The 72,089-nt window shown below is 36.3% G+C and overlaps 2 protein-coding genes and 1 pseudogene across 4 annotated transcripts; all 3 read left to right on the top strand.

Moving 5' to 3' along the window:
- Nucleotides 1-36,217: 36,217 nt before the first annotated feature.
- On the top strand, nt 36,218-37,177 carry LOC145004704 (uncharacterized). Its single transcript, XM_078963683.1, has one exon. It carries the CDS (start codon nt 36,255-36,257, stop codon nt 37,074-37,076), a length of 822 nt encoding a protein of 273 aa, XP_078819809.1. The 5' UTR covers nt 36,218-36,254; the 3' UTR covers nt 37,077-37,177.
- A 1,725-nt stretch (nt 37,178-38,902) lies between these two features.
- On the top strand, nt 38,903-41,314 carry LOC145006567 (transmembrane 9 superfamily member 11 pseudogene; annotated as a pseudogene). The gene is made up of 2 exons (XR_013662943.1): nt 38,903-39,016; nt 39,230-41,314. The product of XR_013662943.1 is annotated as a transmembrane 9 superfamily member 11 pseudogene (transcript).
- Nucleotides 41,315-53,943: 12,629 nt separating this feature from the next.
- Nucleotides 53,944-59,507, top strand: LOC145005755 (wax ester synthase/diacylglycerol acyltransferase 11-like). 2 transcript variants are annotated; one of them, XM_078964863.1, is made up of 7 exons: nt 53,944-54,277; nt 54,418-54,975; nt 55,278-55,344; nt 55,443-55,525; nt 55,622-55,828; nt 58,993-59,130; nt 59,222-59,507. In XM_078964863.1, exons 1-7 carry the CDS (start codon nt 54,020-54,022, stop codon nt 59,381-59,383), a joined length of 1,473 nt encoding a protein of 490 aa, XP_078820989.1. In that variant the 5' UTR covers nt 53,944-54,019; the 3' UTR covers nt 59,384-59,507. The 2 variants fall into 2 exon arrangements, with proteins under 2 accessions (XP_078820989.1, XP_078820990.1); XM_078964864.1 differs by having other exon boundaries at nt 55,622-55,820; nt 59,222-59,336.
- The last annotated feature ends 12,582 nt before the right edge of the window (nt 59,508-72,089 follow it).

The raw sequence follows: 72,089 nt of genomic DNA on the forward strand, positions 1-72,089 counted from the left end.
AAGATGTAAACTGGGTCCTTGACATGGTTTAGCCAAGAGAAATGTCCAAGAAGATTAGGATGAGGTAAATTTAATTCCATCCGCATGAGAGTAGTGCAATCGAGAAGGTAAAGAGGTGGATCATCCACTGGTACATATTTAGATGCTGGAAATTGAAGGCCCATACCCAAACCAATGAGGGTAATGAGACCTCCAATACAAATGTCACCAGTGGTCTTCGTCCTGAGGCTGTCACATTTGTCTAAAAAGAAGGTGGCGAAATCGGGTAAAGACCAACGGTGGCGCGACATGCAATAGAGAAAATACAACTCAACGGTGTTGATTTGTCCCGGCTCGTGACGAGCAAAGATAGATGTGGATAGGATCCGGTGGGCAATTCTCCAGCAAGGATGTATGATAAACGGGTCTTTTTGGCGACTGGGATTGAACTTGGGCAGGCTCGTGATTTGGGTCCAAAAGTCTACGTTGGGCAAGCTTTTGAATTGAGTCCATTGGTAGCTGTAAATGTCGGAGTTGTAGATGTCATATGTGCCCATGATCTTGTTGAGTTTTTTGTACTTGAGTCGGTGCTGCCGACCCTGGAGTTTGAAAGTGAGTACCCTCGCCGTGTCATTGCGGGCATAGGTGGAGAGGAATTCGATTGTGGGATGCTTGTAGGTACGTGCAGAAAGATCGAGAAACTGGTGCCAACTAATGTGTAAAAATAATTGTCGCAAGTGGTGGTCAAGGCCGAGTTGATCCATAGAATCTTGGTGGTAAAATTTTGCGGTGCAGATTGCACACTTTTGAAGGTTGGATTTGAACTCTCGGCTTTGGGCACTCGTGAGGGTAAGGTTCCCATCACGATCAACATGGTCGGTGGACATTTTCTTGGATGGCCCCGAGGATTGAGCTTCACGCGAAGAACCATGAGATGCGTGAATGGTCTTGTCCCTTGCCATTGTACCTGTGAATAAACCTAGCAAAGACAAAAACTTGAACAAGATTATCCCTCACACTCGCCTCACACCAATCCAATCAAATCAAATAATTAAAATCGGGTAATATTCCAAATTGGCAATTTGGCACAATGCAGTTCAATTCAATCAATTCAAGGCAAGCTAAGACTAATTCTATTTAACCTAATGCATAGCACAAGTCTGGTAAAATTAGAAATTGAATGCAATAAATTAAAAGGGATTACCAACTTTGTGTGTTGAAGTCCGAAAGAAATCAGCAAAAATCCGCACCCAAAGCTTGAATTTTTAGCCCACAAATTAAGTCTTTTGAATCTCCGGTGAGAAACAAAAATTTTGAAAATTTTGGAGAAAATTGGTGGTGGCGGCCGGCGGCGGCGGCGGCCGGTGGTGGGGCTTGGTTTTCCGGTGATAAGATTTTCCCAAATTAAGAGTAGATCGGTGTGCGGTGGAGTGTGTGGTACAGGTTGCCCCAAGAATTTTTGGAATTGGATGGAAGGTTGTGCCGGGATCTACAGTTTTTCGGTTTTCCGGCGAGGAAGAGAAGGGTGGCGGCCGGCAACGGTTTCAGAGTTAAAAAGTGTGGGGTTTAGGCGGAATTAGGTGGGGAAGGTGGTGCTGGTGGAGCGCCGGCGAAGGGAGTAGCGGGGAGGTGACAGTGGCGAGGCTTCGCTTTTCCGATGACGAAAAGTAGACGCGAACGGGGATGCCGACGGTGCTGGAAGTTGCCGACGGAGGGACGGCGACGCGCTGGCAGGTAGCGCCGACGTGCGGTCGGAGAAGGAACCGGTGGCGTAGACAGCAGTGGTGGCGACATGCGGTCGGAGAAGGAACGGGGCTAATCGGTGTTCGTTGCTGACGGGAGGCACAAGGAGGGAAAGGGGACCGACGGGTTAAAGGGGTTATAAGGTTGGGTTAGAATTTTTGGGTCGAATCCGGTTCAAATAGTGGGTATGGGGCGGGTATCCGGGTGAGTTTTGCAATTTAGGGCAAATAAGGTGGCCGCGCAATAAATAAAGTGATTTAGTCTTGGCCGCGCAAATGTCCTGCGCGGGTGGGTATTGGCCGCGCGCAACAATCAGTTTGCACCCCTTGTTTGTGTAATTTGGAACTCGGGACCTGCGCGGCTGGGGTTGGTCGCGCAAAGACTGCGCGGGCACCCACGCAAAAGTCAAATTTTTGGAAATTTTCAAACTTCACCAAAATCACTGGAAGGCTTCTATATGCTTATTTTTATGGCCAACTTCAAATGTAGAAACACCCAAAACTTCAAACGGACATTATTTATTTACATTGCATTTATTTAACGTCTTTGCCAAGACATAGTCCCGCTTCCATCAACTTTCGTAATTTGGTATTTCCAATGTTATGTTGTCGAATTCTCCCATATCAAAGCCTTCATAAAATGGTTTCAAGCAGTGCCCATTCACTTTGAATATTTGATTTGTTTCCAAACTCTTAATTTCAACCGCACCATGATCAAACACTTTTATGACAATAAAAGGTCTGTGCCATCGAGATCGCAACTTTCCCGAGAATAGCTTTAAGCGTGAATGATAAAGAAGAACTTTTTGGCCCGGAATAAAGTGTTTTCGAGTGATGTGCTTGTCATGAAACGCTTTCGTCTTATCTTTGTAGATGCTTGCGTTTTCGTAAGACTCGTTTCTCAACTCCTCGATTTCTTGAAGTTGCATTTTTCGGTGTTTTCCACTTTCTTCAAGATTGAAATTGCACTTTTTAACCGCCCAATATGCCTTGTGTTCCAATTCCACCGGTAAATGACAAGATTTTCCATAGACAAGGCGGAATGGAGACATACCAATTGGAGTTTTGTAGGCGGTCCGATACGCCCATAAAGCATCTTCTAACTTTAAGCTCCAATCTTTTCGGGTAGTGTTGACGGTCTTTTCAAGAATTTGTTTGACTTCACTGTTTGACACTTCGGCTTGGCCATTTGTTTGTGGATGATAAGCGGTTGATACCTGGTGTGTGACACCATATCTCTTTGTCATTGCTTCCATCATTTTATTGCAAAAATGAGTGCCCTATCACTCACCAAGGCTCTCGGTACACCATATCTTGCGAAAATGTTTGACTTCAAGAAGTCAATTACAGTTTTTGAATCATCATGCCGTGTAGCCTTTGCTTCAACCCACTTTGAAACGTAATCAACTGCCAAGAGTATATAAGTATAACCAAACGAAATGGGGAAGGGACCCATGAAGTCGATTCCCCACACATCAAAGATTTCACAAATAAGGATAGGACTTTGAATCATCTCATGCCTCATGGATATGGTACCCGTTCTTTGACATCTATCACAACTCTTGCAAAATAGATAGGTATCTCTTGACATTGTTGGCCAATAGAGTCCGCATTCAAGCACCTTTCGCATGGTTTTGTTTTGACCAAAATGTCCCCCGCATGCATATTCATGGCAAAATTTCAAAATTGACTCGACCTCATTTTGATGAACACACCTCCGTATTAGTTGATCCGGACAATGTTTCCAAAGATAAGGGTCGTCCCATACGTAGTATTTGGAATCACTCTTCAACTTGGCCTTTTGGTGCTTGGTAAAGGCGAGAGGAATTTCTTTAGTAACCAAGTAATTGACAATATCCTCATACCATGGAATGGAATTTGAGATATGGAAGAGGTGCTCATCCGGGAATTCATCAAGGATAGGAGAAGAAGAATCGCCAACATTCAACCGACTTAAGTGATCCGCAACTAGGTTTTCGGCACCACTTTTATCCTTTATCTCAAGATCGAATTCTTGTAAAAGAAGAATCCAACGAATCAACCGTGGTTTGGCATCTTTCTTGGTCATGAGATACTTTAATGCGGCATGGTCGGAATATACAATTACTTTTGTCCCAAGAAGGTATTGCCGAAATTTTTCCAAGGCGAATACAATGGCTAGAAGTTCCTTCTCAGTGGTGGAATAGTTGGCTTGAGCATTATCCAATGTTTTAGAAGCATAGTAGATGACATGTGATGCTTTGCCCTCTTTTTGACCTAAGACCGCTCCAATAGCAAAATTGCTTGCGTCACACATTATTTCAAATGGAAGCTCCCAATTTGGAGGTTGGATTATTGGTATGGAAGTGAGCAAGTCTTTAAGTTTGTCAAAGGCTTCTTGGCATGCAACATTGAAGTCAAAATCGATATCTTTTTGAAGAAGAAGGCACATTGGTCGCGTAATCTTGGAGAAATCTTTGATGAATCTTCTATAGAATCCCGCATGACCCAAGAAAGATCTCACTTCTCTAACACATGTTGGGTAAGGTAGGGTTTGGATGACATCAATTTTGGCTTTATCAACTTCAATGCCCTTTTTGGAGACGATGTGTCCCAAAATGATTCCTTGATTAACCATGAAGTGACATTTCTCAAAGTTTAACACCAACTTTTTCTCTATGCACCTTTTCAAAATCTTCTTAAGGTTACCCAAACATTCATCAAACGAATTACCATACACGGTGAAATCATCCATAAACACTTCGATTATACTTTCAACATACTCGGAGAAGATACTCACCATGCATCTTTGGAATGTGGTGGGAGTATTGCATAATCCAAATGGCATCCACTTGTAAGCAAATGTGCCAAAGGGGCATGTAAAAGTTGTTTTGTCTTGATCTTAGGGAGCAACGGGTATTTGGTGAAAACCCGAGTATCCATCAAGGCAACAATAATGCGATTTCCCCGCCAATCGCTCAAGCATTTGATCAATGAAAGGAAGAGGGAAGTGATCTTTCCGCGTGCTTGAATTAAACTTTATATAATCAATGCACACCCTCCATCCATTTTGAACTCGAGTGGCTACCATTACACCTTTGTTATTCTCCACAACCGTGATTCCCGTTTTCTTGGGAACCACTTGCACCAGACTAACCCATTTGGAGTCGGAAATTGGATAAATCATATATGCATCAAGTAGCTTGATTATCTCCTTCTTGACAACTTCCATCATGGTAGGGTTTAATCGCCGTTGGGCTTCCCTCCTAGGTTTGCAATCATCTTCCATGTGTATCTTGTGAGTGCATACATTAGGACTTATCCCCTTGATGTCCGCTATGGTCCACCCCATGGCCTCTTTATGCTCTTTCAAGATTTCAATCAATTGGTTTTCTTCAAAGTCTTTCAATTGAGAAGAGATAATCATCGGTAAAGTCCCATCTTGACCTAGATAAGCATATTTCAAATGGATAGGTAAAGCTTTCAACTCAAGTGTGGGTGGTTGGATTATGGAAGGTGGCATCTTGATTGGAGAATGAAATAAGGCAACTTGAGAAACATACTTCTTTGTGGAATTAGTAATTTCTAAAGCCTTCACAATATTTTCGACTTCGGAATCCAATGTATACATATCCAAGGTATTCTTCAAACTTTCACCTTCAAGACTCATGTTAAGCACCATCTTCAAAAGATCCCCATTTGATAACTCGAATAATTGTTGGGTGATTGGCTCAATCAAATCAACTTGATACAATGGAGATATATTGCTAGGATATCTCATTGCTTCGAAGATGTTGAAGTGAATGGTCTCGCCATCAAACTCCATGGTGATCTTCCCATTGTGGACATCAATAATCGTGTGAGCGGTATTCATGAAGGGTCTTCCAAGGAGAATCATAGATGACTTGGAAGGAGTGTTTTCTTCAAGATCAATGACATAGAAATTCACGGGAAATACTAGTTGATTAACTTGAACAAGTACATCCTCCAACATGCCTCTTGGAAATACACTTGAGTTGTCCGTTAATTGAATAATGACTCCAGTTTCTTCCAAAGGTCCAACATTGAGAGATTGAAAAACCGAGTAGGGCATGATGTTGATTGAGGCTCCAAGATCTAGCATGGCACTTTCAACATGTAAATCACCAATGGTACAAGGTATAGCAAACATTCCCGGGTTTTTGCATTTGGGTGGAAGCTTCTTTTGGATGACCGCGGATACATTTGCATTTACTTGAATCTTCTCATTTGTCTTGAATTTTCTCTTGTTGGTGCACAAATCCTTAAGAAATTTGGCGTAACGTGGGATTTGCTTAATGGCATCCAATAGTGAAATGTTGAGTTGAACCTTGCGGAAAGTCTCAAGAAACGCTTTCTCTTCTTCTTGTTTCTTTGAGGAAGCCAAACGGGATGGAAAAGGTGGTGGTATGACCAATGGTTTGATGGATTTGTTGGAAGGGTCGGGTTGATCAACATTTGGCACAACCGGTTCTTTTGGAGGAACCACAACTTTTGGAGGTTCCACTATGATCACTTCATCATCTTCTTCTCTTGAAACTCTTTTAGGTTGACTTTCTCCAAGTTTTTTCCCACTTCGCAAGGTGATGGCATTCACATTGGGGTTCTTCTCGGTTTGTGATGGAAGTTTACCCTTTTGTTCTATCTTGTTGAGAGCGGTTGCCAAGTCTCCAATTTGTGCTTGAATGTTGGAGAAAGTATTCTTGGTTTCTTGTTGAAATTGGGTTTGACTTTGAGAAAGAGAAGTAACAAGTTCTTGAAGGCTCATTTGATGGTTACCACTTGGTTGACCTTGTTGTGGAGGGTGTTGGTAATTTGGAGGGTTATAAGAATTTTGTGGATATAGAGGTTTTTGGGATTGGTATTGTGGATGTTGGGGTCTCATCAAAAGATTTGGTGGATTTTGCTTTGGTGGATAAGGGTTGTTTTGGGTATTCCTCCAATTTGGGTTGAAGTTATTTTGAAATCCCATGGGTCTTGGTTGACTTTGATATCCGCCCATTGCATTCACATCTTCCGGTTCACTTCCAAGTGTGGGACACTTATCCATATAATGACCCGTCATTGCACAAATACCACATACCATCAATTGTCAACCACTTCCCACCACCATTTGAATTAACACATTAGTCAAATCCAAGAGCTTTGATTCCAAATGTTGAGTGTTGCTAACTTCACCAACCACTTGTGTAGAATTTCTCTTCATGTCATTTCGAGTCCCAAAATTCCTTTGATTTTGAGAAATGGTACCAAAAAGTAATCGGATCTCGTGAGGGGTTTTGTTGAAGATGTCACCACCACTTGAAGCATCAATCATCCTCCGATCATTTTCATTCATACCCTCATAAAATTGTTGAAGAAGTAGTTTTTCGGGTATATTGTGTTGAGGACAACTTGTACACAAATTGTTGAAGCGCTCCCAAAAATCATGAAATGTTTCATTTTCCCCTTGACGAATCCCCAAAATGTCACTTCGTTGCCTTGATATCCGGGAGGTGGGATAGAATTTTCTATTGAAGGCCTTGAGTAACTCTTCCCATGTGTGAATAGATCCCGGTGGTAAGTTGAATAACCACTCTCTAGCTTTGTCTTCCAAGGTGAGCGGGAATGCGGTTAACTTGAAATCATCCAATGTCACATTATCGGGCAACATGCTAACACATATCATATGAAAGGACTTCAAATGCTTTTGAGGATCTTCTCTATCCAACCCATGGAACTTGGTAAGTTGATGGAAGAAACTTGACTTCAATTCAATCGCTCGGCGGTTTGCGGGATAAACAATAGCAAGAGGTGTATGAGTAACATCCGTTTCCATCATTTGTCTAAGTGTCAACTCTTGAGGAGGATTGGGTGGATTGGGGTTATTGGGATATTGTTGCAAGTAATTGGGTGGTTGTTGGTAAGGTGGATATAGGTATTGTTGGGGATTATAAATTGGTGGTGGATAAGGTTGGTAGTTAGGGTATTGGTTGTAAGGAGGTTGTTGTTGTGGGTACATTGGGTTTTGGTACATTGGAGGGGGTTGGTAATTAGGTTGATTTGGGTAATGTACTTGTTGAACTTGAAAAGCATTGTTTTGTGGTTGGTTGTTTTGGTGGAAGTGTTGGTTTTGTAGTTGTGGTGGTGGTTGATAATTGGGTTGGTTTGGAGGAGGGGCTTGATTCCAAGGTGGCATATCAATGAGAGGTTCTTGTGGTTGTTGTCTTGGTTGATGGGGTGGGGTATTGGCATCTTGATTGATTGGGTTTGGGTTGGGATTATGAGGTGGAGTGTGATTCATGGCTATGTGGTTTTCAAAAGGAATATCTTCAAAGGAATGACCAACAATTGGAGAACTCGGATCGGTGTCGGTATCACTTGAAGTATGAACTTGATCTTCTATGTTGATTAGTAGAGAAGAGGAAGAAGCTTGAACTAGTTGTTGTTGCTTTGCTTGTTTGGCTAACTTTTACAACCTTTTTGCTTCTCTTTCAATTTCCGGATTGTAGAGTAGTTCACCGGTTCTTGTAGACCTAGGCATAAACAATCAAATTACAAAAACCAATTTCCCCGGCAACGGCGCCAAAACTTGATGGGAATGTCAAGCCCACCAAGCAAATTACACCCTTTGATTGCTAAATAAACGTAATATAATGGTAAAAAGGGGTATCGATCATCGGGGAAATGGTTGTATTCAATCACCAATGCAATTCAATAGAACTAGTGAAATTAAACTAACTAACTACCATTAAAATAAAAGGGGGGGGGGGGTGTTTGATTACTTGAAAACTAAAACACTTGAATAACTAAAAACCTTGCAATTAAGCAAGTTGATGAGATGCTCAAAGATTGAGAATAATTGGTTAACTAAGGCAATTCAACACAATGAACATTTGTGTGTTTATCATTAGGATCTAATACAAAGCTTATCCTTCATCCCAAATTGGTTATAGCAATCATGAAGCATGATATGCCAAGATTCCTCATAGGTAGTATGGAGGTTGGGGAAGCCCACAACACACCTTCTTAATTAAGATCAAGGGTCAATTGAATCAATTAATCCCAAGAAATCAATTAGCCTTAAGAATGAAGGAATCCCCAATTCCTAGAGGATGTCAAATGCTTATACATCCATAAAGGAGATATGATTCATAAGCTAGAGATGATTTCTACCATCATAAAGCCTTTGTTCTAGATAAATTCAATGATCCAATGCAAAATCAATGAAATAAATCAACTATTGCTCAATCAAATACTAAGCTCATGATCAAAGTATCAAATAAGCATAAGAATTGCAAACTAGAATCATAAACATGGAATAAATTGATAATCAACATAAATCCTTCAAAACCCACAAACATTCATTGGTTTTCAGCCAAAGTCAACCAAATAAGAGTATTAGCCACTCATGGCAACAAAGTAACAACAACAATAATCTAATTGCATAAAGAAACTACCTAAGATTTGGAAACATGAAAGGAAATGATCTCTAGCTCCCAAAATCGCCTCTTGCAGGTCTCCAATGGTGGAAAATCGTGAATGAGCTTCTAGATCTGATCCCCAAGGGTTATGGCAAGCCAAATGGCAAAATGCCCAAACTGGGCAGTTGCGCGGGTACCCGCGCGACGAAAATTCCACCCGCGCAAATGTTGCTGTAATGCTATTGGTCCACCAAGCCACTCCAGTCTTCCACTACCAAAGATTCCTTTGGTCCGCCTCCTTGTCCATGTAATTTCAAATGCACCAATCATCATTTAGGCACCAAATGGATGCTCCAAGCCCAAAATTTGAATTTTATGATCCATCTTCACAAGCCCAAATAATCCAAGCCAATAACTTTCAAAGCCCAATTCTTCCTCTTTGATTCCGCCAAGCCCAATAATGTCTCGGGAGCCCACTAAGCCCGTCTCCAATCAACCCACAACCGCAACAAGCACCGAAAAACCTACAAAATATCTTATGCAACATAACAAGCACCCGGTACGATCCATACTAAAGAAAAATAAATAAAATACAATGCATTAATGATAAAAAGATCTAAAAATCTAAAATAAACTAATAAAAATAAGGAAATAAAATAAGCTATCAGTGTCCAAATCATTTATTGGTAAGGAATTTTTTTTTTAGTATTATTAATAATGTGAGTCTATTCGTATCCACTTAATTTTGTATCACTGCGATTTGATGGTTTGAACTTTATTATTATTATTATTATTATTATTATTATTATTATTATTATTATTAAACTACTTGGTACGAACCCATGAAAAGGCGTTATTGCCTACGTGACATTGCATCCATGCGTTACCATGGGGGAACACCTCCCCCTTCCTATTATGTGGTCCTTGATAGTGTAATTAACAATAACACGTATTAATTTTTAATTTTTCTTATTTTACTGTTGAAAAACAGTAGCATTCTTAAAAGAATTTGTTTACCTATAAAATCACCACTTTTCTCTCTATTTTATATACTTTCAATATATTAAAAAAAATGAACCCGTTTGATGATAGTGATAACCATGATATGTTCGTCTCTATGATGTATGAGTATTGCACGAATGTGCTATTACAACCAAATTCAGCTCCTATGTTAACCAGACGTGTGACGTTAAACAGAGATCGTGAATAAGGCCACAAACGTTTAGTTCACGGCTATTTTGTGGATGATTGTGTCTACCAAGTACGCGATTTTAAAAGAAGGTTTCGTTTGCGAAAAAATGTTTTTGTTTGGATAGCCAACGTGTTGGAAAGCAGGTATTGTTTCTTTAAAATATAGCTTTTACATAATTTAAACACATTGTTTCTTTCAAATATAGCTATTACATATTAAATGTACGTTTAGGTATGCATTTTTTCAAATGAGATATGATGTTAGAGGTAAGCGAGGATTCACAAGGTCGCAGAAATGTGATGCCGCAATTAAGCTTATGAAAATGGGAGAGTTGTCTGATTTGATTGACCATTATATGAGAATGTTTTATAGAACTGCAAGAGAAAGTTTATATGGATTGGCGAGAGGTGTTGTCGAAATTTTCGGTGAAGTTTATTTGTGCAAACCTTCGTTGAATTATATACAACAACTATATGTGGCACATGAAGAAAGACATGGTTTTCCGGGTATGCTTAGAAGCATTGATTGCACACATTGGAACTGGAGAAATTGTCCTGTGGCGTGGAAAGGCTAATACGCAAGTGATCATCATGGAACACCTTTGTTGGTATTTGAGGCTGTTGCGTCCTAATATTTATGGATTAGGCATGCTTTTTTCGGGGTTACGAGTTCAAACAATGACGTAAACCTTATTGATCAATCACCAATATTCGACGATATTTTGTTAGGGAAGGCACTGGATACCCATTTCACAGTGAATGTAAACGAATATAAGTTTGAATATTAACTTACAGATGGAATATATCCAACATATTCCACATTCATAAAGGTGTTTCGACACCTAGTAACCCCAAGAGACAAATTTTTCAAGAGAAAACAAGAAGGAGCACGTAAGGATGTGGAATGCGCTTTTGGAGTTCTGAAGTCGAAATAAAATATAGTTGAACATGCGACACGACCATATCAGTTAGACATTCTACAAGATACTATGTATGCATGTATCATAATGTATAAGATGATGGTTGAAGATAAAAGATGAAACATTACAGAGTATTCAGCTTCGGATCCCAAACACACAGACAATTTCAACCCAAGATAGCGAAATATGTACATATGGTCGTAGAGATTCAAGACGCACGACAACACATGCAACATCGAGAAGATTTGGTTGATTTTATGTACGATGAAAATGAAAGTGAATAAATTAGGGGCACAATGTAATTTTTTTTAAATGTGATGCTTTTGTAATGTTTTTTTAAATATTATGTTTAATTAAAAAAATAGGTTTTATTTAAATAACATGTTTTAATTAACCTTTTTTTTAAATTAAAAATTAAGTCGAAAAAAAAGAAAAAAGAAATGATGACATAAAGTGTTATAATTAGTTGCCAATTTTCTCAATTTGGTGTTATAATACCATATTGACATATCATATGAGGTGATAACTTTTAGATGTGATAATATCCTTTAACTAGTTGTCCACACCCACTAACCTTAGAGATTTTGTATTATTATTATTATTATTATTATTATTATTATTAGTATTATTATTATTACTACACAAATAAATAACAAATGATTCATGTGGTTTGTGGTAGTTTATGCTCTTGATCTCTAATTATTATTATTATTTTACGAAAGGTCTATGGGGTTTATTGATTCTGGTAGTTTATGTAATTCTTCTTAGTAATAATAATAATAATAATAATAATAATAATAATAATAATAATAATAATAATGAAATTTATGTTCTAATAATAATAATAATAATAATAATAATAATAATAATAATAATAATAATAATAATAATAAAAAAGACAATAAAATATAATAAAATTATAAAGAAAAATCAAATCAATTGGGGTATGGTAAGTAATAAGAGGGTATTATAAGTAAAATTAATTAAATATGAAAAATTAAAAAAAAAATTGATGGAATCCTAATTGATTTCAAAAATGTTAAAAAGATAAAACCACACAATAAATATACTCATAGTATTATCCATATTTATACTTTTAGTTTATTATATTATTATTTTTATAAATTATTTTAGATTTATTTTATTTTATTATTTTTTATTAAAAGATAAACATATAGTTAATAACTTATGCCGTTTAAAAGTAATAGTGTATTAATAAGCTTTGTTTTCTCAAAAAAGAAAATGCTTAAAAATAATTATACAGATAAAGAATGTTCTAAGTTAATTTAAAATTAATGAAGCTTCCACATGTTGTAGGGGTTGGAAGCCATCAGTTGATTGCAAACGCACCACATTCCTTATTTTTTTTTTCCTTAAATAAAGAATAGAGAAGATCGTGGAAGTAATGAATAATGTTGGCACGAAGAGTGAGATCCTGCGTATGCAGTAGGATTCAAAGGAAATTTATCCGAACAGTGAGACCCGAGAAGATTACATCTGTACACAAATAGCACCTCTACCGCTTTCACCCTTGCCATCAAACACTGCCGTATCACCAGAGAACACACCAAATGAAATTACAACTGCAACAAACAAAGGCAAAATAAAGCCCAATAATAAAATGCAAAATCTCATCCTGATTGGAGACTAAAAACCTATTTCTACATACAAAATTCTAAAACAAATCATACGTAGATTGTAGACTAAAAACCTATTTCTACATACAAAATTCTAAAACAAATCATACATAGATAATAAACAAACAGAGTAAAAGAAGTCTCAAAAAACAAACATGACAACAAAATAACCAAAATTATTCCGCCGTCCAACTCTTAGAAGACAGCTCAAGATTCAATGAAATTTCAACTTGATGTTCCTTTGTGTGCGGGAACAGAAATTATTTCACATTCCAACTCTTGCCCATCCAAATTATGATTCTTTCTAGTTACCATTGATCAAATGGGTAATTAGAAAGAAAGACATGAATGCATCCCACTGCAATGGGAATTAAAAAGAAAGCTGGATAGATTGAACCTTGTATGGACATCAACAGAAAATCTAGAATCAAAGTTAATCCACGTATCGATTTTGGTTGAAAATCTAGCATAAAAATATGAAGCTAAAAAAATGAACAACAATATTATACAATCGATGAATAAATGAAATCATGAAAGAACAGGCTTGTACTGATATCACTTATTAGTTAGAATGGTTAGTTAAAACCCTAAAAACAAAATCTTTCAAAGTAGAGAGGAAGAAACATAGCGGAGTGCTGCTTGATGATGTTTGAGATTAGGATTTCTAAAGCAGAGAAGTTAAAGGCGCAAAAGACAAATTTTAGGCAAGATCAGAGGATATCTGATTTTTTGTAGGACTAATTAGTGGTCTATTTATGTCAAGTTGAGTTGTATACCAAGCTTAATATTTATTTATTAGAATTGATTTCCATAATCATCTCCTCAATTCATGGTGTTCGTTGTATTTGGTAAAGATTAATACTTTTGATTTTCTCCAAATAAAGATTAGTGATATTTGCATTAAGTTATGGTACTTGTTTTTTCAAGAAATATTCGATATGCTTATATATATATATATATATATATATATATATATATATATATATATATATATATATATATATATATATATATAGTATTAAAGTTAAATTTACAAAAATACCCTTATTAAAAATGGTTCTTAACCTTTAGTGGTTCTCATTTGATCTTTTACCCCTTTCTTTTCTCTCTCTCTCTCTCTCTCTCTCTCTATATATATATATATATATATATATATATATATATATATATATATATATATATATATATATATATATATATATATATACACACACACACACACACACAAACATACACACACACACTACAACAATAAAACCCTATGGTGACGACAATTTCGGACCCTATCCCAACGACTTGTCGTCGGTATACGGTATACCGACGACTTGCCGTTGGTATAGAGTCGTCGGCGTAGTCGTGTCGGCATAGGTCAATAGAGTTGTCGGTACAGATGTCGTCGCGATATAGTCACTTATTCCGACGACTTGTCGTTGGGATAGAGTTTGTCAATCATATTTTCGGGGTTAAAAAATAAAGTTTTATTAATTACGTATAGCGACGACTTGTCGTCGGCAAACCTTTAGCGACGACATGTTGTCGCCACAGGTTTGATCTATTACGACAACAGGTCGTCGCGATAGGGTTTTAACAGGAGCCAATGACATACCTATAGCGACGACATGTCGTCGGGAAAGGTACTGTTTGTTTTTTTTTTTTTTTTTTTTTTCTATTTTACAAATTTAGTACATTACCATTCCTGCATTTTTAACAAATCCAAAACACATTCCAACATATATCACTTAAAATGCATTAACTAAGTACCATTGTTCAAATTCAAAACATCAAATTCAATCTAGTAGTTAACTAACATTGTTCAAATCACTAAAAAAACATCAAACATCATTATCATAATCATATCCTCCTCCTCCTCCTTCTTCTCCTTCTCCTTCTCCTTCTCCTTCTCCTCATTGTTCTTCCATCCTTTCAGCAACTTGTTGAGAGGTACTTGCTTGTCAGTTAGAGTTGAATAGAAAGTTAGGAAATGGAGGTGGTTGGAAGCCCGGAATACATGCCGCCAATGATGCATTATATTGTTGCAAGTATTCTTGCATTTGTTGTGCATAAAATTGGGATTGAGATTGGGGTTGAGATGGAACATCGTTCATTTGGCATTAAACCGAAGTTGGCGGTTGGTCTCCTACCCACCCCGCGAGCATGCCCGCGTCTCGTCCCAAGGGCACGTTCTAAACATTCTTCCTCGTCTACTATTCCGCCGTCCCCAACCTCGCTTTGCATTTTCTCATATTCTTCTTGAATTTTGTCCTAAAATAAAGAAAACAATAAACATACGTTAATTAAAACAAACAACTAAACTTAAACATTAAAATAATAATAATATTCCTTAAACAAAAAACTATAATTAATAATAATAATATATTTAAACAACACATTCATTTCGTTTATCACCTACCCAATCTTCTTGTGCTCGACTTGTACACCAACCCGAACCTTCTTTGTAGCGCATTTGTCTCCAACCTTCAATATGTTGCGACTTCATTCCCATTTTTTCCTATAATAAGTGAAATCAATAAATATATTTATACAAATGTTAATAACACTATAGCGACTCGGCGAGTCTGAGCGAAATCACCAATTTCCCTGGAATCCTCTCTTGACACGTCGAGCATCCCTTCCCAACTCGACGAGCTCCACCTGGCACGAGTTGTGGGGCCACCACGACTCAACTCGCCGAGTCTCAAGAACGACTCGGCGAGTCCGGTTTGACTCGGTCCACCTGTCCATCCTGACTCCCCCTTGACCCACTGAGTTCACTCATCCCAGCTCGGCGAGGCCACTCGCTGAGTGGTCGTGCAGCATTCAAGCTACTCCCCGAGTCTGTTCTTCGGACTCGGCGAGTCAGAGCCATGCACTGACTCAATCTCGCTCTAAAGGCCAGATCCAGTCCACTAATCCATAGATCCAGTCCCCCCATGCTTATTTAGCACGTAAAGTCACAATCTTGATGCATAAATAACCTCTACATGATCACAAATGATGTTTTTGACTCTACTACTTCAACACAAGGCCAAGGACTCCATTTCCACCCATAAAGCTTGATGAGTGAGGCCCTCTGGACCTCTATGGATCCAGATCCATGGTCTCAACTCAAAGAGGGAACAAAAGGGCACCAAATCACCCCATAAATGATCATATTAAGCCCTAACTTGCATCAAGTTTCACCAAACAGAAAATGGTCCGAAAATATTACCTTTAAAGTGATGATCCAAGCTCCAAATCCACGAAATAGCAACCTCCTTTGCCTCCTCTTGCCTAGAGCCTCCTTCTTCTTGCTAAACAACACTCGCAAGGTCAAGATTTGCTCTCAATCCTTCACCAAACGCTCAAGAACTCTAGGGACACACTCTGGGGGTTGGATGAGCGCAAATGACGGCCATAAGGCCCCTTAAATAGGCCACAAACCCGGGGATTTAGGGTTCCATAACACAGCGCAGACTCGCCGAGTCCATACCCTGGACTCGCCGAGTCCAAGCGCGCACCTTCGCTCAATCCCGCGTCCCTACTCGGCGAGTCTGAGCCCTGACTCGCTGAGTCCCTCTTACAAAATAATACAATTAAACTTACATTATACCTGGTAAAATCCGGATGTTACAACTCTCCCCCACTAGAACTGGACTTCGCCCTCGAAGTCCCGCTCTAAAACAGCTCCGGATGCTGCTCCCGCATCATATCCTCCGGCTCCCAGGTCATCTCTGATCCCTTCCGATGTTGCCACTGAACCAATACCAGAGGTACCTCCTTGTTCCTCAAAACTTTGATCTTCCGATCCCTAATAGCCACTGGTCTCTCCGCATAATTCAGGCTCGCATCAACCTGAATATCCTCAAGTGGAACCACTGCCGACTCATCGGCTATACATTTCCTCAACTGCGATACATGAAAAGTGTTGTGAATCTGTCCCAACTCTGCTGGTAACTCCAGCCGATAGGCTACCCGGCCCACCCTGGCGATCACACGAAATGGGCCAATAAACCGGGGTCCCAATTTGCCCCTCTTCCTGAACCGGATCACTCCTTTCCAAGGAGAGACCTTCAGGAGAACAAAGTCGCCGACCTGAAATTCCAATTCGGACCGGCGCCTATCCGCGTAACTCTTCTGCCGGCTCTGAGCGGTCACTAACCTCTGCCTGACCAGCTGTATCTGCTCTGTCGTCTGATTCACGATCTCTGTACTGCCCATTACCCTTTTCCCAACCTCTCCCCAACATATGGGAGTCCGACACCTCCTACCATATAACAGCTCAAAGGGCGGCATACCAATGCTCGAATGATAGCTGTTATTGTACGAAAACTCCGCTAGAGGCAAATACGAGTCCCAACTACCCCCAAAATCCAATACACAAGATCGAAGCATGTCCTCGAGTGTCTGTATCGTCCGCTCACTCTGACCGTCGGTCTGGGGGTGGTATGCGGTACTAAAATGCAACTTAGTACCCAACTCCTCATGAAATTTCTTCCAAAAACGGGAAGTGAAACGCACATCGCGGTCTGAAATAATCGAGATCGGCACCCCATGCCGAGATACAACCTCCCTCACGTAAACCTCTGCCAACTTCTCTGCTGAAGAACTCTCACTGATGGCAAGAAAGTGAGCGCTCTTTGTCAATCTATCCACAATCACCCAAATTGCATCAACTCCTCTGGCAGTCCTCGGCAATTTGGTGATAAAGTCCATAGTGATCTGTTCCCACTTCCACTCGGGAACCTCCAATGGCTGCAACTTGCCATGCGGTCTCTGGTGTTCGGCCTTTACCCTTCGACAGGTCAAACACCTCTCGACAAACCATGCTACATCCCTCTTCATACAGGGCCACCAATACTCCTTCCTTAGATCCAAATACATCTTCGTGGCCCCGGGGTGGATCGAAAATTTCGATCTATGAGCCTCCTCCATCAATGTAGCACGGGTACCGCCCACAAACGGTACCCAGATCCTGCCCTGATAAGTCATAAGGCCTCGACTATCCGATATAAACTCAGAAACCATCCCAACAACCCGCTCTCTCTTCTGCATCTCCGGACGCACGGCCTCGGCCTGAGCCCCACGAATGGCGTCCAGAACTGGAGCTATCACGGTCAATCTCAAACATACATCTCGCAGGGGAGTACTCTCCACCCTGCGACTCAACGCGTCGGCTACCACATTAGCCTTGCCCGGGTGGTACAAGATCTCACAATCATAATCCTTGACCACGTCTAACCATCTCCTCTGCCGCATATTTAGGTTAGGCTGATCCATCAAGTACTTCAAACTCTTATGGTCCGTGTAAATCGTACAACGAATCCCATACAAGTAGTGCCGCCAAATCTTGAGGGCGAACACCACTGCCCCCAACTCCAAATCATGTGTGGGGTACCTCGTCTCGTGAGGCTTCAACTGCCTCGATGCATAAGCTATCACATGACCCCTTTGCATCAATACCGCCCCCAATCCTAGGATCGATGCATCACAGAATACCACAAAACCTTCCATACCTTCCGGAAGGGCTAATACTGGAGCTTCACACAACCTTTGGCGAAGCGTCTCAAAGGAGGTCTGCTGCTCGGGACCCCATGCAAATGCCACACCCTTCCGGGTCAATCTGGTGAGTGGAACCGCAATCTTGGAGAAATCCTTAATAAATCTCCGATAATACCCTGCCAACCCGAGGAAACTCCGTATCTCAGAAGGTGACCTCGGCACCTCCCACCTCATCACTGCGTCAACCTTGGCCGGATCGACCAATATCCCCTTCTGGTTAACGAGATGTCCCAGAAACTGGACCTCCCGTAACCAGAAATCGCACTTGGAGAACTTTGCGTAAAGTTTCTCCGCTCTCAAAACCCCAAGCACCTCCCTCAAATGCTCCTCGTGCTCACTAGATCTCGAATATACCAGAATATCATCAATGAAAACAATCACCGACCGATCCAACATCGGCCGACATACCCTGTTCATGAGGTCCATGAACACAGCCGGGGCATTAGTGAGCCCAAAAGGCATCACCACAAACTCATAATGCCCATAACGCGTCCTGAATGCTGTCTTCTGGACGTCCTCGTCCCGCACTCTCACCTGATGATAGCCCGACCTCAAATCAATCTTGGAGAACCAAGATGCTCCCTGTAGCTGATCGAATAAATCGTCGATCCTCGGCAGCGGGTAACGGTTCTTGACCGTCAGCTTATTCAATTCCCGGTAATCAATACACATGCGATGCGAGCCATCCTTCTTCTTCACAAACAAGATGGGTGCTCCCCACGGCGAGCTACTCGGCTGAATAAACCCCTTCCCCAGCAACTCCTGAAGTTGCGAGGATAACTCCTGCATCTCTGGAGGCGCAAGGCGATACGGCACCTTAGCAATAGGTGCGGCCCCCGGAACCAAATCGATGCCAAACTCCACTTGCCTCGCGGGAGGCACACCTGGTAACTCTTCGGGAAATACATCTGGAAACTCCCGCACCACCGGAACTTCCTCCACAGAGCTCGGTCTCTCGGAGATCATTCGCGTATCCATCACATACGCTACATAACCCTTACAGCCCTGCTGTAAACACTGCCTCGCCCTAGCAGCCGAACAAAAGGCTGATCCAGAACGTGTACCCTCGCCGTATACTGAAAGAACTCCCCCACTAGGATCTCGTACAGTCACCAACTGTCGCTCGCAATCGATAACCGCACCGAATCGGCTCAACCAATCCATGCCCACTATAACACAAACATCACCCATCGCAATCGGAATCAGGTCGATCGGAAACTCGACCCCGAATATCTCCAATACACATCCCCGGAATACCTCTGTAGCACAAATCACTCTGTCAGCGGCTATGGAAACCCGCAGGGGCCGACTCAATACTCCACGACTAACACTGATACGCTGACTAAATGCCAAAGACACAAAAGATCGACTCGCACCCGAGTCAAATAACACTAAAGCAGGTACAGAATTCACAAGGAAGGTACCTAAGCATAGCATGATATAAGCATAATATCTCAACATCATAAACAATAATGAAAAGGAAACATACCAGCCACAACGTCGGGTGCGGCGCGGACCTCTTCCGCAGTCAGCTGGAAGGCTCTCCCCCGAGCCCTTGGTGCTTCGGCCTTCACGGGCCGACTCTCTGCAGCAGCAGCTCTGATGGCGGCGGGGGCAGACCCCTGAGATGCCCCGCGCAGCATTGGACACTCCGCTTTCCGGTGTCCGGTCTGGTTGCAGTGGAAGCACACTGCAAATCCCTTGGGGCAGTCCTTAGCCATATGCCCCTCCTTGCCACATTTGTAGCAAGACCCTGCCCGACAGGCGCCATCGTGACCCTTGCCGCACTTCCCACAAGTGCGGCCCTTCTGGCTCCCGTGTCTGGGATCAGCGGGCTTGGCCCGCTTGGCTGCCGGCTGGGACTGTGCCGGCCGCCGATCCCTCCCCATAGACTCCGCCTCCTCCCTGGCCTGAGTCTCAAGCTCAATCTCCCTCTTCCGAGCATTTGCCTGAAGCTCGGCAAATGTCCGGTACGAGGAGTTCGCAGCGAACTCCCGAATATCCCGTCTCAAAATGCTCAGATAACGGCTCATACGTGCCTGCTCGGTGGATACGTGCTCAGGGCAAAACATCGCTCTCTCCTGAAACATCCTCGTAATCGCTGTAACTGACTCGGTACCCTGCTTGAGGGTCAGAAACTCCTGTGCCAGACGTTCCCTCTCCACCTGAGGAACATACTCATCTCGGAACATGGAAGTGAACCTCTCCCAGGTCACTGCCGCAAGCTCGGTCGGTGTGAAATGCGCAGTCACAAACTTCCACCAGTCCTTCGCTCCCAAGCGAAGCTGGTTCAGCGCGAACCGAACCTTCAAATGCTCAGGGGACGAGCAAGTGAAGAAGCATCCCTCCATATCAGATATCCACCTCATAGCTGCCACCGGGTCCTGTGTACCATCAAACTCTGGTGGCTTGGTGTTGCTGAACTCCCTGAACAACATCGCATCACCTCCCTGGGGTCTTGCCGCAGCAATCGCTGCGGTAGGTGCTGCAACCGCAGCCTCAGAAAGAGCGGCATAGCGCTCGTCAAACGTCTCAATCAAAGCGGTCTTAATGGACCCGAACATCTCTGGTATCTCGGCTCTGATGACCGCAGCCACCTCCTCATGAATGATCTGTCGAATGTCCTCATCACTAGATCCGGCATCCTCCGGCATGTGTCGTGTCCTCACCATGATCAACCTCTGAAATACAACATGTGATAATTAGAATTCACTCGAACACCCTTACATTCAACAATCCACCCCTCCTTGATTCTTGGCATCCCCAGATTCTTATTTGAACTGTGTACCGCTCCGGTGCTTTTAGTAGTACGGGCCCAATACTACTGTCCGCACCGTCTCGGTACACACCCCAAATCGTCCTCTTCGGATCCCAGTCCCCAAGTACTCTATTATACTTAAATCTCTCTGAACAGATCTCACACAAAACCCTAGCTGCTACCTAATTACTCTCAGCGTCTCGTAGCAGCTCACCATTCCCTAAGCTAAGGCATCACAAAACAGGCCACTCTAGCCCTATCAGCAATACCTAGCCTACTCTAGCATGCACACACATCACAATAATAGTTATTACATAACAAAAGATATTTTGGGAATTCACCGTTCGGGCGCTGAATGATCGTACACACGTTTCTTCCTGGAAAACCCTTTACTCTTAGAAAATTTTGGTTTTTATTTTGAAAATATCTCTTCATTTCCTCAGTTTGAGTTCAAATACCCCCGAAGGTGTACCCGATTCCCTCAAACCAAGGCTCTGATACCAATTTGTAACACTGATTTTTCAAACAAAATTTTTGATTTTTATAAAAGCATAATTCCATCAATATTCATAGAAACAACCCCTTTTAATTGTTCAACAAGATATTACAAAATCCCAAGATCAAAATGTCAAGCTCCAAACGTGTGTGTACGGATCAAGCCGGCGCCTTCCCACGGTCGTCACTAGCACCTGAAACAAATAACATCAACACTGTAAGCACAAATCTTAGTGAGTTTCCCAAAATACTACATATAACACATATTAGCCACTCGAGGCTATAACTCTGTGGGTCCGTGCACCCAAACTCTGCGAACCCTCAGGTTCTAACTCTGTGAACCTTCCGGTTCTAACTCTGTAAACATGCACAGCATCAAACATATAAAGTAATGCAGTACAACACATAACATACATAGCATACAATTACTCTATCACATAACTCTGGTTACCTACTCAAGGTAAAGTATAGTGAGAAGACTCACCTCGTGTGTCTCGGTAAACCGTAACCCTGAAATCGCTAAACACTCGATCTGCCGAGCTGAAGTCCCCCTATAGCACAATATATCTCTAATTAACACTTTCCCAACTAGGGTTGACCATACCATAACAGGACAATCTAGGTCAACGCTGGTCAACGGTCAACTTGACCGGACTCGGCGAGTGCACTATAGCGACTCGGCGAGTCTGAGCGAAATCACCAATTTCCCTGGAATCCTCTCTTGACACGTCGAGCATCCCTTCCCAACTCGACGAGCTCCACCTGGCACGAGTTGTGGGGCCACCACGACTCAACTCGCCGAGTCTCAAGAACGACTCGGCGAGTCCGGTTTGACTCGGTCCACCTGTCCATCCTGACTCCCCCTTGACCCACTGAGTTCCCTCATCCCAGCTCGGCGAGGCCACTCGCTGAGTGGTCGTGCAGCATTCAAGCTACTCGCCGAGTCTGTTCTTCGGACTCGGCGAGTCAGAGCCATGCACTGACTCAATCTCGCTCTAAAGGCCAGATCCAGTCCACTAATCCATAGATCCAGTCCCCCCATGCTTATTTAGCACGTAAAGTCACAATCTTGATGCATAAATAACCTCTACATGATCACAAATGATGTTTTTGACTCTACTACTTCAACACAAGGCCAAGGACTCCATTTCCACCCATAAAGCTTGATGAGTGAGGCCCTCTGGACCTCTATGGATCCAGATCCATGGTCTCAACTCAAAGAGGGAACAAAAGGGCACCAAATCACCCCATAAATGATCATATTAAGCCCTAACTTGCATCAAGTTTCACCAAACAGAAAATGGTCCGAAAATATTACCTTTAAAGTGATGATCCAAGCTCCAAATCCACGAAATAGCAACCTCCTTTGCCTCCTCTTGCCTAGAGCCTCCTTCTTCTTGCTAAACAACACTCGCAAGGTCAAGATTTGCTCTCAATCCTTCACCAAACGCTCAAGAACTCTAGGGACACACTCTGGGGGTTGGATGAGCGCAAATGACGGCCATAAGGCCCCTTAAATAGGCCACAAACCCGGGGATTTAGGGTTCCATAACACAGCGCAGACTCGCCGAGTCCATACCCTGGACTCGTCGAGTCCAAGCGCGCACCTTCGCTCAATCCCGCGTCCCTACTCAGCGAGTCTGAGCCCTGACTCGCCGAGTCCCTTTTACAAAATAATACAATTAAACTTACATTATACCTGGTAAAATCCGGATGTTACATACCCGCTCGAAGGGGTTCCCACAAGTCTGTGCCCCGGTACCTATTAATATCAAAATAAGTCTGCAAAAGGAAAAACATATTTGATTAGTAAAAAAATATTTAATAAGTGTAAAATTCAATACATATAAAATATATTGTATACTTATCTCTAGCTCGGGATATAAATCATTTTTGTAATCAATAGGAACACGACGCCAAGTATGATAATGCAACGGTACCTTTGATCCCACCATATTTGAGATCAGTCTGACAAACATTTGCGCGTTGTCCCCCACAAATCGGTACGTCCGCCCGGAGATACCAATATCCAAATCCAAAGGGTTACACTTGTTGTTTTCATACTCATCGTACAAATTTAAGTTTCTCCCTTTGCCACGCTTCTTCACATTCACATTCTTTGCTATTGCTACATTTACATATAAAATTGAAAATTTGGAAATTTATAACTTTAATATATCTAATACTTAAAAATTTCATGTAACTTACAAGATTAGCAACCCGATGGTACACCGCATGCTCCCCCGTGTGGTGGTCTATCCCCATCGTCTCCTCCGTATCCTTTTGCGACTTCTGCCATCTGTTTAACAAATATTATAAACATTCAGAATATATAATAAAGATAATTATAAATAAGCAACATTTAAAAATTTAACAAATATTATAAGCAATCAGGATATATAATAACTACGACATACCATCAATCAGATTCATCACTAGAACAATATACATGTACAACATCATCATCACTGTCATATTTTTCATTATTTATTTCTTCATCTGAAGAGTACGTATCACCATTGTCGTTGTCATCGTTAATGAAATCGTCATTGTTTATAGTAGGAGCAACATGACTCCTAGCAACCACACTTGATTCACCAACTTCACCCAAAGTCGTCTACATAGGCAAGGTGCCTAAGTCGACAACCAAGGTAAAATCAGTTGATTGAGTGTCATTCACGACATCTATCTCATTCACAACACCAATACTTGGATGATTCCAAAGTTTCCGATGATGAACCTCTTCCACAACTCTCCGATTATCGTTTTTAGTAGGATCTTGGAGATAAAATACTTGTTTTGCTTGTGTGGCTAAGATGTATTGTTGATCATCATACCACGTTTTACCGACATACCATTCATGACTGGTATCGATAAGAACCATGTTATTTATAGTTTGTAAACGTCCATTACATAATGACGCATTGAACCATCTACCACGAAAGATGTAACGACCATATATTCAAGCCAATTTAAACTTTTCAAAAACATTCCAATTTCTTTAAGTTTTTACAAAAAGGTTTTCAATACATTTATTATCAGAGTATTCATAGAACCATAACATAAAACATAAATATGAGGGGTGGTACGATCACGCCTTTGCCTTGCCACGGTCTCCTGAAGAACCTGAAAAACATTAAACCACAACTGTAAGCCCGAAAGCTTAGTGAGATACCCCCAAAATACCAACCACATATACCATACACACATAACATGCTATATCATAACAAATCACAGAACAACCATGCATTTCGGGTCTACTGTGTGACTGGTCCTCTGTATCGGGCCTTCAATCCACCTGGTCCACCTTCCGAGTCTAGTGATGTCCCTTGAGTCTGCAGTGTGGTTGGTCCGCCCGCACCGGGCCTTCAACCCACCTGGTCCACTCTCTGAGTCTACAGTATGATTGGTCCGCCCACATCGGGCCTTCAGTCGGCCTGGTCCACTCTCCGAGCCTCGGCACGTTTGGTCCGCCCTTGTGGGGCCTACAGCCTATCCGGACCGCTCGCTGGGCCTTCGGAATAACCGGTCCGCCTTGGGTATGTTGGCCTACAACACAAAGCAGGACCCGCCTCAACCCAACCCCAGTCAAACAACCATGTGCACATAAACATACAATCATATAACAATTCACATCCAATCAAACCGATCTAGAAAATCACGTATCATAACATACTCTAAACAGGATACCGACCTAACAGGTCATTAGCATATACCATCCTAATACCCGGATGCAAACATAGCAAGGCAACAACATAACAACGATACCCGGATTACAATCCGATAAAGGGACGGCCTTGGTGCCTTAGACCTTGTTGATATAGTGAGGATAACTCACCTCGAAATTATCGAAACTCTGAACTTGAATAGCAGACTCCCGAATCACCGACTGACCGAAAATCCCGAACTAGCCAACATAACAAAATAATCATTAGGCCAAACATATATCCACTTATTAGGCCAAGGACAAAGTCAAATTCTCCTACAAAGCCCAATATTGGCCCAATTTACTAAATTGGGCCCACCTTTACAACCGGGCCTAGATCCAAGGTCCTTGATAATAATTGGGCCCAAAATACTCTATCCATACTATTCAATCAAGGCCCAAACTTATTAGCCCAATGACATCCCAAACAAGCAAGACCCAAAATTAAAATGCAACAGAGGGGGTACGCTGGGCATACCCTTCTTGGTACGTTAGGCGTACAATGATGCTTCGCAAATTGGGATCGGGGCACTGGCCCGCTACGCTAGGCGTACACCCTTGTCCCGCGGGGCGTAACTTCGTTGCTCAACAAGTCCATGTAACTTCTTAATGGCTTAAGATCTTAAGCCCAAACTTTAATCCTTAGGCCAAATATGTTTAGGATTCATAAAGTCTCAAACTTTATCGCCTGGGACGTCCATAAAGCTCTTAATACAAGGTCTTAATCCATTAAGATCTACTTATCTCACACATGGAACAACCTCAGCCCTTGGGACCTCATTTTTCTCACTCAAGACCTCTCCTAAGGTCTGAAAGGATAGATAATCTTGACCAACTCGAAACATGCATCAAGATGAGGACCTTTGGGACAAGAATGATGTTAAAACTTCACAACACATAGATCTATACAATATGATTTCCAATCTAGAGACTTTTTACCTCAAAAGAGCCTCAGAATGTGATGTCTTTCCAGATCTACAAGCTCTAGCCACTCAACTCCTTCTTTGACAACTTCCTCTTTCTTCTTCTAGCCACTCTTTTGCCAAAACAAGCTTTCCAAGGCCAAACACACCCACAAAGGAGGTGGGATGGCTAACTAGGGTTTCTGAGGTTAATAGAGTGCTTATGGAGGCTAGGGTAAGAACCATTATGTTCCTTATATGGTGGCTTACCCTCAAATTAGGGTTTAAAGACTCTGGAAGTATGCTGGGCGTACGCCCCCTACAACCCGCGTTCATTTACCCAATTACGTTGGGCGTAACCTAGCCTACGTTGGGCGTACCCAGCGTGTCCCCTTTCTTCATACTTGGCCTTCCCTTTTCCACTATTCCCAGTAAGAGTTATAATCGATATTATCTTCGAAACGCCGTAACTCCTTTATTCTAAGCCCGCTCCCGATAAACTTTACATTCACATGAAGGTGGCGAGAAGCCCTATGCTTCTATCAACATACACCAGTCCGAAACCTTCTCAGATAAAACCCATTGCCCATAAAAGACCGAAACGCCCTTACTCTTGATCTCGGGAGCCCATAAATAGATATTTAAGAATGGGGTGTTACAATTCTCCCCCACTTAAATTAGGCTTCCTCCTCGATGCCTGCGGCAACTCAACTCCCGAACTGCTCCCGCAATGCACCACTTGGCATTAACCCGACCAGGTTCCTTGAGACACAACCACCGGAATCCCGATCTGAGTCCAACTTTATCCACTCTATGCCGTCAGGATGACACATCCCTCGGGATGAATTTCTACAACACACACAATTCCTTGATCAAAATCAAGCTGGGAGTCCGAGACTCCATCCCTGCATCCCTTCCGGGCCTCTTGGCTCTACACCCTCATTCATTCCTTCCGTGACCTCAGCAGACATCCAATCCGGATGTGATTCCATACCACTACCGTAAACTCGCTACTTAATGACCATAATTGAAACACCCCAATCATAACTTCGCACTACTGCCCTCACTTTCGTGAACTTACACTCCCTTTTGGAGCTACATTCTTCTCCCTTTCCTTACCTAGGAAAACCACTTGGCTGCCTTGATACTACCACAAGTGCCACAACGCTCACCCAATACTACACCATTTCCTTATAGCCTAACCGTTATCCCATGCATCACACATACTCTGAATCCACTCGCAGGGACTTCTCGAGTCCATACACGACCTAATCAACATCCGGGGCCCGACCTTCTGATGATATCATATCGCAACATACTCATTCCATATTCTCATACAAATCTATCAACACATGCAAAGTCTTCAGATGACTGGACTGCCTTACCAGGCCTTCAGCCCATCTAGACTACTCTCAGAACCTTCAACAGGTCTGGACCGCCCTCCAGGGCTTTTAGCCTGTCTGAACCGTTCTCCGAGCCTTCGGCCTGATTGGTACGCCCTCCGGCCTTCAGTCTATCTGACCACTCATCTAGCATTTATCATCCCGCGCTATTTCTCCAGAAAACTATCCCATGCATACTGTTCTATCCCTCTAGGGGTTCCGAACTCTATCTCCACCCTTCATACTCAAACCCGGCCTGATCCCAGGCCTTCGACAATCATTCACCCTTGGTCTGCGAAACCCTTGGTCTGTATCTCGCCCCGACCGCCTGGAACTTGCTCATAACAGCCTACGCTCTAGGCTGACCAAACTACTGCTGGATTCCCAACAGCCAATCGACTACTCATGCTTATCGATCTCCCGGAGAATTCCCAATTCTCCCCCACTTAGAGCACTGACTACCAATCACCGGTCGCCATCACCGACCTCCCTTAACATCCCTACACAACACAATCCCTTACACGCGAACTGATTCCCACTAAGACAAGCGACCTTCACAAAGTTACATATCAACACAGATCATCTTGGACATCGAAAGAAACCCGACATTCAACAAACCACTACTCAGACCGCATCTGCTACCCGAAACCTGATTCCCCACTGAAAATCCCCATGGATGATAACCAATGAAACTCTTAACACCAAAACCCTTAACCATACCATAACCCTCAAGGAACAATAAATACAACACCAAAAATCACACCACGAGACTAGAAGATATACATTACCCATAATAATCATGAGATAATAAGACATCAAGAAAGAAACATACCTGCAGCTGCATCCGACATTGCCTTGACCTCCTCCGCTATAAGCTGAAAAGCACGAACCTGAGCCCTTGGGGGCTCCGCTCCACCATGACCTCTACCCGTGATCCTCAATGTGGCCGGTGCTGGAGCCTGCACCGGTCCCGCAACAAGCTGTGGACAGTTGACCCTCAAGTGCCCAACCTGATGACAATGATAACAGATCCTCAAATCCCGACCCGGGGCTGCCTGCCGACAATCCCTAGCATAGTGCATCTCCTTTCCGCACTTGCGGCATGCACCACCGGACCTACAAACTCCGGTGTGACCCTTCCCACACTTCCCACAAGTTTGGCTGCTCTGATCTCCCAATATAGAATTAACGGTCTTGGACCGTTTCGGCGCGAACTGTGACTGTGCGGGGGCCTGCCTCTGCTCTCTCCACCGCAAATCAATCTCCAGCTCACGCCGCCTAGCGGCCTCCTGCAGCTCCAATAAGGTCTCGCACCTCTGCATAGACACAAACTGTCTGATATCCCTCTTGAGCATACTCAGATATCGGGACATCTGAGCCTGCTCCGAAGTGAACTCAGGGCAAAACATCGCCCTCTCAGTGAACATCGTGGTGATCTCCGTCACTGACTCCGAATCCTGCTTCAGCTCAAGGAACTCATGAGCCAATCTCTCCCTTTCAACCCGCGGAACATAATGAGTGCTGAACATCTCTCAGAACTGATCCCATGAAAGCACAGCCCTCTGCGAATCCGAATATGACCCCGTGGTCAATCTCCACCAATCCTTCGCCCCAAGCCTCAACAGGTTCAGAGCACACCTCACCCTCTGATCGGCAGGGCATGAACACGTGAAGAAACACCCTTCCACGTCTGACAACCATCTCATAGCAACAATCGGGTCCTGAACTCAATCAAAGGTAGGGGGTTTCGTATATCGAAGTCCCAATACTAGAAACCTCTACCAGCTCCTCCCCCTGCTGCTGTTACAGCCGTTGTAGCCGCCGCAGCAGCCGTCTTTGTGAGAGCTGTTGGGTTTTGAGCAATCTAACACTTCCTAAGTGTGCATGCAACCCTAATAAACCTTGGATCTATGTTTGTCTAAATACATGCAAAATAATAATTTTTCCAAGGTTCATAACCTATCTAACATGGCATGGGGTACTTTTAAACATAAAAGAATTAGATGAGATTACATACCTTTTGATGATGAGTTTGATTCCTAAGGAGTTTGAGGGCCAAGCACCAATAGTGTGAATGCCTCAAATGGAATCATAAATCACCACAAACTCTTGGAAAACTTTGAGAGAGTGTATACACACTTATAAAATCGGCCACACACAAACACACATACTAGTTACACTAGTGGCTATTTCATGCAACATAAGCATGCTTATATAGTGTACATGATTAGGGTGAAACCCTAATAACCCATGACCTTTCCTTTTCCAAGGATCTATGGGTTAAAAGCTCCATAGATCATCCATGGACTTCCATATAAGCCTAGCCCATTAACTAATGAATGTTAGCCCACAACATATAAACAATAGCCCACAATTTAATTAGTCTTCCGTTTAATCTCTAAATTAATTCATAATTAATTTAAGACTAAGACTAATTAAATAACTTCATATTAATATATTATAACTTACAATATATTAATAAACATATGTGTATAACTCTCATAAAATTATCCATAAATAGTTTGGATGAAATGCAACCCAAATGGACCATGTCGGGTCGGATCAAGTATATACCAAATAAGTTATGGACTTAGACACCTTATCCAACAAGAGCCGCATAGCGCTCATCAAAATACTCAACCATGGCAGTCTTGATCGACCCAAACAGTTCCGACAGCTCGGCCCGGAACAACGTAGCAAACTCATCATGCAGGATCTCACGAATCCTAGCATCCAACTCGCCTGTGCTCATCTGACCAATAACCTCGGGCGGTACTGACCCGCCCTGACCTCCCTCTCCTGCTCCCGATCCTGACCCGGATCCGCTCCCAGCATGCCTCGTGACATTAAAGTTTATTAGTTTGTTTAAAACGTTAAGATGGTTCATTCCAAATTCCAAAATTTTAAGAGAGGTCACAATTTCTAATTGATTTCTAATTATTTATGATCTCTTATAATAATAGATGAAAAAAGTTGGTCAAGTGACCCATCTTTTAATATTACTTTTAATAGCACCATAAATAATATAAAAAATACTTTTAATATATTTTTTTTATAGAACCATAAACAAGATAAAAAAAAATACTTTTAATATTACTTTTAATAACAACGTAATTTTATTATTTTGTTTTATGTTATAATTTTCAAATAAAATACTTTTATTAAAAAGATAAAAAAAAAAAGTATGTTGCTATTAATAACTAAACAAATTAAACACAACCATACATATTTTACATTTTATACATAAAATTTTATACCAACCTAAACAAAGATCACAATCATACAAAATTTCATACCAACCTAAACAAAGATCACATAAAATTTCATACCAACCTAAACAATTTCAATTTCATATACCAACCTAAACAACATCAATTTCATACAATTTCATATACCAACCTAAACAATATCAATTTCATACAATTTCATATACCAACATCAGCAATATCAATTTCATACAATTTCATATACCAATCTAAACAATATCAATTTCATACAATTAGTTTGTTTAAATTATAAACCTAAACAAACAACAACACAATCATATATATATATATATATATATATATATATATATATATATATATATATATATATATATATATATATATATATATATATATATATATATATATATATATATATACACACACAAAACAAACAATACAATTATATAATCAAAGGAGGATCAATTTCAATTTCAACACAATTCAATTTCAATAAATATTCCAACACAATTCAATTTCAATTTCAATACAATTCAAATTCAATTTCAATAAAAATTAGAAGAAAAAAAAACTAACCTCAGTTTTGTACTTCTGTGATGTTCAACTTTTCTGGCTAGTCAAAGAAGCAGTAATCCCCTTCGGTGGTGGTTGGTGGTGGCCACAGCAACATCAAATCAGAAAAAAAATGCACAAGGTTTCAATACATACCAGTGAGCAACTCCAATGGTTGCAGAGAGGATGCCACCGGCAATAAACTTCCAGTGGAAGGTTGAAGCTGTCGGTGGTGGAGCTTCACCACCGGTTCCTACACACCAAAAAACCCCAAATTAGGGGTAAAAATCAATACCAAACAGCAATAAACAACAAATTAGGGGTAGAAACAACCTTGAAATGAGTTAATCGCCAGATATCTTCAATGCGTTGCTGATTTTGTCGCCTGGGAGGAAGTGGGTGAAGAAAGAGTCTGCGTGCAAATGAAAGAAGTCTGCATATTTGTGTGAGGGGTATACCCCTATGCCGATGATATGTTGTCGGTAAAGGGTCTCCATAAACGACGACGTATCATTTATTCCTGGAATATATATATATATATATATATATATATATATATATATATATATATATATATATATATATATATATATATATTAAAAACCCTGTACCGACGACAAGTCGTCGGGATACCCTTTCCCAAAACTACGTCGTTTAGTTTTTCTGACACATGGAATAAATATAAATGGAAAATAGTTTTTTTTATACCTATACCGACAACAAGTCGTCGGCACAGATTTTCAGATTACCGCCAACATTTTCGTCATTCTCGCCAAACCTATGGCGACGACGCATCGTCGGCAAAGATATAGTGGTCAAAGGAAATTGGTCAAAAGTTTCAAAAGATATGGCGACAACTTATCGTCGGCATAGGGTGTCCTGTGACTACGACTTTTGTCGTCAGGATAGTTTGGTATTCTTGTAGTGATATATATATATATATATATATATATATATATATATATATATATATATATATATATATATATAACAAATTTCTTAAAATAAACCAAACAAGATGTAAAGTTGTAGAAAAACAAAAAGTTATAAATATTAAAAAGGTTACAACATACTTCACAATACATCTAGTTCTTTGTAGTTGGTGTTGTGAGCTAGTTTGTATGGTAACCATTTTAATAAAAAGGTATTTTTTTAAACTGCAAGATTACAACACAAACCAAGCAATTACACCATATGCAGGTAGTTCTTTTTGGTAGAATAAGAAGGATATATATTTTATTAAAATACCTTGTTATGCACCTCCCAAATACACCAAAGTGCATGGTTGTAAAGATCGTTCGATGTACATTAGTTGGTGGACTAACGTTAATAGATAAATCGGTTAGACGAAGATGAATTGGAGATCATAAATTGCTAATTCATAGAAATTTTTAACAAATTAAATATGATTAATATCATAACAAATTTGTAAATACCACTAATATCTTAATAAAATATGTTAATATGATTATTGCAATTCTAATCATTTTGCAAATAGGTTCTATTGAAATAAAACTTTTTTGAAGTGTTCAAATTTCATCATTTGTACTCTTTCGCTCTACGTGTAGGAAGATATTAATCGCTACGTAACTTCTTAGTCGGTCGGATGACACCTAAAGATTAATCGTAACCTAATCGTAATTTTTACAACTCTGCCAAAAAATACCATAGATAACGGCTAGAAGTATTTCAAACATGTCTGTGAAATAATTATTGTTAATTTAATAAAAATAAAATACAATGACTTTAAAATTAATAATAACTTTTTGTTAGCTTTTTGACTAATCGTCTAATATATCTAGGAATAAATTGTGGTCAGTAGTAATCCTTCATTGCTCCATATATGCGGCCGTTTGTTTTCCCATTGTGCCCGCTTGACATGGAAGGATATTGTCTTCTTTGACAATGATTTGGATTTGTACGTACTTCATAATCATGCATATCACAGCCAAACAAATAAGTGAATAACCAAATTCAAATCAATATTTTTTTTTCTCATTTAACATTTTTTTTAATCAATTGTACCCCTCCCCCCCCCCCCCCCCCCCCCCCCCCCCAAACAAAAAAAAAAAAAATGAAACACACACATTTATTTTCTATATATATATATATATATATATATATATATATATATATATATATATATATATATATATATATATATATATATATATATATATATATATAGGTGGGTTCATTTGAGAAAATAAAAAAAGGTTAAGAATAGGGGAATCATTCTCAGCCACTCATTTAATTAGCCTCTAAACATAAAGGACACGGTGACAAACTTGTAAATATGATATAATAGCCTTCAATCACAAATACGAACAGTTAAAATTCATTCGTTTTTTGCTCTTTCAATTCAACTTTCAATTCTGTTTGAATACGAACATATCTTCAACATCTACGATTAATTCTCAGCATCATTAGAACAACATCATCGATAATCAACAAAAAATTCAATTCGTATCATTCATTCAACATCGTTCATCAAATAAAACATCGAAATTAAGGTTAGAAAAAGATCAAATTATTTTTGTTTGAAATTTTTATATATTTCTTTACCAATCTACTATTTTGTAAGATTTAAGTAGTCAAAGTATCATACATATCATAGTTTTAAAAAAGTTAACTTGTATGCACTCCAATTGTTTGATGAAATGCATAAACTAAATTACTACGTTATATTCACATATGAATATGTTTTCTCACCTGAATCAATATGTGATTATCAAAACACAAAACAAATATGCAAGTCTGTATGTTATTCATATGTGAATAACATATAAAAATTATATATATTTCTGAAAACACATTGTAATATTCATATATGAATATACTGTGTAATATTCACATATGAATATACCAACTATTATTAATAAGTGAATATACGATCTAATATTCACAAGTGAATATACTATGTACTATTCTCATGTGATATACCATGTAATACTATATAATATTTACATATACAAATATCATATAATATTCATAAGTGAATATATCATCTAACATTCACAAGTGAATATACTATGTAATATTCACAAGTGAATACATCGTCTAATATTTAAATATGAATATACTATGTTTAGTATATGCTATATTCATATATGAATGATACTTAAATTGTAAAAAAAATTAATCATAGTTTTTATTCATAAGTGAATAACGAATGTACTGTAGTAAAAACTATATTCATTTTTATTCACTTATGAATAACGATAGCTGAAAATATAATTTTTTTTAAAATTTTATCTTAAAACTATATCAATATTGATGTCTATTTGTAGAGAATAAAAAATCATGAATTTTGGTATATTTAAAATCATTTTTCGATAAAATTAGCTTCGTAAAAATTAAAAAAAATGAAAAAAACTATGTTTTTGTATATATTAAGGTAATGCTTAGCATAGTTTAAGGAAACATGTTTTGTTGGAAAACACATGTGTATTCATTTCCCATTTCCGTCGTTTGAGGCTTTTACGGCAAAAATAAATGATTGGCTGAGAATGATTTCTCCATTCTCAACCTTTTATTTCTCAATTGAACCCTCCTATATATATATATATATATATATATATATATATATATATATATATATATATATATATATATATATATATATATATATATATATATATAATAATTTATACAAAAATATATTAATAAATTAAAATAAAAGTATATATATATATATATATATATATATATATATATATATATATATACTTTTATTTTAATTTATTAATATATTTTTGTATAAATTATTATATATTGATTATATTTTATTTTATTGTTTCTCGTTAGAAGATAACTTACTCGATGGCTCCTGCAATTTAAAAATGATAGTATATCCCTATCGCTCGTTTTATTTAAAAACTTTTTAAAGAATGATTGTATATTCAAATAGTGTATATATTAAGCTTGTATCAATTTCACTATATGCTTAGGCTATGTTTGGCGGAGTAGCTGAAAAGCTAGCTGATGGCTGAAAAGCTAGCTGTTAAATAAAAAGCGAGTTGATAGCTGAAAAGCTAGCTGATAAAAGATAACGTTTGGTAAAACTAGCTGAAATATATAAAATTACATAAAAAGACATGTAAGAATATGTGTTTCTATAATTAATTAAGGGTGTATTTGGAAAATTTTAAAAAAACTCCTAAAAAGCTAGTCTAAGTAGCTTTTCAAAAAGCTAGCTTATAAGCTACTTTTTGGCTTACCAAACACGATAACATAAAAAAGCTCGAAAAGTAAGCTAGTTTATCAGCTAGCTGTGGCGCGCCAAACATAGCCTTAATACTAATGCCTTGTACTCTTGTTATCATCTCGTTAGTGCTTCTTAACAAAATCGTGTTATAACAAAAAAGTATATTTTAGTAAGGTTTTTCATGAAATAAGTCTGGACACAAGATTGATTAAAATAGCAACAAATAATATAAAATTAAAGGTAAACAAATAAAAATGATATTTGTCAAATGAAGTCCCAAATTAGGCTTACACGCAAAGTCTTAAAATAATTATAAATTGTAAAGTTGACTTTGATGTTGCAATATTTCACAAAACACGGATGCCTACATTTCTCAACATCCGAATGGAATTTTGAAAAACTAATGGGTTTTATGAGCATTTATGACTAAATTCATGTCATTTTCGTTCAAAATAATTTTATAATTTTAGAGGAATAAAATGGAATAAAAATATTATGCTATTTATCAAACAGTGATGAAGCCATTTCCATATCTATAAATACTGTAAGTACTTTGCAGATCATTATACAAAACAGGCTACAACACTTTCCAACTATAAGAAGCTAAAGCATTAAAAAATGGCTTCAAAAGCTTTGGCAAACATATCTTTTCTTCTTATGTTCAACCTTCTTTTCTTCACTCTCGTATCTTCCACTAGTACCCCAAAAGGCTGCCCACCTCCACCAAAACCTCCAACACCTACAAAACCTTTAACACCTCCAACACCTACAAAACCTACAACACCTTCAACGCCTCCAACACCTACAAAACCTTCAACACCTCCAACGCCTACAAAACCTACAACACCTCCAACGCCTACAAAACCTCCAACACCTACAAAACCTACAACACCTTCAACGCCTCCAACACCTACAAAACCTTTAACACCTCCAACACCTACAAAACCTACAACACCTTCAATGCCTCCAACACCTACAAAACCTTCAACACCTCCAACACCTACAAAACCTACAACACCTTCAACGCCTCCAACACCTACAAAACCTTCAACACCTCCAACACCTACAAAACCTACAACACCTTCAACGCCTCCAACACCTACAAAACCTTCAACACCCCCAACACCTACAACACCTTCAACACCTTCAAACCCTCCAACGCCCTCAAGCCCTCCTAAAGCCACTTGCCCGACAGACACTCTCAAATTGGGTGTGTGTGCTAACTTGCTCAACAACCTTCTCCCTATAGTCATCGGAAACCCATCAGAGACACCATGTTGTTCCCTCCTTTCCGGCCTCGCAGATCTTGACGCTGCAGTCTGTCTTTGCACTGCCATTAAAGCTAATGTCTTGGGAATCAACCTCAACGTTCCTGTCTCATTGAGTGTGTTGCTTAACTATTGTGGAAAGAAGTCCCCATCCGGCTTCCAATGCACCTAGATTCTGAAACTTATAACTATAGATTGTTGTATTTTGGAATATGTTGTCTTATGTTCAATATCATGTAAAGAATCAATTACGATATGATTCAAAAATAAAGTTGTGTGCTATATTTTGAAATTTTTGTGACTATTACAAATTATCAATTCCTAAAAACTCCTAACATAAAAAATAAATAAATGTAATTACTATACTTAATTTACAATATAATAAAATTTGAAGTTACGGTACTTTATAATTTTTCAAGAATCTGAAGCTTATATATCATAATAATAATAAGAATAAGAATCTATAACACAATATATAAGTAAGGGAATAGGACTTGTTAAGGTAATTAACTTTTCGGGTTTTTCACATATAGATAACTATTTTTTTTTGTACACATCTAGGTAACAAATTTTTTGGAACTGTTCACATATGACCATTATGACCTGCTGTAGCAGGTTACATCCAGCTACAGCAGGTCATAATGGTTATATGTGAACCGTTTCATCAAGTTTGTTACCTACATGTGTAAAAAAAAAATAGTTACCTAAATATGAACAAAACCAAAAGTAATAGTAAATTATATGAATGGTCCCTATGGTATAGGGGAATTTGTGCATTTGGTCCCTAACTTATTCTTTTTAACTCGGATGGTATCTACTGTTTATTTTTGATGCGTGCTTAGTCCCTGTCTTACCTAAAAAAGACTATTATTTCCTTATTAGTTTATTTTTTAATTAATTTTCTTATTTATGTTTTTTATATGTTTAAAAAAATTAATAGACCTCACATATTTGTATCTCCTCACCGTAAATCTGAAACCACATTTGAGAAATTTAATTTAGGTCCCACCAGTCACCATCCCATCTCACATCCTCTTCAACCTCTATTTTCTTTCAATCTTTAGTGAAATGGAAGTTTTCACCATCATTTTGTTTTTTGATCCTTCAACTCTGGCGAACAAACACCATAACCCACAGTCTCTTCACTTTATTGGGTTGTGGTGTTGGTTCGATGAAGTTGAAGGACCGAAAAAGAATAGATGGTGAAGACTTCATTGTCATTAAATATGGAAAAGAAATAAAAGTTTAGGATGATGAAAGATAGGATGGTGAGGAGATACATATATGTGAGGTCTATTAGATTTTTTAAACATATAAAAAATACATAAATAAGAAAATTAATTTAAAAAAATTAAATTAATAAGGACACACTAGTCTTTTTAGGTAAGACATGGACCAAACGCAACAAAACAAAACAGTAGGGACCATCCGAATTAAAAAAAAATAAGTTAGGGACCAAACGCATAAATCCCCCAAACCACAGGGACCATTCGTGTAATTTACTCTTACTTTTGGTTTGTTCATATTTGGGTAACTATTTTTATTTTGTACACATCTAGGTAACGAACTTGTTAAAAGTGTTCACACGTAACCATTATGATCTACTGTAGCCAGAGGTAACCTACTACAGCAGGTCATAATGGTCATATGTGAACAGTTTCAAAATGTTTGTTACCTAGATGTATAAAAAAAAAAAGATAGTTACCTACATGTGAACAAACCGAAAAGTTAATTACCTTAATTAGTCTTATTCCCTATAAGTAATTATATCGATCCAAGAACCAAAGAAAAAAAAAAAGTTGATCGAATTTTTTTGGCAGCAGCAAACACATAGGAGTGTATATATAAAATAAAATTAATTTAGCGGGAATTAAACCTGTTTAAATACTTGATTAATAATATATAAAACGAATATTTGGGGTTTAGGTTTTGGTTGTCTGTTTTGTGTAGTGGGATGATGACTCAGCAAGAAAAGAACAAGCAAATGTGAAAAATGGTATGGTGAGGACTCCGATGCTCAGTCACTGGTGATATTTATATCGAGAGTACGCTTTCTTTTCTCTGGACATTTTAGCGAAAATCAGGAGGAACAGCAACAATTTATTTCGTAAGGTCAGTTAAATTTCTATGCAGTCTTTCCTTCTTTTATGTTCTTACAGTTCAAATCTATTTCCATTTTACTTCATCGTTGAACATTCGTAATTACATTTCAACTCTTACGATTTGATCACAATTCACAATAACATTAGATTTCCCTTTCCCCGTATTCTAATTCAACTTCATATCTTTAAAGCGACATTGAAATTCTACTGCTTTTGCTTCCAGTCTTCCAGACCTGACAAGGTGATTAAACCATATGGAATTCTTCAATATACTCAAGATATATTGGGTTTTGTTGATCATCTGCTTGATATCTAAATTGGGTCATGGGTTTTATCACCCTGGTAGTTATCCTCCCACATATGTCAAAGGTGAGCCATTATCTGTGAAACTTAGCTCTTTAACTTCAATTGATACAGTAATCCCTTATAACTACTATAGTTTACCCTTCTGTAAACCCCCAGAAGGTGTGAAAGACATTGCCGATAATCTTGGTGAGCTTCTGATTGGTGATTGGATCCAAAACTCGCCTTATAACTTTCATATGTACACAAATGAAACCGAGATCTTTCTTTGCGAAACAAAATCGTTATCCAGTGACGAGTATAAGCTGCTAACGAACAGGATTGAGGAGCTATATCAAGTTAATTTGTTCCTTGATAATTTGCCAGCCATTCGGTATGTTACTGATTACCCGAGGTGGACTGGGTACCCAATAGGTCTCAAGTTTTTTGATTCATATTACGTGTTTAATCACTTGAAGTTCACAGTTTTGGTTCACAAGTACGAAGAGATGAATGTTCCTCATAAATACATGGTTGTAGGGTTTGAGGTGGATCCTTGCAGTGTTAAACATAACCCCGAGACATTAAAGAATTTGAAAACTTACAGTAAGTATCCATCTAAGATTGATTGTGAGGATAGCATAGTTGCTTTAAAGGAAAACGAGCCCATAGCGTTCACGTATGAAGTCACATTTATCGAAAGTGACATCAAGTGGTCATCAAGATGGGATTCTTACATGAAAATGGAGGGAGCAAATGTAGACTGGTTTTCCATCGTGAATTCACTCATGATCATCACTTTTTTAGCTGGAATCATTCTTGTGATCTTTTTGAGAATAACAGTTAAACGGGATGTGTCAAATTGGAAACTTGTTGTAACCGATGTCTTCCGTCCTCCTAGCAATCCCATGCTTCTTTGTGTAATGGTGGGAAATGGGATTCAGATTCTTGGAACGACGGTTTTAACCTTCATTTTTGCCGCCATGGGATTCATGTCTCCGGTGTCCCGTGGCACTTTAGTCATCGGAATGTTAATATTTTACATGGTCCTCGGAATCTTGGCCGGATATATCGCCGTACGAATGTGGCGGACAATCTTTTCCGGCGATCATAAAGGATGGGTTTCAGTTTCTTGGAAAGTTGCTTGCTTTTTCCCGGGTATCACTTTCTTGATTTTTTTTGTTCTAAATTTCCTCTTATCGACTTCACACAGCACTAGAGCTATCCCGTTTTCGGTATTTGTAACCCTAATAGTACTCTGGTTTTGCATTTCGGTTCCTTTATCGCTTCTTGGTGGTTACTTTGGTGTAAAGGCGCCTCATATTGAATACGAGATTAGAACCAATCAAATTCCTCGTGAAATCCCTGCTAAAAAATACCCATCTTGGGTTCTTGTTCTTGGTGCTGGAACTCTTCCATTCGGTACCCTTTTCGTGGAGATCAACTTCATCATGTCTAGCGTTTCTATGGATCGTGTGTACTATATTATAGGGTTCATGTTCGTTGCTTTGATCCTTCTAGTAATGGTGTGCGCTGAGGTGTCATTGGTTTTGACCTACATGCATCTTTGTGTTGAGGACTGGAAATGGTGGTGGAAATCGTTTCTTGCTTCTGGATCGGTGGCATTGTATATATTCTTGTACTCGATATACTATCTAATTTTTGAACTCATGAACCTAAGTGGACCAATATCGGTTATACTCTACATTGGTTACTCACTCTTGATGGTCCTAGCCACCATGCTAGTGACAGGCACCGTTGGGTTCCTTTCGTCTTTTTGGTTTGTGCATTACTTGTTCTCGTCTGTGAGGCTTGATTGAAAGAACTAAGAAGTCGATGGGGTTGCTTTCTAGAAACTCAAAATTTTCTTTTCTGTTATGTAGTTTGTGTATTATACTTTGATGGCAAGAACTTAGTTACTACATATGAAATTAAAGGAGTAGATGGATGATTGGTAGTTTGACTGTTGGTATATTTCGTGTATTGTTGATTGTATGAATTTCAATGACATCCGGGTTCCATTTTATGTTGGTGTTGTGTATATATACAACTAAAAGACTAGACAATAGTCCGGATAAGTTTGATATTTTGTCAGATCCGGCCCTGATATTTCGGAGGACGAGACTGCAACAGGAGACTCAGTGAAATATCAAGATTCAAGACAAAAAAAAGGAGAGTTTTGAGTAGGAGAGACAAGCAAATGTTTGTATTTTTTTTAGATAAAGTTAATTTCATTAAATTGTTAGTAGATTTTAGAATTTACGGTTATATTTTGATTTTTTGATTTTCATTAACTCTCTTCATGATTAAATTGACTTCTAGATTACAATCAAATATTACATTGAGCATATAAGAAACGGATGACTAATTTTATTTATATCTTTTAAGAAAATACCAACACCATAACTATATATATGTCCCAAAATTCGGAGGTTCCCTAAAATCGGAGGCCTCTTGTGACCGCACCTCCTACACACCCCCGTGGCCACCATTGGTTTGGTAAATTGTAATGGAGTGATTGTATATCTGATTATATATCATGAATAATTTTTTTTTTTCTGTTGATAATTTATTCAAGTTCCATGTTTAGTCATTTTTTGCAATAAATTTCGGATTGTATCTCTACAAGTTGGTGTTGTGAAGTAGATCAGTTAATTGACTAATCATTTGGGTATTTGGCCATTGAAGATGGAGCTACACACAACTAGCTAGTTTAGTAAGGTTTAATAGAAGCTCTTGCAGGCAAAACACCCTCTTGGGTTTAAGGGACAATATTTGTCAAGGCTAATAAAAGTTTAAAAAGAAGATCCAAATCTACTAAAAAAGATTGGGGAATAAATCTTTCTTTCGTTGAGTTGATGAGAGTTAGATTGCTTTTTTCATTTGTCTTTAACGAGTGGCTCTAACTCGGCCTCTCAACTTTTCAAACCTCTCTTCTTTTGTATTTTTGCTGAAAAATTGAATTTTAGAAAAACACAACTATCATGAAAACTTGCAGATAGAAAAGATGGTTTTGCCACCATTGAGTCCAAGTTATACCATTTTTACTAAATCTATTCGAAAATAAAAAATCAAAGGAGTGAATTGTTAGCATAATAAGTTACTTGAGTTTTTTTTTTTTTTTTTTTATAATTAGGTCTTATGTTTTGTGCATTAGCTAGGTTAACCCTATATAACTTTCCTATTAATAGTCTTATTTATTTTTTTTTTCCTTTTTTACCGTTTTCTATCAATAATGTAACCTTATCCGTTTTCTATCTATACAATTTTCTATCGTCAGTGTAACCTTAGGTGTTTTCTCTCCATATTATTATTAGATTTTGTAGATTGTTATTAGTTAAACGGCATCAGAGTTAGAATTGTGTTCGATCAGTCTTTTACGATTTTTATGTTTTTCAAATTCGTTTCTTTATTTCTTTTGGTTTGATTTTTTCGAATTTGTTGTTTTGAGGGTATTGTTGTTATTTCATCACTATCTGGTTTGATGTGTTCGTTTGCCTTGGATATCCTGTCACGATTTGTTATATCGCACCACGAAAATACCTTTTCATCGATATTTTTGTCGCAATTTGTGAATCTCGTTGCTATCTTAGATATGATCCCTGATTGGTTTCTTTATTTCTTTTGGTTTGATTTGTTTGAATTATTTGTTTTTCTTGACTTGGTTGAATTGTTTGTTTGTTGCTGCTTTTCTTATTTCAATTATTGTTGTTTTCGTATTTTTTGCACCGACTTTTGGCTCCTTGCGCCGTAATTTGGATTGTTTATATTGGTTTGATCCGTTTCGTGCTTTCATTTGTTCGATTTGCTTTTTTTTTTTTTTTTCTTCTGATTTTTAGTGTTGCGACGCTACTTTTTTCTATTAGAGTTGATTTGTTTCGATTTTGGTTCTATCCATTTCGTGTCGTTATTTGTTCAATTTGCTATTTCGCCATTTCTTGCGCCGCGATTCTATTTGGTTCGATTAGATTTGATTCGTTTTGTTGTTTATTCATTTTGTCGATTTCTCGTCACAATGATCAAAATCGCGCCGCAATTTTTCTTCCGAAAGTATTTTTGGTTCGTCTTGGTTTGCGGAAGCTCTTGAAAATATTGGTCGTCGAAAGTTTCCTACTCTTAGTATTCTTAACATTTTCGGTTGAATTCAAGTTTTTTTTCGTTGTTTTGAAAGTTTCTTTAAAAAAAGTTTTTGTTTTACTTTTGTATGAATTTCACTTCATGGTAAGAACAAATATAATGCTTTCGTCTTATCTTCTTGTTACAAAAGTGGTTTTTTAAGAGTGTTAACGGTTATCTATTTATGTTTAGTGTTACGAAAAATATAGATGCAGTGCTTGGTTTGATATTATTAAAAAATCAGATTTTTTTAAGTTTTGGTAAATTTAGTTTCAATTTCCGCTTCCGCTAGTATCATTGGATCTATATTATCTTCAACAATATTTGATATTGTTTTATTTTAGCATTTCTTGTTTCACTTCGCCTTCTTTGTTTGTTTCCGGTTATAAGTTTCATTTTTTGTTTATAAAAGTATTTGATTTGGGTTTGTGTTCATTTGGTCATATTCTCATATGTTCTAGTTTTATTTCGCATCTCTATTTGAATTTTATTTTTTGTTTTTTTTGTTGGATTTTTTTTGCTTTGGTTGCAGAAATGCAGATTTGGTTTTGGCTGCTTTCATGTAAATTGTTTTGTTTTAGCTGATTTCATGCAGATTGTTTGGTTTTTGCTGTTTTCATACAAATTGTTTTGATTTAGCTGCTTTCATGCAGATTGTTTTGAATTACTGAATCTATTTTACGCTCAAAACATTAAACAAGGGTTAAGAAGCGAAATTCTAAAACTCTAATAAAATGAGCATATACCTAATTGTAATATCAAGACCATACTTGTGAAGGTAGTAAAGTTGAAAAACCCATGTAATCTGGTGTTGTATTAGGGGAGGTTGTGATAATCTCAAGAAATTACAATACTTGAAGTGGGAAAGTGCATTTTTGTGACAATGGTGAGTCAATCATTTTTACAACCTTGGGAATATGCAATTCTTAACAATAAATCAATTGATCTGAATTAGTCTAGCTTGTGCATGATATGTCATGTTTTATGTGCTAGAAATATGTTATGTAGGTGTGGTATGAACTTTAGGGTGTTATCTATGCTAGATAGTATTTATGATGATATATATGTTATGATAGGTGTTGTTAAACCCATGATAGATGCTAAACTAAATGATCAATTGCTCCAAATTGGATATGTTGTGATGTGTGTCCCTATTTGTGTATGGTATATGTGTTGGAAATGTTGATGCTCTATTGTGATAGAATTATTTATGGTGTATTTCATGCCAGATAGTTTATATGATGATTTGGTATGAATTATGATGATAGGTGCATACTAGTGTGACGACTATTTTTTAAATGTGTTGTATAATAATGTTTGCATGCTATTTCTGGAATATTAGTGTTGTAAAACTCGTCGATTTGGCTGAGTACTTGTCCAAGTACTCGCTACTCGCCCTGAGGCGAGTTACAGAGTCCGCGTACTCCTCGATTGGCCCCTTACTGAAGCGAATAGTATTGTAAAATTCGGTCAACTCGGTGACTAATATGTATAATATATTTAATGATTTATTATTTAACACAAACATGTGATTATTACTACATATATATCTTAAATTTTCAGTAATTATTCACAAAGTAAGACCATTGTGTGTTTTTCAGTTTTTGTGTATTCACATGTATCTAATTTTTTTTTTATATATTTCAATTAACTTATGATTTTAATTTATGATTTTGACATATATAATTTTCCTAAAAATATTTCTACATGAATTATTGAATTCTAGTACTCCTCGAGTACTCGCTACTCAGCAGTTGGCCGAACAGGTACCGAGTATGGAGTTCTACAACCTTGAATATTAGATTGTCAAAGATGCTAGGAAAATCACATACTAGTGATATATTATATAATAATTAAATGAGGAAAAATATACATAATAATAATGAATGAAAGTGACATTTATATATAATTTCAAATAATAGAAATGCGGGGGAATATACATAAAGGGCCAAGGGTAGTGTTGGCTCTACGAGGGAAGCCATTTAGTGTTGGCTTTACAAGGAAAGTCGGGTAGTTTTGGATCTACAAGGAAAGACATGTAGCGTTGGCTCTATGAGGAAAGCCAATTAGTATTGACTCTACGAGGAATGTCGATTAATGTTGGCTCTACGAGGAAAGCCAATTGAATGGTTTTTCTAGACGACCAATTTCACACATGATTCACTAGAGATGGGTGAACTAGAGTGATGTTGGATCTATGAGTAAAGTCAACGCAAACATCACATGGGATATGGGAGGTATATATTGGTTGAATTCGGCACCGTTTGTAGAAAATCCTTAATGACATTCTGAAATACTTATATTTCTTAACATCGGAGTAGCGAATCATATGAAACAGAACACCATGACTTGGGTGAGTGTGGCACCTCACCTTGTGCATCGGTCCATTAAGACTGACTTGTAGTAAATTAGGTATATGATAGTACATGAAAGTGACACTGTAGGCTATCTAAGATTATTTAGTTTTCGAGATATGTTGAAGTTCCGAAGTTGTGAAGATTCCAAAATTGAAGAGTTTCTGGGTTGAGAGAATGCCATGCGGTTGATTTGCAGTATGTATTTGTCTTTATTGTATCCTTTTTCCTTTGTGCTACTGGTAGTATAAATAGGAGTATCATTCCATGTAATCAACACGCCTTTATCAATACAAGAATCACATATGTCATTCTATCATTTTCTTCATTCATTCTCTTCCTCTACTTTAATATTTTCGTGTACTGGATATTTGGTTGTTATTCTTCAAGGCTTGACTGGATTTGATCCAGACTTGACTGTAAATCTTTTACCAGCCTCCATTATTGTTGTTCTTTCAAGGTTCAAGAAATTGAACCTTATCCTACAATATCCTCGAGATATCATTTTATATCAACTTGTATCAGAGCTTGAGTGGTTCTCCTTTGAATCCAGAAGATCAAATTATCATTGATTAAAAATAGCTAAATTACTTAATCATTTTTCTATCAGGATAAAAGTTTTTATATATACCACTTGTGCTAAAAACAACACAACAATGGATGATCTTAACCGAAATCAACCATTGTATTCTATTCAAATCACCAGCAACATGGGTTTCCCAATAAGAACCCCATTGCTGATTGTTGAAGAATATGATCAATTGGAAAATGAGAATAGAGAGATTCTTGAAATGAAAAGATAAAGGTGCCAAAATTTGGAGATTATTCACTGAAGGAACTCATGGTTTTTGCAGGTTTTACCCCACAAAAATGATTGATCAAGATAAAGAACTTAAATTAAGAACTAAAATAGTCGTTTCCTGGCAACGACACCAAAAACTTGATGCGTACAAATTATACCTACTAGTTTTAACCAACTACTTGTCTAGTAATGCACCTATAGGCAATGTACCTAATAAGTATATAGTATAGTAAAGTAAGTTGTGTATCGAATTTAAGGAACAAATCTAGTATATTAAAGTAACTACTAAAAATTTATCTAAAAGCAAATAATAGTTAAAAGGGGTTTTATCTAATTTTTCAAGTTCAGAAAAACTTATGCACTTAACTAAAAACTGTTTTATTCAATATATTAAAAACACTTTCGTTTACTTTCGAATCCACCTTTTTCCTATGGTTAGTTACTATTTACGAATTAATAAAGTTAATTACCAATTGCTATGTAATTAGCTATTTTGGTCAAATAAACTAATATTTTCACCAATTCATGTAATATTATGTATGGTCATACACAAACAAATAAATAACTAGTTATTAATTGTAATTGAGCTTTGTAAGATTTATCTAGGCAATTAAGCAAACACAATTATGGTCACAATTATTTCTCCAGCGCAACTAAGTTTGTTACTTTTATTACTTGATCTAGATGCACTCACTCCTAGCTCTAGCAATTTAATAGTCACTAAACTACTAGGTAAACACACTAAACTTGAATTTAAGCTACAAAGTCACACACTTTAACATGCCAGGTAATGATAATCAAACACAAGCACAAAACAACTTATAAAATCCAATAAATAGTAAACTAAACCATAGATTCAAGGTTTCGTCTAGCTAAACAAAAGTAAACTAATTTAGCTACTCATAACTGAAATCAAATACAAGAATTCATAAGTAAGTGACATGATTCAAGTATGAAAACCGAATGTAATGATTTGACCTTGAATTCCTCAATCTTCCAACTATCCTTCCTCCAAAAGAATGATTTTCACACTCTTCTGACCTCAAATCTCGAGTATCCTAGAATATCCTCTCTCCCCAAAGCCTCTTCAATCGATAATGCAAAGGAGTATTTATAGTTTTGGAAAATATGTTGCTCACGCCGTGAGATAGGAGTCTCACTTCGTGAACTTGGTTTTTATCCATATCGAGAAAGGAGTCTGACTTCCACGTACTAATCTTCTAGAATTTCCTCCTCACATCGTGAGCTTGATGTCTCATATTGTGAGCTTGATGTCTCATATCGTGAGCTTGATTTTTCAGCTGAAATCTTCTTCTTTTAAATTCCAATCCTCCATAGTTCCAATGCTTGTCACTTCTAGTCCTTATTCTTCAAGAGTGTCCTTGTTGGCTGCAAAATGTAAATTAATTCAATAAGTATCACATATCTTTGAAATTAACCAAAATATTACTTAAAATGAATTAAAATATTGCCAAAAAAATGTGTATATATATGTATGGCAATATCAAACCGCCTAGTCTTCAGTAAATATCCTCTGCTACTCTCCCCATGTCGACAGGTAAGAATACTCAGTTCATATTTTTCTTTTATAATATGAAGGATCCTAAACTTATAGGGCTTTTTTTATGTTTAGGATCCAAGGTCACACACTCCGGTGCTCGCTTTACCCTCGTTGATCTTGACACAACCATGTCTAATGGCCAGCTGGTAGTGAAGAAGGAGAAGATATCATCTTCTCTCCCTCTAAAGAGACAGTTGGAGGTGAACACTCCAGGATCCTAGAAGAGAAAAACTACTAAGGTCATGGATTTAAGCTTTTAAAATCAAAGAGCTAAGGATGCACTCCTGAAGTTGGTTTATGTTTTTTAGGCTATAAATGTCAGCGTAACTTTGCTTTTCATATTTTACCTTTCACTTTTACTGATGTCATTCTCATTTCAGGTCTCCGATCATATCTCTACTGACATGAAGATCCAGGTTGAGAGGGTTGTATCAGTCTTAAAGGGGTAGGAGAAGATTTGGAGGGAGACTAATGAGGATCTCTTAAGGAGGGTGGAGTTACTAAGCAAGGAGAAGGCTGAGAAGGAGGAGGAGCACGCTGCTAAGATAGATTAGGTGATTGTTGAAATGAAGGTTAGTGATGTAGTGGTTGTTTGGGAGGCTAAGCTCAAGCTAGCAGAAGATGTGGAGAATGCAGGATCCTAGAATGTAGTTAGATGGCATAAACCCTTGGCTAAGTTGAATGGCAAGTTTGTTGCTATTGGTCAGGGTCCTGCAGAGAACAACAAGGGAGACCAACAAAAGCGTAGGTTTGATGTTTTTAAAAACAACTTTTAAATATTTTTGTTTGTAGATAATGTTTCACTTTTTTGGGGGTTGGTAGGCAACCATTTTTATTTTATGTGCATGGTTGTTGACATTTATATCTCTTTGCTTTTTTGTTTTATGTGATTGTACTAGTAGGAATCCTGAGGATCTTCAGACCATATGCATCTTTATGAAAAGAAGACAAAAAATCATGAACAATGATAATATTCGGTGTTTTCTATAAAAAAAACATGGCTTAAAAAAAATAAACGAAAAATGGGTTTGTTAGAATCTGATGCATGCGCATCCATTATAGAAGTCTACGACTTTTCTTTTTCTATTGATCACTTTAAATTCCGACGATTTAGATTGGTTATTTGGTTCCTTGACTAATAATGGTTCTTTATTGAACTTTTCTCTTGTGTACTTGGTATCTTCATACTTTTTCTAATGAAAAAAATGGTTGTAGTTAAAAAAAAAATAATATTATTATATTATAATACTAGGTTATTGTCCAAGGAAACAATGGTTGACTTTTATAATTAAATTTTTATAATAAAACTCATAACTATTAATCAATTATTTAAAATAAAATACTAATTAGAAGATTTATGTTTTTTAATTTATGTAAATTATAATCATTGATTCAAATAAATATGTAAAATTATTTTTCAAGCTATATCAGAAGTTTTTTTATTTGTGGATTAATGAAAAAAATGATATTGTCTAATGAAATGTTAAATTAATTATAAAAAATAAAAGACCACGAAAAGTGAAGTAAATTAAAATTTATGTATGGTAAATAAGAAAATTAAGTTGTTGAAACAAAAATATATGAAAAAAATATAACAAATTACAAATGAAAATTAACAATAAAATTTTATTAAAAATAATTAAAAAAATCGTTATAATAAATAATATTCTACAAACTACTTAAAAATTTCGTAAAAAACTTTTTTATCTACAACATTAGAAGTTTTATTTGTATGTCTATCATCCCTATCTAAAATTATCAATTTTAATCATTCTTTACTTTTAACTTTAGATAAAACAACATGCAATTGGTCATGTGTAAAAACTGGATCTTTGTGAAACAAACCAACCATAGATAAAGACTGTCATTGGCTCTTGGTAATTGTCATTGCAAAACAAACTGCTAATGGAAATTGTCTTCTTTGGAATTTGAATGCGATTTTTTTTTCTAGATGGTGTTAAGGACATTCTTGGAATAAAGGTATGATTTCCAATATTATTTCTTGATATAATAACTGCCTCAATAACATGTTTGCCCAAAAATATTACTTGTAGTATAGTGTCATTACATAAGCAATTTTTCTGATTAATGTTTCTCAGCAACATAATTGGAACCGCGACTTTCAAAAATAACTTATAATTAGGTAGACCTGAGACTTTGAGATCATTTAAAACATCATGTGAGTATAAATTGGCATCAAACTAATCATGGATAAACTCTGATTGGCATAGTTTATGTGAACTTAAATATTCAACTTTATCTCCTAGAAACAATGATAGCAATCAATCCAAAAACTTCATTTTTGGAACAAGTATTGCTTTTAAGTCCTATTTTAATAAACATACTCATAATATCGCATAACACACACACAACCACCACCATACGACGATTGGTGGTGGCGAAGCGGCAGCCACCACTTCATGGTGGAGGCAGTGGGTTTTATGTCAAAAATACACACATCCAACACCATAAATATCGAAAACAACCATTACACTCTAACATACACCCATTCAGCCGCCTCTTAGGCGGCAGACGTCACTGGAAAAATGCAACAGCAGCCCTTCATGGCCACCGATGGCGGCAGTGACGATTTCGGCATCACACCCACAAAGAACGAGAGAGAAAGAGGAAGGATAGGTTGAGGGTGACTTACTGTGCATTCCTGGTGGCTCGCGATTTGCACAACAACGTCACAATGGGTTTTTCCCCGGTCCTCGGTGGTTCTTCGACCGCCATGACGTTTCCGGCAGAAGACATCGCAATGAGGATCTTCATCGGCACTGCATCGGCAGCCGGCGAACTTTGCTCGCAAGCAACACTAAGAAAACTTCCGAGAACGGTGGTGGCGGCTGAACTCATCTAGGTTTAAGTTTAGATGGTGCAACGAGAGGGAATGGATGGTTACTGTTTAATCATGTGGTCATACAAACTCAATGCATGTTTTACACTTCCAGTCCCTCCTTCTCATAAACTCTTCAAAACATATCATAAGTTACCATTTAGCCACCACCACTCCCAAGTCCTTTCACTTTAGGTCTTAATAATTACCAAGCAACCCCCACTTCTAAAATCCTTTTTCAAATTAAATCTGAAATTACATTTTAACCCCAAAACCAGCAAGCCACTAAATATTATGGATTTTTCTAAAATCCTTTTTCAAATTAAATCTAAAATTACATTTTAACCCTAAAACCAACACCCCACTAAATATTATGGATTTTAGGGATACTATTCATTTATTAATTTTACTTCACTACAAAAAAAATGCTAATTAGTGACCAAAACAAAATGGTCACTAACAATATAATCAATCGTCACTAAATGATTTAATTACCGAAATTTCGATCGTCACTTTTCAGCACTATAGGTCCGTCACAAATTAGATTTAGTGACCAAATATAAATATGGTCACTAAACAGTGACTAAAATATAGTCATCACTAAATCTGTAACGACCCACTTCGTCACTAAATATTGTCACTAATCAACGAAAGTCGTCACTATTTTATCTACTTAGTGACCAATAAAAGTCGTCATTGTTTTATCCGATTAGTCACCATAAAATGTGGTCATTAGTTTATCTAATTAGTGACTATAACAGGTTGTCACTGATTTATCATAGAGTAAATTACTGAAATCATCCATATGGTTTGGTCAAAATTTCACATTTGGTCCTTAACTTTTGTTTTGCACTCCATTCGTCCTTGTAGTTTGATTTTGTTGCGTTTTTCATTCCTTATATACATAAAATTAAGGATCAAACGTGCAATTTTGACCAAACCAGACGGATGAAAATCGCAACGAAATCAAACCACAGGGACGATCCGAGTGCAAAAAAAAAAAAAATTAGGGACCAAACGTGAAATTTTAATCAAACCATAGGGACGATTTTAATAATTTACTCTTTATCATATTAGACATAAAAAGGGGTCAATAATTAAGAAATTATTGAAATATCAAATATCATTTTTAATATGAAATATAACAATATCCAATTAGACAAAAGAAAAATCAATCCTGATATAGCAACATACTTTCATGTATAACATTCTTACTTTTATTTCTTTACATTACAACACTATACTTCTAATTATTTTCTTATTATGACATTCTACTTTGAAAAAACTACCTAATTATTCTCTCTGTTGCACATATTCTTCATCTAGTCATTATGCATCTCAATAAAAAAATGTTGACTTTTGTAGTCAAATGTATCAACTACTTACCATTATTGAATTATTTGAAGCGTTTGAACCTCGATTTAATGGAAAAGACCTACAAAATTGAATAAATTAAGCTCAATTCATGATTAATGCCAAAATGTAAAACTACAAATCATAAAAAAAAAAATCAAACTTTATTGAATGTTTCGAGACCAAAGATTTCATTATTAATACCATATTCCTCTGTTTTCTGTTTTCTATTATAAGGGTGTTGATAATTATATTTATAGTTATTTAATAAAAAGGAGAAACAAGTGGTGAAGTTTAATAGGAATCAAAAGAGGAATCTTGAGCGGAAAAGAAAGAATCTTTACATACCATGTTAATATATTGAGCAAATCTGAGACTTGAGGAACAAACATCAAGTTTGCAATTGTTAATCCCAAAAAAAAAAAATGAATCCAATTAAGTGTCTACATAAGAAAACAAGCACATTGTTAATACTAGTTGTAACATCTTTGATTCATAATGTTAGTTTCTTTAAAGATTCTTGCACATGGTTGCTTTATCCCAAATGATCAATGAGATTTTTTATAATAAACTGGCGAGTTCACTATCTAGTGATATGGAACGAACAGAATCCACATTAAGAACCAAAAGAATTATAAACCAGAAGTGTGCCGTCCTGCTGCTAGTTAATAATGAAGAAGCAATCCTACTTGAAGCAATATTTAAAACAATTTGAGCATTATATCTAATTGCGGCAGATAATATCTTCCAAAGATAGGTTTTACCTGCTCCACCATAACCGTAGACAAATAAAACACCTCATTTATTATTCTGAATTGCAGTCATGATGTCATCAAAAGTGTTTCGTTGCTCATGTGTTAAGGCAACGGAAAGCTTATCAAACTTGTTCTTTAAAACTAATATGTCATAATCTAGCTCCTTAGTGATAAGACGAGAGTTTGAAGAAGATACAAAATCACCATTAGGGAAATGTATCATTATATACTTTCTGAGACTTGAATTGTTACGGAATAAAATTTGTTCAATCTCAAACAAAAATTATGTTCTTAATTTAATCTTCATTAAGTGATAAACCTGCAAGGTAAATGGTATGATAATTAGAATAAATTATAAAATAAGTGATAAACCTGCAAGGTAAATGGTATGATAATTAGAATAAATTATAAAATAAGTTTGTTTGCATTAGAAAATAATAATATTCTTTTATTAGCAAGAATAAATATAATTTTGAATTATGAAAATAGATTTAATAGAAAATATATAATGTGGCAGTCCTAGGATTAATAGGTGTTCATCGCATACCTTTTTTTTTTTTTTTGTTGCTAAATTTGCTCACTATTTAAGCCTCTTAATTTTTTAGAGCGGCATTTACGACTCTTAATGACTTTAATTGCATAGTTAATATCAATTAATACGAAACATAGATTTGCATGACATTCTTGAAAACAACCCCATTACATAATTTCTCTCTCTCTCTCTCTCTCTCTCTCTCTCTCTCTCTCTCTATATATATATATATATATATATATATATATATATATATATATATATATATATATATATATATATATATATATATATATATATATATATATATATATATATATATATAAAATGGTACATTGAGCCGTGCCATTGTATCCTGTATCGATATACATATCGATCCCTTTGTGGAAGTACTCAGTTCTATTAGATTATCAAGGATCATGGGTAAAACACCAAGCTTAAACCTTCTTAAGGGTACAAAAACCATCGAAGATACAGTAAACTATGTGTGTTTGAAAGAGGGAGAAGGCGATCATGAGCATGAGTCATTGAGTGCTGGGGCTAGGTTTTTTCATGAGCCAGGTTTTAATGTCTACATCCTCACTAAAATTGGTGCAAAATCGTCATTCGATATCAACCGAACTAAAGCCTATCTGATTCAGATGATTGATAACTATCCTTGCTTCTCTCAAGTGGTGGTATACTACTAAACTACAGAATGATGTTTTTACACCTTCATATGCATTATAAGCTAGAGTTTAAGAATTTAACTATCATTCATGAAAGTTCTTTTTCAGTCTTTCAATGTCTGAAATACTATTCATTGGTTGTTATACAGGTTAAAGATAAAGAAAGTGGGAGCATGAAGTGGGTTCCCTCACATGTAAACATAGATGACCATCTTGTTGTACCGGAAATCGAACAAAACATGGATTCCTCAGACCAATTCATCGAAGATTACATCTCAAATCTTACTGTATCTTGTATTGACAATTTGAAACCATTATGGGATGTACACATCCTCAACACAAGGACCTCGGATGCACAAGGCACGTGCATCTTTCGTGCTCATCACTCACTTGGAGATGGTCTGTCATTTATGAGTATGTTGCTTTCTCTTAGTCGAAAGGCCTCCGATCCTGAGGCATTGCCTACACTTCCCATGAATATGAAGGCTCATCATCATACCACCACAGCTACAAATGTTATTTCCTTTTGTATGGTTCTTTGGAACACTTTTGTCGCACTTATGTTGTTTGTGTTCACTACCATGTTTCTAAAAGACACAGAAACACCTATGAAAGCCTCACCTGGTGTTGAAGATAGACGTCGGCGCATTGTTACTCGAAGTGTTAGCCTTGCTGACATAAAGTTGGTGAAAAACGCTATGAATGCTGTAAGTATATATTTTTTCTTAAATTAACTTTGCATGTTGATGCCCTATAGCAATGATATCATCACAAATCTTAACAATCGATAACTTTGTTCGGTTAGCTTTGTTCTGTATATCATGAAAGACTTATATTCTTTTTTGTTAAGCACAATTATTTTGGAGATCTAAGAAAACGAATATTAAGTGCGTCTACTGTAATAAAAGAAACAAATTGCGATGAACAAAGGATCTTTAATATTAACATACGAAAACTTATAATGTGTACATATTACAATATTACATGTTCACCGATACTTGTTTTATAGACTGTGAACGATGTAATAGTTGGAGTTATACAAGCTGGTTTCAACCGTTACCTAAAGCGGAGATATGGTGAGCTTCTTTCTATATAAAGTACAAAACTTACGAGTAAGAAACTATGTAGCTGCACAGAGAATATGAACAATAACAAAACATGAACCCTGTTACAGAAGAGATAAATAGTCCTGTTCCAGAAAACATTCTCCTTCGTGCAATGATTTCTTATAACTTGCGAGCCTCTGTGAATGTTGATGTGAGTATTTTCCCTCCTTACTTTTTCCTGTATGTGAAGAATGTCTTATTGTTGGTTAATGGCTGAACAGTTTTATGTCTGTACGATATATACTAGGCTTCTGCGAAAAATACAAATGAAAACGAAACATGGGGATACAAGGTAGGTTATATACTACTTCCATTCAACGTCAAACATAGAAGTGACCCGTTAGACTATGTACGGGAAGCAAAGTCTACCATGGAACGCAGAAAAGCTTCTTTAGAACCATTTGCCACTAGATTCTTTGCTAAGTCGTTGGTCAATAAATTGTTTGGTATGAAGGTACTTGATCTATACATGTATTGCTTTGTCAAGAAAAAATAATTTATTGAGAAATTAAATATACTCTAATATATATTTTCCAAATTGTATCTTCTTATCTACATGAAACGGTCATAAATTTCTCATCTTAATAAAATTAAGATACTTATCATCATTTTATATATGAAAAGAAAAAAAAAAAAAAAAAAAGATATTTAATTTCTCTTCTTCAGTTATTTAGTTTAGGAATCCTAATATTTATTTATTTATTATAACAAAAAAATTGGTTAAAACAAATATAAATTAAAGAAATAGTTATTATAGTATTTGTGACAAGAGCTTGATATATATATATATATATATATATATATATATATATATATATATATATATATATATATATATATATATATATATATATATATATATATATATATATATATATATTCTTGGCTAAGTCATTGGTCAGTAAATTGTTTGGTATGAAGGTACTTGATCTATACATGTATTACTTTGTCAAGAAAAAATAATTTATTGAGAAATTAAATATCCTCTAATATACATTTTCCTAATTGGATCTTCTTATTTATATAAAACCGTCATAAATTTCTCATTTTAATAAAATTAAGATATTTATCATCATTTTATATATGAAAAGAAAAAAAATAAAAAGATATTTAATTTCTCATCTTCAGTTATTTAGTTTTGGAATCCTAATATTTATTTATTTATTATAACAAAAAAATTGGTTAAAACAAATATAAATTAAAGAAATAGTTATTATAGTATTTGTGACAAGAGCCTGATATATATATATATATATATATATATATATATATATATATATATATATATATATATATATATATATATATATATATATATATATATATATATATATATATATATATATATATATATATATATATATATATATATATAGAGAGAGAGAGAGAGAGAGAGAGAGAGAGAGAGAGAGAGAGAGGTTATATGGAAAAAAAAACCTAAAAAACTTTAAAAATCATAAAAATGTATACAAAAATATTTAGAGATCCCAAATCTTTTTTTTTTTGATTTTATGTTCTTAAAAATCACAGGTTTTTTTATTAATTCGTTGGAAAAAAAAATTGATTTTTTTATTTTTTTATTTTTTGGTTTTTGTTTGCAAAAAATTTTAACGAAATTATATAAAAAGTTACGATTTTTAAGAATATAAAGTAAAAAAAAATTGTGATTTCTAAGTATTTTTTTCATTTATTTTTATGTTTTTTTACGGTTGTTTTAAAGTTTTTTGTTTTCCAGATAACTAAACCTACATATATATATATATATATATATATATATATATATATATATATATATATATATATATATATATATATATATATATATATATATATATAAATGGAAAAGTGAATATACCCTTAAGGATATATAAGTTTAGGTACCCAAATCCACTATAATTAGTTGTTTTATTTGATATATTCATTATAATGTTATTAAACTTCAACCTTAACTTGATTTACTTTGAAGATTTTCGAAATTTTACTATTGTTTTCCTCTTATCACATCTTTTTGCCGAACACCTATTAGGTTATATATATTAGAGTTGAAAATGAAAATTACGTAAGAGGAAGATAAATGTGAAATTTTTCAAAATCTTAGAAGTAAATCAAGTTAGAAGTTGAATTATAAGAACATTGGATAATCACAATGTATATATATGATACAAACAACATAGTATGATGACTTTGGGTACTTAAGCTTATATACCCTTAAGGGTATATTCACTTTTCTTTTATATATATATATATATATATATATATATATATATATATATATATATATATATATATATATATATATATATATATATATATATATATATATATATATATATATAATGTTTAATAACCTTTAATTATGATTATAAATTTATAATGGTTTTAAATATGTAATAATATATTATAACCATAAATTGTTTTGTTATTTTGATTGATCAAGACTTTTAAACATTATGCATGTTCTAACTTTCCTAAAAAATCCCGATTTAATAAATAATAAATAAATAAATAAACTAAAAACTAAAAAAACAAACAAAAAAAATCAACAACTTAATACTACATTTTTTTATGTAGATCACTTAAATGGACAACAATATTAATGATTCATAACTATGATTCAAATAAATAGGTTTGTTTATGAAATAGATAACAATATTAAAGATTCATAATTATGATTTAAATAAATAGATCTAAAAAGAACTAAAAAGTTATTATTTCATATTTTAATGTTTCAACATTTAAGCTGTTTGGTAAACTAATCTATATTTTACTTGTGACCGAATCAAAATGGTCACAAAATCCATCTTAATAGTTCAACATTACACCTCATTTGAGCCATTCTTTTTCATTATCTTCCCTTAGTTTCCTCTCTTCTTTTTTCATTGTCTTTTCTTTTGACCGACGTTTTGATATATATGAGGGGCTGCAACAAATAAGCCCTCTAACACCAACAACAAAAAAGAAAAGAATTTGGATATGTAAACAATGAACAAAAAGAAGAAGGTTCAACCACTTTTCTTCGATTTATTCTTCCTTTTCCCATTTAGTTAATCAACCTCTTGCGAACGCCCTTGCTCTTCTTGACTGTAAATCTATTTTGTTTTACTTCCCATGTTTGTGTTGCACGTTGGTTCGCCATGGCACTCGTAAAATTATAGTTATAGGGCCGATGTGTTTAAGGCATGGTAGTCTATCATTGATGCGAAAAAGCCAACGACAATCCTTGCTATAATTATCGTGACTCTAACATTATACCCTAGCATACATAATCTAAAAAGCTTATTAATCTGTATTATTTAAAATTTATTTGTTTTATTTTATTGAATATATGGTTAGCATTCATTTATCTAATTATTAAGTTATTTTATTATTTGTTTTCACCATAATAACATAGCTAATTTATCATTTGAGTTATTTATTAGTTCTTTTTTTATTATTTTATACTTATTATAATTTTATTATAATTATTAAGTTGTTGTTTTTTATTATTTTAATTATTTGGATTTTATTTATATAACTAACCTTAACAACCAACATGATTTTATTCCTAACCTATGAATCATTTAGCACTAAACCATTTAAAAGTTACAAAACAACCACTAAAACTTATTACATATATAGATTGCAGGAAAGTTGAATCGAAATGTTTACTACAACACAACATTTTGCTTCTCGAATATGCCCGGACCAAAAGAAGAAATATGTGTCCTCGGACATGAAGTTACCTATCTTGCTCCTAGTCTTTACGGGATGCCTAGTGTAAGGACGATTAATTAATTCTTTAATAGTCATTACAATCAATCTAATTTGTGAAAGCTTGAAATTAATGATCTATTTTTGTTTTATACAGGGATTGATGATTCATGTGATCAGTTATGTTGACAATGTGACATTTGTGTTATCGGCAGATGAAAAAACTATACCTGACCCCCGAAGGTTATGTGACGACCTTCAACAATCACTGCACCACATCAAGTGTTCAGTTTTAGCTAAATCATGTGTAGAGAACTAGGTTTCGAGACATATATGATCACAAAAGTATGTATGTATAAGTGTGTGTTAGAATATGTATGCATATTTGTTTGCTTATATACATATAAGGATCTCTAGAACATATCAATAGTTTATTGAGTAAATTACAGCCTTACTTTTGTGGTTTATATGAAATAATAGTCTTGCTCCTACTTATGGAAAAGTAATGTACACCACTGGTCCTTATGGAGGGTTTTGGTAACATTGATAGTCCTCCCTTTAAAAACTCTAATAGATGGGTTGTTAAACGTTTCAAAAAGACAAAAATGACCTTCTACCATTGCTTCCACCACTACCACCACCTACTGTTGGAACTTTGTCCTACATAACACAATGTGAGACTTGTACCACATAGGAAGAAGAGAAAACATTATCCCTCTTTATAGGACTTTTCTCACCCATTTAATCAAATGGATCAAGTAATGAGTTAAGCATCTTGGGTTTAGGTTGTGGGGTTGGACTAGTCAAATTGAGCTAGTAGAAGGCTTGGATTTATTATATATTAATGGTCAAAGATAGGGCTTTAGACGTTGGAGCTTTTCTTGGATAATTAATATATTTTTATTTTTATAAATCCAAAATTAATTTTAATTAATTAATTTTTATTTAGTAAAATTATGTTATTTAGAGAGTTAACTGTTTGATAGTTTTTAGCAGTTAGTTTTGGTTGGTGGTTTACAACCACCATTGGATGGCTATAAATACATAGAATCAGACAAAATTTGAAGACTAATGAAAACATACACTTTCTCTCAAAAATTCATTCTTCATACCACAAGGGATCACGGTGACTTTCGACATATTCATGATCTTGTTCTTTATTTGATTGTTGTATCCTCAAGACAGACCCATTTTAGGGCAATTTCTGTCTTAGGACACTGCAATTCGCAAGCCTCAATATATATTTCCGTATTTGTGATTATGTTGTAAACATCAACATTCAAGTATGTTTTCTCATTATGAATCTTGTATATAAATTTGATTTATATGTGTTTATGTTTGTTGTATTTCATGTTTTAATTACTTTTGTCATAACACCTACCACCATCAGCCCCATTACCGCCAATCACCATCAACACCACCACTATCACCAGCATCACCAGTCACCACAAGCATCATCACCAATCACCACCACCCTTACAACTACCATGCCACTGCCAGTGGAAAAAACAAAAATCCAAACAAAAGTTAGTAACTTTTGCCTATTTCCATCCACCATTACATTCCCTCATTTTGGAATTCGTCAACAATCTACCCTTTATTCTAGAAATTTTGTGACTCAAATTCATTTTAAATGAAACCCACTTGGATATCGTGAAAAATAGTTTTAAGCATTGAAGAGGAACAATGGGAAAAGTCATCAAGTACCAAACGCAACTCGTATTTCACTACTGGAAAGTAACATAGTGCCTTCAGAAATTAAACATGGAGTATATAATGATAATAAAATCAAGAGATCATAACTCATAACAGAAAGTAGCATAGTGTTTTCATAAATCAAATTAGGGAAAATATTAAGCCTATTCATGAAGATCACAGGAGTTCTTAAATATATAAAAGTAGAAAAAAATCAATATAAACTAAAAATGGAACTCCTAAGCAGCTTTCGTTGTACACGGAGTATGAAGAATTGATTATTAGTCATCATGATCGCCACAAATTTTCTTAGATCTGATGATCTATGGATAAGTTCACTTTATCTTACCTTTATGTCGATTATAATGTGATGACTTGTAGTCTCTTATATTGTTAGCTTCATTACCTTTTCTCTCCATTATGAAATCTTGTTGTGGAAAAGTAAAAATTAAGACATAAAAAATTCATGGAATGCATCGAAAAGAGAGAGAAATGGACACAAGGAGAAGGACAAACTGTTTAGAGAGAGAAGGTGGTAATGATAGGTGAATTCGAAGAGGCAAAGAAAAAGCCCATAGGTGGTTCTGATGTTCCCAATAGACTGCTTCTGTAGAAATAAATAAAACCTCCATCGACTGTACAAGGATGTTATGAGGAACTTTTTTTCAAAATATTTTAAAAATCGTGCTTCGGTTTATCAATAATATCAATAAAGGGAGTAAATTAGAAAGGGGTATATTAGTATTTTCAAGAGGTTAAGTCCAACGGACTATGAGTATTACCAAAACCATCCATAAGGTACAGTGGTGTTACTTTTCCAAAAATAGGACCAAGATTGTTATTTCATATAAACCATAGGGACCAAGACTATAACTAACTCTAGTTTATTTGTTGAACAAATTACACGAATGGTCCTTTAGGTTTTGGTTTTTTCCCTGATATAGACCCTACAATACTTTTTTCCCTCAAATAGTACCTACGGACCATAAGTTGCACGCGTTTGGTCTCTGAGTTGGATGTCCGTCCATTCCAACATTAAGTTGCCCCCATGTGACTTGCACATGAGGGTATTTATGTCATTTTAGCCTAAAGGACCTTTTCTGAACATATAAATTAACGCTTATATTACTTCTTCTTGTTCTTCCTCCTAATTCAATCGATCACTACTACTGTTAGAGAAAGAAAGTTGTGGAAAATGCCGATATGTGCTTGTGGAAATCGTGATCTAGCCATCATCACTTCCTGGTCAGATCGCAACCCTGGAAGGCGGTTTTGGTCTTTTCTTCGTAATGAGAGAAGGTGCAGTGCAGCTTGTTGAAGAGACTCTTGGAGCTTGTTCATAGACCTGATTAACCCAGGTATCATTGGATGTATAAGTTAATCATTCTCTTCAGTTGGGGTCTTTTTGCAATTCATTACTTGAAGCATGGTTGAAGTTGTCTTTGAATGTGGTTTCTGAATGCAAGAAGTAGTGTCGTAGTCATAGGGTTAATGTACTGGTGGTCTTATTTTGAGTCTGAAGGCAAGAAATTGTAGCATGGTTTATGTAATGTTTGTGTCTTTTTTTAGTTTGACTATAGGTAATTATGTTCTGGTTGATGTTTTCTTAATGTTATAGTCTTTTAGTAATCAAATGGTTTAATTTCAGAACATGGTTATTGTGTCATGGCTTTGTGCAATCAAATATTATTGACAAGAACACCAATTCAACATGCATGACCATACACTTTGAATATCACAAACACTAGTTGACAAGAACAAGAATATAACAAAAATGCTATTATATATCACAACAGCAGTTGGCATTGTTTCATAGTTTACCTATGTGTATAATGATTCAAGGTCAACATACATGACCATACAAAATAAGGAGCCCAAAGTAAGAATTGTTTGGTACATAAACATAGGTGTTAACATAACCATAAAAGTAAAGTGCAAATTACATCAAAAGACCTAATGGTTCTCAACAACACCCCATCCTCACTTCTATCCTCCTGTTTCTTCAGTTCTTTTGTTATTAGGGTACCTTGACCTTTACAAGTTCTTGAATTATGCCCTTTGTTGTTGCACTTTCCACATGTGACAGTCATCCACCTCTCGGACAGTTTATTCCCCTGTGTAGCAGGTTCATCATATGCCCTCTTCCTTTTCTTCTTTGGCCTACCCACCTACAAATATACATAAGATTAAATTGTTGTTCTTAAAAAACTGCAGTTATATTGATATATGAAGACATACCTGAACAACATATTTGGGTGGAAGCAACTTGGTTAGGCATTGTGATTTGGGCCACATCAATCTACCATTTATAGGTTCAATTTTGTGTTTGTACACTTTTGCCCATGTAACTAGCCAGTAGCATGGGTGGACCCAATGCTCCAACTCAGGAACATTCTTTGCTCTATGTTTAATCTTGTCCTATATTGCACTTATTGCACGTGAGCATAACATTCTTGTAATTTCCCAATGTATTTTCATCCAAATTCACAATAAACTGATCACCCCAATGAGTAGTGACTTGAGTTTTAACCCCACTGAAAATACACCTGTGCTTTTGTGCTTGTCTTTTCATTTGATTAAGAAGACTAGTGGCAGTTGGTGTGAGAGGACCATGACATCTATCAATATCTATTTGGACATTGCAAATTCTCTTCATCAAATACTCTTTAATATACTCCAAATAATAAATGATAGGTTTGTCCCTACCAACTTGTATTTTTCCATTCAGAACCTCACACAGGTTATTCAACAAGATGTTAGTATGTGCCCTCTCTGTTTAGTCATATAATACAAAATGAGAACAAATCCTAACAATGAAAAGTAAATGTTAACATAAGGAAAGATTAAGTACTAACCTGAGAAATGAGATCTTGCCTAATGAGTTGGAGGAATTTGTATCAGCCAATAATGAGCTTCAACTTTGAATTTATTTAGCTCTTCTAATGCTTTCTCAAAATTCCTTACAGTAGTAGCAATTGCACATGCCCACACCAAATCTTTGAGCTCTTTATCCTTCCCCTGTCTTTTCATATTTTCATAAATATGCCTTAGACAGAACCTATGCTCAGCTTGAGGGAAACGTTTGGCAATTGCAGGAATAATACCCTATTTAAATATTTCAATACTTAGTTGACTAAATAAAAACAATATCAAATTAAATTGAAGTATATGTACCTTCTTCCTATCTAAGATGAAAATGAAGTTTGAATTAGCATAAAGTTCCAGATCATCACCAAGTTGTTCCAAAAACCATGTCCATGAATTTGTGGTTTCATTCTCAACAAGAGCATATGCAAGAGGATATATCCCAATATTGGAATCTACCCTAACGGTAGTTAAAATTTGAATAGGATAGGGACCTTTCATGAAAGTACCGTCCAACCCTATGAAATCCCTTAGATTAGCCTTAAATCCTTCCTTTAATTCTCCTAAACAAATGTAAATTCTCCTAAATGTCCTTGAATCAGAATTTAAATTTGGCTCAGTGAAACAATCGATCTTCACATTAGTACTTGGGTTTCTTTCCGTCAACTCTAGTCCATAGTCCCTCAAAATAGCATATTGTTTCTGAAAATCCCCAAAAACATGCTTCTGAGCCAAGTCCTTTGTCCGATGTACCTTCATTCTTGACATGTTCATCTTGAATTTTTGGATGAGATCTTTTCGAAGTGTATGTTAGAAATATGGTTTCGTGGCACTTGGAAATCTGAGAATCGTGATAATCACTTTCAAATCGAAGTATTTGGGTGGTACTCCCAAATCCTCAATTGGATAAGACTTAGATAAAATCAGAGAGAAAAGAAAAAGAGAAAGAGATGGTGTAATTTCGTGAGTACCAGAAAAGTGACTAAAATTGGTTATAAACCTTCATTATTTGAAAACCTATCAAAACTGTCATATAACAGTTTTTCTCAACAGTAAAAACTGTTATAAATCTGGGTTTTGTATAAGGATTAATGTAAAGTCAAACTGGGTCAAATATTCAAAATTTGGATTTTCTGATGCATTTTTAATACAGCAATATCGACCCCAGCCAAGGACTCTGCCCCTTGGACCCCGCCAGGGGTTGCCGCCCATTGGACCAGGGTCCCAGGGGCGCTGCCCCCGGACCCCCGTTCGTTCAGGGGTTTCGCCCCTAAATGATAGTATACTTTAATACTTGATCAAACTTAAACAAGTGTGTACTCCACACCTTCCTTACTTGTTTAATATTTATCAAGATCATTTTTAGTCAACAAAGTAATCCTATTACACTTAAATAACATTGATGATAACAAATCACCAACAAACCTCCCCCATTTAAGTGTAATCTTGATTAACTTAAAATGAAACATAACACCAACAAAACTGATGCATAAATGAAATATCCTGACGATTAAATTTCACATTAGTATATTATATAATCCAAATATTCGAATATCAGGATATCACTAAGGATTGAACCCTTTCTATCCATAGTAAATACATGAAGATAATACACACAACAGTTTACATTCTCATAAGTTATAACTTGACACTATATTTTACTAGCTTGTGTCCCATCCTTCAATAAGCATATCAAAGCCAAGTCCTAACTTCTTGAAGCAGCTAAACTTCATGCTTATATAGGTAGTTCTTTTATTCTTGCACCTGCAAATGCAATTTTTCATAAGAACTATTAAGAATATAAATTCAACCTCCTTAACGTGCAGTACTAAACACATACCTTGGGATGATGATAATAATGTGTTCCAATCTTCAAATATCAAGCTTTCCACATTGAATTCAACATCTAATATCACATTAGATGGGAATTGGGTAACTCAATATAAAAGATTTTAAGTGGACTTTAAACCCATCCCTACAGCCACCTTGTGCACAATATCTCTTGCTAAGCCTTTTGTTAGATGATCAGCTAAATTAAATTGAGTTCTTACAAACTCCACAGATATCACACCAGTCATGATGAGCTCACGAATCATGTTATGTCTAACACCTAAATGTCTAGATTTCCCATTGTACACTTAACTATAAGCCTTAGACAAGGTAGTAGCACTATCACATCTGATAGAAATGGTAGATATCGGTTTAGGCCATAATGGAATTTCATAAATCAAATTCCTTAGCCATTCATCCTCTTTACCAGCAGCAAATAATGCAACAAACTCAGACTCCATGGTTGAGTTAGTAATACAAGTCTATTTCTTAGATGCCCAAGAAATGGCACCTCCTCCAAGAAGAAACACCCAACCACTTGTAGACGAGTCATCCTCTAAGTTGTTAATCCAGTTGGCATCTGAATAACCTTCCAAAACATAAGGATATCCACTATAAGTTAAACCATAATTAATGGTCCCTTTCAAGTACTTCAATACTCTACTCACAGCTTGCCAATGATGTGAACTAGGATTACTAGTATATCTACTAAGCCTTCCCATAGCATATGCTATATCAGGCCTAGTACTAATCATGGCATACATTAGATAACCAATAGCCCTTGAGTATTCAAGTTGAGGCACTAGATATCCTTTATTAGGTAGAAGCTTAAGACTAGGATCTATAGGAGTGCTAACAGGAGAACAATTCTCAAAGTTAAACTTTTACAAGATCTTCTCAATATAATGAGATTGAGAAATTAAAATCCCATTGTTTCCTTTTCTAATTCTTATACCAAGAATTACCTCAACCTCCCCCATGTCTTTCATATCAGAACTAGATGATAAGAATTTCTTGGTTTTATCAAATTCTTCTAAATCAGTACCAAAAATCAACATATCATCTACATATAAGCAAATCATGACTCCTTTACCAGAAGTATCAAATTTGCTATATACACACTTGTCAGCTTGGTTTAATGGAAATCCATTAGACAAGACAAAATCATCAAGCTTTTGATGCCATTGTTTTGGTGCTTGTTTCAAACCATATAATGGTTTCTTCAACATGCACACTTTGTGTTCATTTCCAGGCATCACAAACCCTTCAGGTTGTTTCATGTATATTTCCTCATCCAAGTCACCATTAAAAAAGGCAGTTTTCACATCCATTTGGTGAATCACAAGATTATGTATAGTTGCAAGAGCTAATAATAATCTAATAGTATAAATTCTGGCAATAGGAGTATAAGTATCAAAGAAATCAATGCCTTCCTTTTGTATAAAGCCTTGGATAACCAATCTGGCTTTATACTTATCAATTGTGCCATCCACCTTCATTTTTCTTTTGAGGATCCGTTTACATCCTAATGCCTTGCAATCAGGAGGTAAATCAGCTAATACCCAAGTATTGTTATGCATGATAGAATCAATCTCATCATGAATTGCCTCTTTCCAGAAATGAACTTCCCTAGAAGCCATAGCTTCACCGAAAGTCTTTGGATCCTCTTTAATATTAAAACAATAATGATGTTGAGAAATAGTCTCATTCCTTGTTCCTTCAACTAAATATAGTTGAAAATCAGATCTGAAAGACTTGGCTTTTCTAGCTCTGGTGCTTTTCCTAGGTTCAGGTATAGAACTTACACCACCAGAAACATCTTCAGCTTGAGTAGTACTCTTGCTGGAAGATTGATGAATCATGTCCCTTGGTCTTGGTATAGATGTAAATCTTTCTTCATCAAAAATAGCATCTCTTGACTCTATCACTGTGTTTACAGACACAAAATCATTAGATTCTAAAACATAGAATCTATATGCTTTGGAATGCTCAACATATCTTATAAAGATACAATCTATACCTCTCTCACCTAATGTTTTCCTTTTGGGTTCAATGAGCCTTACAACTGCTCTACAACCCCAAACTTTGAGATAACTCAAATTTGGTAACTTTTTATACCAAAGTTCATAAGGAGTATTCTTACTCCTTTTATTTGGAGTTCTATTCAAGATGTAACATGCAGTTAACATTGCCTCACCCTAAAACCCTTCACTTAAACCTGTTATGACAACATGGAATTAACCATTTCTTTCAAAATCCTATTCTTCCTTTCAGCTACACCATTTTCTTATGGTGTATATGGAGTTGTGGTTTGATGTATTATTCTAGTTGATTCAAAATAAACTGGATCATAGTACTCACCACCTCTATCAGTACACAATACTTTTATTAATTCATTTTTATGAAGCTTAACTTGTTGTTTATAAATTTTAAATTTATCAAGTGCTTCATCCTTAGAATGTAGCAAATAGATATAACAATATCTAGATACATCATCAATAAAAGTAATAACATACTTCTTGTTTCCAAGGGAAGGTGTTGCATGGAAATAACATAAATCACTATGTATAAGATCCAACACCTTGCTTTCCCTAACAACATCTTTAAAAGGTTGTCTAGTGATTTTAGTTAGCACGCATGTTTTGCATTTTTCATTATTTTGCATATCAAAAGCAGGTATTAAACTCATTTTAGACATGTCTTTTAATCTCTTGTAATGAATGTGTCCTAGTCTAGCATACCATAATTCAGATTTATGAAAATTATTGCTAGTACTACTAGAAGCCATGCAAACAGAATTATCACTAGAAGGATAATTAATATTAAACCTAATCATTCCATTACATATATAGCCGAATCCCATAAAAGAACCATTTCTTGACAAGATATACTTGTCACTTTCTAATACTTGTTTGTAACCACAATTATTTAATACAATTTCAAACACGGGATTCTTACGAATCCCTCGAACATATAAAACATTGTTCAAACACAACCATTTGCTAGAAGTAAAAGTAAGTAAAACAGATCCTATGCCCTTGAATGGTTCAGTTGCAACATTTCCTATGTTCACAACAGATCCATCATCAACTAGTTGAAAGTCCTTGAACCAATAATGATATTTGCAAACATGACTTGTTGCTCCCGAATCAACCTACCATGCAAAATTATCATCCTGAATATAAAATGCTTCAGAAATCACAAAAATATAATTCTGAATATAGTTAGACTTCTGCATGAAAACATAATTATGACCTTGTTGCTTTTCTGGATCCTTAGATCCACTTGGTCCTGCACCATCCTTGTTCACTTTACGAAAACGACGATCTTTCTTGAAGTGACCCGGTTTGTTACAATTCCAACACACCACTTTAGCCTTCTTGTTGGAAGACTTGCCATCCTTTCCTTTAAACTTCCTTTTTCCATTAGACTTCTTTTGATTCTTTGATCCTTCACCATCCACCATGTTCACAAAAGAGGAACCAACTTGGTTCTTGCCTTTTGGATTGTTATCAAGTTCTTGACTCCTTAAGGACTCTTCAAGCCATAAATGGCTTCCAAGTTGAGTTAAAGTCAATTCCTCTTTGTTATGTTTCAGATTGTGTTTAAGATCCTTATAGGAAGTGGCAGTTTGTCAATGATCACAGCCACAACAATGGCTTCATCCATTTTCAGATTGTGTTGAGTAAACTATCCCATGATCCTTAACATTTCATGGTATTGTTCCATAACAGGCCTGGAGTCAATCATCTTGTAACCAATAAAGTTACTGACAAGAAACTTCTTGCTAGAAGCATCTTCAGCCATATACTTGGATTCAAGAGGATCCCATAGTTCTTTTGCAGATTCGAAATTTTGATAGATATCAAAAAGAGAGTCAGATATACCATTGAGAATATGACCACGACATATGTAATTATCATTTCCCCACTTTGATCTTCTTCTTCTTGCCTCCATAGGTTCATCTTCAATAGATTCTGGTAAGATTGGCATGGGTGTACTCAGAACATACACCACTTTGAGAATGGTAAGGAGAAACTTCATCTTCCTCTGCCGTCTACGAAAATCTTGCCTTTCAAACTTGTTCAGTTTTTCAAACTTACTTGTCATTTCCTTCATAGAATCACCACTTGCGATTATCACAGTTTACTTTGATTTTTGTTAGAAATATTGTTTAGTGGCACTTGGAAATCTGAGAATCGTGATAATCACTTTCAAATCAAAGTATTTGAGTGGTACTCCCAAATCCTCAATTGGATAAGACTCAGATAAAATCAGAGAGAAAAGAAAGAGAGAATGAGATGGTGTAATTTCGTGAGTACCATAAAAGTGGCTAAAATTGGTTATAAACCTTCATTATTTGAAAAACTGTCAAAACTGTCATATAACAGTTTTTCTCAACAGTAAAAACTGTTATAAATCTGGGTTTTGTATAAGGATTAATGCAAAGTCAAACTGGGTCAAATATTCAAAATTTGGATTTTCTGATGCATTTTTAATACAGCAATATCGACCCCAGCCAAGGGCTCTGCCCCCGGACCCTCGTTCATTCAGGGGCTTCGCCCCTAAATGATAGTATAGTTTAATACTTGATCAAACTTAAACAAGTGTGTACTCCACACCTTCCTTACTTGTTTAATATTTATCAAGACCATTTTTAGTCAAAAAAGTAATCCTATTACACTTAAATAACATTGATGATAACAAATCATCAACGGTGCATTGACTGGAATGGTTGGATTACTCTCAATTTGCTTCACAATGTTTGTTGCAATGAATTTGTAGTTGCAAGCTTTAATGGTTCTTGATTGCACACACTGATGTTCACTAACTAGGGTTATCACCACCCAGTCATCTGTCTCTTTAGGTCTAGACACTAGTACAACCCAAGGACATTTACCCTCTTTCATATTTACTGTTTTGTCCTTGACTTTGTCCATGGCCCACCACTAATATCTAGGACCACTCATCTACACTTATCCCTAATCCTTGTTTTTTCATTTTTGTCAAAATGTAAATCCCTTTTGGTTTCTACTGCATGTTTGTTTATATATATTCTTTCACATGTTTCTTTGTTTTGAACTTCTATCCTAATGTAAAATCCTTTTGATGAACTACACCCTCAGAACAACTTTTTTCCTTTCTTATGTCTCTCAACATCATCTCTCTGTTGTTGTCTTCATCTACAATAGGTGACTCAAACGATTCTGGTTCTATGTTCTCCAAATCTTCACCTTCAGTAAAGTCAACACCACTACCACTTGCTTCTTTGGTGGTTTTTTGAACCCACTCAACATCTTCAGCAACATATATATGAAATTCTTTCATATCAACATCCACATCATCTACAATATTTTCTAAATCCACAAAGAAGTATTCGTCCTCACTCTCATCACCTGTCATATTACCCTCACTCCAAGGACCCTCACTAACACTTTCCTTACTTCCACTGTATTCATCCTCAAAAAACTCAACATCATGTAGATTTTTTCCCCACCATATTCTGCATCCACATCCCCCATTACCTCATAATCATCCACTGGATCAACATCCCCTTTTGGTTGGTGCTCATCCCCTGTATCAACATCTTTTTTTACCATGGTTATCCTCAAACTGTACCCCCCTAAAGGGATCACTCTCTCAATCAACTGAGTGTTTTTTGTTGATCATAGGTTCATATGGTACAATTAACTTTGACAAATCAGTGGACTTATTCAAATCTAACTTTTTACTACATGACCCAACTGATTTCCTTTTCATTCTAACCCCATTCATTTCAGGAGAATGATTCCCTTTAACTTCCTCAGTACGAACCTTCAATAGGGACTTAAAGTAAGGGACTACTCTATTATTTCCATGCTCGATGTACAAATTAATTTCCTTATGATTAAGCACATACCTTGCCAGCTGAATGACTTCCTGATCGGTGCCAAGGGGTAACAATCCACTATTCAAGTCTGTCTCTGGGATCATGAAATGGTAAATAATTATACCTCTATAATTGTACCCTAAAAATGCCATCATATCATCTAACTCGTGGACCGGAAACACATCCATTTCCACAAAATCAAAGTGATCCACAAGCCCATCTATGTATGACCTTCCAGATACTGTATTTGTGAACGAACCCCCCATGATTTATCTTAAATGTGAAAAAGCTTGAAATAGATCCTGATGTGAACATTCAAGAATAATAAAATGTTAATGATGGAGGAAAGAAAAATTACATTTCGTCAAAACCTTGCATTACAAGGTCCGTGCTTACCATATTCTTTACGTAGGTCAGGTGGTTGGGTGTAGCGTGGACGTAAAGACCACAATGGGAGCACCATTTTCCTCGATACACCATTCAATCAGTTGAACTGTTTTGTCGGACGACGATAAGAACTCACGATTAAAGAAGATGGGAAGATCAAAAGGTTTTTTTGGGGAGAGAGATAGAGTGTAAATTCAATGTCTGAAACTAAACCCCACCACCTTAATGGATATAGGTATTAATTTATATGTTCAGTAAAGGTCCTTTAGGCTAAGATGACATAAATACCCTCATGTGCAAGTCAAATGGAGCAGCTTAACGTTGGACTGGACGGATATCCAACTCGGGGACCAAATGCGTGAAACTTATGGTCCGTAGG

This window comes from Lactuca saligna, chromosome 7 (genome assembly GCF_052625555.1).
Source record: "Lactuca saligna cultivar CGN05327 chromosome 7, ASM5262555v1, whole genome shotgun sequence".
Classification (NCBI taxonomy): Eukaryota; Viridiplantae; Streptophyta; class Magnoliopsida; order Asterales; family Asteraceae; genus Lactuca; species Lactuca saligna.

What these genes read in the sequence shown, in the direction of transcription:
- LOC145004704 (XM_078963683.1), top strand. Translation starts at nt 36,255, where the DNA reads ATGGCTTCAAAAGCTTTGGCAAACATATCTTTTCTTCTTATGTTCAAC.
- LOC145005755 (XM_078964863.1), top strand. Translation starts at nt 54,020, where the DNA reads ATGGGTAAAACACCAAGCTTAAACCTTCTTAAGGGTACAAAAACCATC. An exon ending in TTACCTAAAGCGGAGATATG is followed by an intron (nt 55,345 to 55,442) that starts GTGAGCTTCTTT and finishes ACCCTGTTACAG; the next exon opens with AAGAGATAAATAGTCCTGTT. An exon ending in GTCTTTACGGGATGCCTAGT is followed by an intron (nt 59,131 to 59,221) that starts GTAAGGACGATT and finishes TGTTTTATACAG; the next exon opens with GGATTGATGATTCATGTGAT.